The sequence below is a fragment of the Heterodontus francisci genome, unplaced genomic scaffold, assembly GCF_036365525.1.
Source record: "Heterodontus francisci isolate sHetFra1 unplaced genomic scaffold, sHetFra1.hap1 HAP1_SCAFFOLD_745, whole genome shotgun sequence".
In the NCBI taxonomy this organism is placed as follows: domain Eukaryota; kingdom Metazoa; phylum Chordata; class Chondrichthyes; order Heterodontiformes; family Heterodontidae; genus Heterodontus; species Heterodontus francisci.
In genome coordinates this window covers 330377-402465 of record NW_027141721.1, presented here as the reverse complement: position 1 = coordinate 402465, position 72089 = coordinate 330377, and the positions used below count along the sequence as shown (strand labels likewise).

General features: G+C 46.6%; 1 long non-coding RNA gene and 1 gene segment (V, D, J or C); both read left to right on the top strand.

The window, feature by feature from the left end:
* The first annotated feature begins 15246 nt into the window (after positions 1-15246).
* On the top strand, positions 15247-18069 carry LOC137364489 (T cell receptor beta variable 30-like). The segment is given in 2 exon segments: positions 15247-15309; positions 15460-18069. Coding segments are annotated over 2 exon segments (354 nt in total).
* Positions 18070-19133: 1064 nt separating this feature from the next.
* Positions 19134-28396, top strand: LOC137364491 (uncharacterized). Of its 5 annotated transcripts, none has more exons than XR_010973115.1 (4): positions 19134-19251; positions 19807-19975; positions 21648-24851; positions 27252-28396. It is a non-coding gene; the product is annotated as an uncharacterized lncRNA (long non-coding RNA). The 5 variants fall into 5 exon arrangements; XR_010973117.1 differs by having other exon boundaries at positions 19807-21531; XR_010973116.1 differs by having other exon boundaries at positions 19807-24656; positions 24818-24851.
* The last annotated feature ends 43693 nt before the right edge of the window (positions 28397-72089 follow it).

Below are 72089 nucleotides of genomic sequence, written 5' to 3'. Positions count from 1 at the left end.
AGAGAAAGAGATACATAGAGTGAGGAACATAGAGACAAAGACCCACAGAGACAGAGAGAGAGACAGATAGATGGAGATCGAGTAATATAGCGTTTGAAAGACAGAGACAGAGTGAGGCAGAGAGACACAGATGGAGTGACTGCGAGAGACTGAGAAAGGGAGAGAGAGACAGAGAGAGAGAGACTGAGAGAGAGAAAGGCAGAGAAAGTGACATATATAGAGAGAAACACAGAGACAGAGACCCACAGAGACAGAGAGAGAGACAGATAGACGGAGTTCGAGGAATATAGCGTTTGAAAAAGAGAGACAGAGTGAGGCAGAGAGACAGAGATGGAGTGAATGCGAGAGAATGAGAGAGAGAGAGAGAGAGAGAGAGAGAGAGACAGAGACAGAGAGAGAGCGATGGAGAGAGAAAGTAGACAGAGATGGAAAGTAGACAGAGATAGAGTGAGATAGTATTAGGCACAGAAAGAGAGACAGAGTGAGGTAATGAGACAGATGGAGAGACAGAGAGAAAGAGAGAGACAGAGAGAAAGAGAGGCAGACAGAGACAGTGAGAGGCTGATAGCCAGAGTGAGAAAAAAGAAGAACGTCAGAGACAGGCAACGAAAGAGGAGGAAAAGGAGGGAAAGAGTAAAGGGCGGAAGGAAAACAGAGAACAAGACAAAGAGGCAGAGAGCAAGAGGGACAGAGCGAGAGTGAACGGAAGAGAGAGAGAGACAAACAGAGAGACAGAGGGAGCGAGAGACAGAGAAGAGACAGTAGACAGAGACCGAGTGAAATAGTGTTAGGCACAGAAAGAGAGACAGATGAGGTAGTGAGACAAATGGAGAGATAGAGACAAAGAGAGAAACAGAGAGAGAGGCAGACAGAGACAGTGAGAGAGTGAGAGGCAGAGAGAAGTTAGAATGTCAGAGAAAGGCAAAGATAGAGAGAGAGAAAGGAGAGAAAGAGTAAAGGAAGGAAGGGAAAGCGAGAACAAGACAAAGAGACAGAGAGAGGGGGGGGGGGGGGGGGGGGGGGGGGGGGGGGGGGGGGGGGGGGGGGGGGGGGGGGGGAGGGGGCGGGGGGGGGGGGGGGAGGGGGGGGGGGGGGGGGGGGGGGGGGGGGGGGGGGGGGGGGGGGGGGGGGGGGGGGGGGGGGGGGGGGGGGGGGGGGGGGGGGGGGGGGGGGGGGGGGGGGGGGGGGGGGGGGAGGGGGGGAACAAGACAAAGAGACAGAGAGAGACAGGGGAGAAGAGAGAGAAAAGAAAGAGAGAGGGGGCAGACAGAGAGACGGAGGGAGGGAGAGACAGAGAGAGAGAGAGAGAGAGAGAGAGAGAGAGATACAGATAGACAGAGAGAGACAGTAGACAGAGATAGAGTGAGATTGTGTCAGGCACAGCAAGGGAAACAGTTGAGGTAGTGCGACAGATGGAGAGACAGAGAGAAAGAAAGAAACAGAGAGCGAGGCAGACAGAGACAGTGAAAGAGTGAGAGGCAGAGAGGAGAAGGAAGAACGTCAGAGATAGAGAGAGAGAAAGGGAGAGAAAGAGTAAAGGGAAGGAGGAAAACAACAAGACAGAGAGTCAGAAAGAGAGATGGGGCAGAGAGAGAGAGAGTGGCAAAGAGTGAGAGGCAGACAGAGAGCGAGCGAGAGAGAGAGACAGAGAGAAAGAGATAGAGAGAGGCAGAGAGAGAGTGAGAGAGAGGCATAGGGAGAGAGAGAGAGAGACATAGAGAGAGACTGATAGACAGAGAGAGAGGCAGACAGAGAGACAAAGGGAGAGAGAGACAGAGAGACAGAGGGAGGGAGAGACTGCGAGAGAGAGACAGATAGACAGAGAGAGACAGAGATACGGAGAGAGAGAGAGGCAGGGAGAGGGGCAGACAGAGACAGTGAGAGTCAAAGAGGAAGAGAGGGGGAAAAAGAACGTCAGAGACAGGCAAAGATAGACAGAGAGAAAGGGAGAGAAAGAGTAAAGGGAGGAAGGATACAGAGAACAAGACAAAGAGGCAGAGAGAGTCAGCGAGAGAGACCGAGAGAGACAGCAGACAGAGATCGCGTGAAATAGCGTGAGGCCGAGAAAGAGAGACGGAGTGAGGTAGTGAGACAGATGGAGAGATAGAGCGAAAGAGAGAGACAGAGAGAGAGGCAGACAGAGACAGTGAGAGAGTGAGAGGCAGAGAGAAGAAAGAAGAACGTCAGAGACAGGCAAAGATAGAGAGAGAGAAAGGGAGAGAAAGAGTAAAGGTAAACAGAGAACAAGAGAAAGAAGCAGAGGGAGAGACAGGGACAGAGAGAGAGAGAGAGACAGGCAAACAGAGAGACAGAGGGAGAGACAGAAAGACAGCCAAACAGAGAGAGACAGACAGACAGACAGTCAGAGACAGATAGACAGAGATATAGTGTGATAGTTTTAGACACAGAAAGAGAGATAGAGTGAAATAGCGAGACAGAGATGGAGAGACTGGGAGAGACAGAAAGAGACAAAGAGAGGCAGAGAACGAGAGACAGTGAGAGATGTGATGCTGAGAGAGAAAAGGAAGAACATCAGAGACAGGCAAAGATAGAGAGAGAGAAGCAAAACAGAGATCAAGACAAAGAGATAGAGAGACACAGAGAGAGAGGGAGACAGAAAGAGAGACAAAGAGAGAGGAAGATAGATAGAGAGAGAGAGAGAGCAAGAGATAGAGATAGAGAGAGACAGAGAGACAGAGAAAGAGGGAGACAGAGATGCAAAGAGAGAGAGAGGGAGAGACAGAGAAAGAGGGAGACAGGGACAGAAAAGGGTTTCAGAGGGACGGGGAGAGATAGAGAGTGAGAGAAAGACAGACAGAGACAGGAATGGAGTCACAGAGAGAGAAAGACTTGTCAAGAGACTTATACAGGGAGAAGAAGATTACAATATGGAGGAGAGAAAGTGTTTATGGAAACAGGAGACCTCCAATGGGATAATAACTCGGAAAAGGGAAGGACACGTGATTAAAAGGGAAATTTGAAGTGAGAGATAAACGGACAGAAAATGAGAGAGAGAGAGAGAGGGGGGGGGGAGAGGTTTTATTGAACTGCTTTGTAACATCGTGGGAGGTCAGTATAGCACCGTGTTACATTCCTGTGCTCACCCCGTGCAGGAACTCCACCGTCTGCTTGCCCTTCTCACAGTCTACCCGACTGCCTGCCCCAGTGCCCAGGATCTCCCCACCCCTGCAGCATGCGCCTGCACTGTCAGGACAGGCAGGAGCAGACTGAATCCTGAGTTGACCATCTCATGGGGCACATGCCCCCTGAAGAGACAGCAAACTGCCCAGGCAAGGCGAGAGGCTTGCTGGGGGAGGGGGGTTTCAATGGTGGGTTCACTCTCTGTGGTGAACGATCCATCTACCTTCGGAGGGAGGACCCGACTCGCCGTTCTGGGTACGTAATGCTCGAGTCCCGGTGCTGGAGGTTGAGTTGGGGAGCAAAAGGAGCCGGTACACACCATAATATCTCTGAGTTTACCGTGTCTGAGCAGATGGAATCTTATTATTGTGTTGGAAGAGGCCATTTGATCATTGTGCCTCTTTGGTGCAGAGAGGGGGAAATAAACAGAAAGGGAAATAAGCAGAGAAAAATGTGAGATAGAAAAAATGGCGAGAAAAAATGGAAGAAGAGAGAGAAAGATGCAGAAAGCGAGGGAAAGAAACAGAGAGAGAGGGAAAGAAACACCGAGAGAGTGATGATAGAGATCGATGGAAAGAAACAGAGAGAAAGAGAGAGGGAAGAGAGAGAGAGAAAGAAACGGAGAGAAAAAATAAACAGAAACAGAGAGAGAGAGAGAGAGAGAGAGAGAGAGAGAGAGAGAGAGAGAGAGAGAGAGAGAGAGAGAGAGAGACTGCAGGCAGTAGAGAGGCAGACAGAAAGCCAGTGAGAGAAACACAGGGAGAGAATCACAAATTGAGAGAGAAACACTCCGAGGGGGAATGAGAGACAGAGAGAGAGATAGTTTCAGAGAGAGAGAGAGTGATTTAGAGAGAGAGGGAGAGATTCAGAGAGAGAGGCAGAGAGAGAGAGAGAGAGTGGTAGCGATTCAGAGGGAGGGGGTGTGTTTCAGAGAGAGAGAGAGATTTAGAGACAGAGAGAGAGCAATTCAGAGAGAGAGAGGCAGAGGGAGAGAGAGTGGGGTCGATTCAGATCGGGGGTGTGTGTTTCAGAGAGAGAGAGATTTAGAGAGAGAGAGAGCAATTCAGAGAGAGAGGGAGAGATTCAGGGAGAGAGGGAGAGAACCCAAGAGAGAGAGGGGGAGAGATTCAGAGAGAGAGGGAGAGATTCAGGGAGAGAGGGAGAGAACCCAAGAGAGAGAGAGGGGGAGAGATTCAGAGAGAGAGAGTGGGAGCGATTCAGAGAGAGAGGGAGAGATTCAGGGAGAGAGGGAAGGAATCAGAGAGGGAGAGATTTACTGAGATTGAGAGAGGAAAGGAGAGAGAGATTCAGGTAGAGGGAGAGAGAGAGAGAGATTCGGGCAGAGAGAGCAGTACAATTCTGGACCATTGACCATGGTGCCAGGGTTGGCTTCTTTCTACAGCTGTCTGATTGATCCCAGTTCCTTCCCACCCTATCGCTATCGACCTGTAATTCCTTCCCTTCAGCTGTTGACCCAATTCTCTTTGTAATACTATGAGTGAATCCCACTGCCCTTTCAGGCAATGCATTCCACATCACAACAGCTCACTGCTTTGTGTCACGGGAAACAGTTTCGCCTCATTTACTCTGTCAAAACCATGACCGATTGCAAACGTCTCTGCTAAATCTCCCCTGAACTTTCTCTTCAGGAGAACAATCCCAGCTCCTCCAGTCTCTCCACATTAACTGAAGTCTCTCATCCTTTGTGTCATCTTGTGTGAACTCACTTTATTTCTCTTTCGTTAAAGCTTTCCGCCACTAAGTTCCTCATCCTCTTTATTTCTTATCCTTTACTCTCTCTCTACATACCCTCTTCCTTTTCCCTGTTGTTTGTCTCTGCTTGCCCCCTCTCTACTTGTTACCTTGTTTCTGTTCGATCATCGACCTCTCCCTCGCTTTCCTACAAGCTCCGGTTCTAAGTCTGCTTTTCTCTCAGTCCTGGAGGTAGTGTTGCCCTGGATGATAGACTTGCAGCTCTGGACTGGGACTCGGGCAACCTCCTCCAGCCCCTACCACCCTCCCTATCTCTGTAACATCCTCCAGCCCCGACAGCCCTGCCTAACACTGTGACCTCCGACAGCTCATATACCCCTCCCTATTTCTGTAACATCCTCCAGCCACTGCACCCTCCCTATCTCTGTAACATCCATCAGCACCCCACATCCATCCCTGTCTCTGCAACATCCTCCAGCCCCTACACCCTCCCTATCTCTGTAACATCCTTCAACCCCTACACCACTCCCTATCTCTGTAACCTCCTTCAGCTCCTATACCCCTCCCCATCTCTGTAACATCTTCCAGTCCCTACAGCCCTCCCTATCTCTGTAACATCCTCCAGACCCGATAGCCCTCCCTATCTCAGTTACCTCCTCCAGCTCCTACACCCCTCTCTATCTCTGTAACATCCTCCAGCCACTACCGCCCTCCCTATCTCTGTAACATACTCCAGACCCTATAGCCCTCCATATCTCTGTTACCTCCTTCAGCACACACAACCATCCCTATCTTTGTAAACCCTTCCAGCCCCCTACACCCCTCCCTATCTCTGTCACATCCTCCAGCCCCCCACACCGCTACCTATGTCTGTAACTTCCTCCAGCCCCCGACACCCCTTCCTATCTCTGTAACATTCTCCAGGCCCTACACCCCTCCCTAGCTCTGTAACCTCCTTCAGCCCCTACACCCCTCCTGATGTCTGTAACATTGTTCGGCACCCACAGCCCTGCCTATCTCTGTAACATCCTCCAGCACCTACAGCCCTCCCTATCTCTGTTACCTCCTCCAGACCCTACACCCCTCCCTATCTCTGTAACCTCCTTCAGCCTCTACAACCCTCCCTATCTCTGTAACCTCATGCAGCCCCCACACCCCTCCCTATATCTGAAACCCCTCCAGCCCCTCCAACCCTCTTTATCTCTGTAACCTCCTCCAGCCCCAACAACCCTCCCTATCTCTGTAACGTCCTCCAGCCCCCTGCTCCCTATCTCTGTTCCGTTATCACATCCTTTCTAATAGTCTCTATCATTTTACCCACTACTGATGTCAGGCTAACTGGTCTGTATATCTCTGTTTTTTCCCTCCCTCCTTTCTTTTATAGAGTCTACAACAAACTGTTGATGTTGTGGTGAAGGAGAATGAACGCTGGGGTAAGCACACTCCCCCCCCCCACCCCCACTCGCCAACCCCCCTTCCATCCCCATCGTTCCTAACACTCATGTTTCGCTCTCCCAGAGAGGCAGACCAAGAGGTTAAGCATCCCACCATGACCGTTTTTGAGCCATCGGACGAAGAAATCAGGGCCCTAAGAAAGCCACCTTTGTCTGCCTGGCCAGTGGCTTCTTCCCGGACTACGTGAAGTTCTCCTGGACAGGGGGGCAACGAGGAGATCGAGACGAAGGATGTGCTGACTGACAGGTGGGTAAAGGATGATGCTGGCCGCTACAGCGTGGACCAGTAGGTTGTAGGTTCCCATGGCCGAATGGGCCCGCAAGCAGTATTCCTGCAAAGTGACCCATTACAGTAAAGACGGCGCGGAGATTTCTCAAGATGCCAAGATCAGCAGCAAGGCAGGTGAGTGTTTGCAATGCCTGGAATCACCTCTGCTTCTCCCGAGCCCAAAGCAAGGAAGCTATACTGAACCTTTATCAATACAATGTTACAGCCTAGAGGGAGGATGTGAAGGTGTTCGAGAGGGTGCACAAAATATTCACGACAAAGGTTCCAGGGATGAAGGAATTCAGTTAGGTGGATAGCTTGGGAAAGTCTACATCATAGGTGAGACTTAAGAACACTGGAAGAGGCCGAGGCGATTCAGCCGTTGAAGCTTGTTCCACCATTCTGTTGCATAAAGATTAATCGCGACAATTACTCTATTTGACGCCTCGGCTCAGTAACCATCAATAACCTGATGTTCACCCAAATGGTTCACCACTCAGAGACAGAGAGTGAGGGAAAAAGATAGAGAGAAAGACAGAGAGAGAGAGAGAGAGAGACCGAGAAAGAGAGAGAGAGAGAAGGAGAGAGAGAGAAATAGAGAAAGAGACACACAGAAAGAGAAAGGGAGAGAGACAGACAGGGAGATAGAGACAGAGAGTGACACAGAGACAAACAGACAGGGAGAGAGACAGATAAAGAGATGGAGAGAGAGAGACAGAGAGTCAGAGAGACAGAGACAGAGAAAGGGAGAGAGAGAAAAAACAGAGAGAGACAGAGAGAGAGAGAAAGAGAGAAATAGAGAATGAGACAGAAAGAAAGAGAACGAGAGAGACAGAGAAAGAGACAAACACACAGAGACAGACAGAGAGAGAGAGAGAGAGAGAGAGAGACAGAAAGACAGAGACAGAGAGAAAAGGAGAAAAATAGAGAGAGACAGAGAAGGAGACAGAGAGAAAGAGAGACGCTGTCAGAGAGAAAGAGAGAAAGACAGAGACAGAGAAAGAGACACACAGAGACACACACAGAGACAGAGAGAGAGACAGAGAGAGAGAGACAGGAAGAGAAATAGAGTCAGAGAGAGCGACGGAGATAGAGCGTGACACACAGAGAGACATGGAAACAAAAACAGAGAGAAAAGGAGAACGAGAGAGATAGAGTCAGACAGACAGAGAAAGACAGACAGAGACAGTGAGAGATACACATACAGAGAGAAAGAGAGAAAGACAGAGACAGAGGGAGGCAGAGAGACACAAAGAGAGAGAGAGAGGGAGACTGGGAGAAGACAGAGATTGAGAGAGACAGACAGAGAGTGACAGGGACAGAGAAACAGAAACAGAGAGAAAGAGAGGCAGAGACAGGGAGAGACAGAGACAGAAAGACAGAGAGACAAAGAGAAAGAGAAACAGATAGATAGATAGATAGATAGATAGAGAGAGAGAGAGAGAGAGGCACACACACACAGACAAGGACAGACAGAGAAAGAGAGACAGAGAGAGAGAGACAGAGTGAGGGAAACAAAGAGAGAGACAGAGAGACAAGGAGAGAAGGAGAGCCAGAGCCAGAGAGAGAGACAGAGACAGGAAGAGAAAGAGAGGCAGAGAGACAACGGGAAAGACAGAGACAGTGAGTGAGAGAGAGAGGCAGAGAAAGACAGAAACAGAGAGACAGAAACAGGGACAGAGACAAAGACAGAGAGAAATGGAGCGAAAGAGAGAGACAGAGACAGAGAGAGAGACACGTACAGAGAGAGACACATGGTCAAAGAGAGAGAGACTGAGAGAGAGACACAGAAAGAGAGAGAGAGAGAGAGAGGAAAGGAAAGAGAGAGACATAGAGAGAGAAAGGCAGGGAGACAGTGGGAAAGACAGAGACAGTGAGAGAGAGAGAGAGAGAGACAGAGAGATCCACAGAGAGATAGAGAAACAGAGACAGAGAGAAAAGGACAGAAATAGCGAGAGAGTGAGAGAGAGAGACAGACAGACAGAAAGACAGAGACAGAGAGAAAAGGAGAAAAATAGAGAGAGACAGAGACGGAGACAGAGAGAAAGAGAGACACTGACAGAGAGAAAGAGAGCAAGACAGAGACAGAGAAAGAGACACACACAGACAGAGAGAGAGAGAGACAGAGAGAGAGAGAAAGGAAGAGAAATAGAGTCAGAGAGAGTGACGGAGATAGAGTGTGACACGCAGAGAGACATGGAAACAAATACAGAGAGAAAAGGAGAACGAGAGAGAGAGAGACAGACAGACAGAGAAAGTGAGAGATACACACACAGAGAGAAAGAGAGAAAGACAGAGACAGAGGGAGGCAGAGAGACACGCAGAGAGAGAGAAAGAGAGACAGAGAGAGAGAGACAGAGAGAGAGAGACAGGGAGAGAAAGAGAGACAGAGACAGAAACCTGGATGCAATGCACCAATCTCTGTGCAGAGAATTTTCCCCCGATTTATGTTCTTGCTGTGATATGAAAACTGTGATTTATGCACAAATAATTGAAGTTTTTTCCTCTTTTTGATTTCTTGCAGGCCTCTGTGAAGGGAATGGTGAGAACGTTCAATATTTTATCAGTTTGCTATGATCTGTCTTTGTCTCTCTCTCTCTCACACTCTCGCTCTCTCATGCACATACACACACACTTATGGAATGTACATAATGATTAAGTTGGATTTTAGGGCCAGTGACTATGGTCTTTCTTGTCTGTCTTTCAGTGGAGCGGATACAGAGGCAACAGATTGTGGCAAGAGCTACTTACACTTTACTCATCTCCAAGAGCTTCCTGTATATGGCAAAGATCACCATCGTGCTGCTCAAGGGGAAGGTATGAGAATTACTAGGACATTTTGCTGACGTGTAAAACGGACCCCCTTCTCTATTCTGTAAACTTCAATCCTCTCCAGGTTTTCAGGCATCAGTGATGCACATTCCCCGCACTGCCTGTGCGGAGTTTGTAAGTTCGCCCTGTGTCTGCGTGGGTTTTCGCCGGGTGCTCCGGTTTCCTCCCACATCCAAAGACTTGCAGGTGATAGGTAAAATGGCCGTTGTAAATTGCTCCTCATGTAGGGAGGTGATCGGGAATATGGGATTACTGGAGGGTTATTATAAGTGGGTGGTTGTTGGTCGGCACAGACTCGGTGGGCCGAAGGGACTGTTTTGGTGCTGTATCTCTAAATAAATAAAAAAATAAATAAATAGGGTGAATCACTGAACCCAGTCCATGTCATTGTGCATGTGATTCGACAGTGAAACCAGACTGTCTATTAGCACCACTGTGTCGACTGAAATCCATCTAGATCCTGCACCAAGGGGTCCTGAATCTCCCCCACCCTCTCACATGAGGACAGAGTGAGCGATAGAGAAGGAGAAAGAGAGAGACGTAACTAGAGAGTAATAGAGAGAATGTGAAGGTGGGGGGGGGGGGGGTGGGGAGGGACAGAGAACGAGAAAGAAAAAAACAGAGAGAGAGAGACAGAAAGAGAGACAAAGAGATAGAGTGACAGAACCAGTGAGGGAAATGCTGAGAGAGTTGGAGAGAGTGAGAGAAAGGGATAGCTAGAGATAAATTGTGTGTGTGTGTGTGTGTGTGTGTGAGAGAGTGAGAGATAGAGAGAGAGAGAAATAGATAAATATAGAGAGTGACAGATATAGAGAGAGAGAGTCAGGGGAGATAAAATGAGAGAGAAGGGCATATCGACAGAAACAAAGTGAAATTGACATCCGAGGGATAAACAGAGAGTGAGAGAGTGTGTCTGTATTACATATATAAAGAGAGAAAGAGTTTGGGGTAATGAAAGAGAGACAGAGTGAGAAAGGAAGTGTCACTGAAAGTGGCAACGCAGGTGGAAAAGATAGTCAAGAAGGCACACGACATGCTTGCCTTCATCGGTCGGGGCATAGAGCATAAAAATTGGCAAGTCATGCTGCTGCTGCTGTACAGAACCTTAGTTAGGCCACACTTAGATTATTGCTTGCAATTCTGGTCGCCACACTACCAGAAGGACGGGGAGGCTTTGGAGAGGGTACAGAGGAGGTTTACTAGGATGTTGCCTGATCTGGAGGGCATTAGCTATGAGGAGAGGTTGGATAAACTCGGATTGTTTTCACTGGAACGACGGAGGTGGAGGGGCGACATGATAGAGGTTTACAAAGTTATAAGTGGCATGGACAGAGTGGATCGTCAGAAGCTTTTTCCCAGGGTGGAAGAGTCAGTTACTAGGGGGACATAGGTTTAAGGTGAGAAGGCCAAAGTTTAGAGGGGATGTGCGAGGCAAGCTCTTTACGCAGAGGGTGGTGAGTGCCTGGAACTTGATGCCAGGGGAGGTCGTGGAAGCAGGTACGATAGCGACGTTTAAGAGGCATCTTGACAAATATATGAATAGGAAGGGAATAGAGGGATACGGTCCCCGGAAGTGCAGAACGTTTTCATTTAGGCAGGCATCAAGATCGACGCAAGCTTAGAGGGCCGAATGGCCTGTTCCTGTGCTGTACTGTTCTTTGTTCCTTGTTCTTTGAAGATTGAGGCAGATAGAGAGAGGAAGAGAGAGAGAGAGAGGAGCGTTTAAGGGAGAGATAGACAGACACAGAGACACAGAGAGAGGGAGACAGGAAGAGACAGAGGGAGAACCTAAGAGAGAGAAATAGACAGAGAGAACATACGGGAGAGACAGTGAGAGTGGGAGGGACAGAAGGCGAGAGAGAGAGAGGAGAGTGCAAGGGAGAGACAGAGTGAGACAGAGACACAGGCAGAGAGAGAAACACATAGACAAAAAGAGAGACAGAGAGAGAAAGAGAGAGAGAGAGAAGCATGTATGGGAGAGAGAGAGAGAGCCCTACTCCCCTACCCTTTCCTCATCACCTTGCAAAATTTACCCTTTCAAGTCTTAATCCAATTGTCCGCTTTTTCAGGCACTGCTTTCCAGATGACAACAAAGCTCTGAGTTTCAAAAAGAACTCACCCTTCCCTCTGGTTCTTGTTAAATGCCATGAAATGTGTTTCCACTGACTCGAGATCCTTCCCAGGGCATTGTAGAAGAAATATTCCATGACTGACTCAATCTTTTTCCTTCCTTTTTATCGCCTTCCAGATTTCAGGAAAGTTGATGAAAAGTTTCGATTAACTAAGCGGGGCCAAATACTCTGCAACAGGGCACTCGTCACAACATATTCTTCAGAAATATGGGAAAGGAGGAGGAGGCTATTGGGTCATATCCCTATCATTGATATGTTGTCATTTTCTATTGGTTAGTAACAGTTCGGCATCTGGCAAAACCCATTAGGTCTTTCAGAGGAATTGGATTACAACATAATTAAAATTTATGTCTCAATTGCTATTCAATTCATTTAACCACTTGTCAGCTGGTTAGCTGAGCTTGTTAATCTACTTTAACTAGTTGAGATGTCTCCTGTCCATCTTTGAACCGTTTGCACACTGAGCTTCATTTCTTTAAGTTGAGCTTCTTCATGAAGCACCCTTCTCTCTCTTGTGACATCAAGCAGGCTAATAAAAAGATCTGTGGAAATGATACGCTGTGGTTTTCACTCTGCTTTTCGCACCTTTACACAACATTTCACCAGGCATTGCAGTTCGCCAGCTCGCAGGAGAAAATGCAGAACAGATACTGAGCTGAAAACAACATGACAAACACACAGCAGGAACAGAGTCGAAAGGGGCCCCTGAGGATGGGAGGAAATAACACGGCGGGCACATCAGTATTTTGGAGGAGTTTAGGATGGAGGGTCAATAGGGAATGTTAATAAGGGATGCTGGGTGGGTGCCCAGCACAGCTTTTTGTATGACCGACTGGCTTGCCCAGTCATTTCAGAGTCAGCCACATTGTTGCAGGAATGGAGTCACCTTTTAGGCCAGGCCGGTTAAAGATGACAGATTTCCTTCTCTCAGTGAGAGATGGGTTTTTCAGGCAATCCAGTAGTTTTATGCTCACCATGACTGAGACCAGCTTTTATCATTTTTTAAATTCGTTCATAGGATGTGGGCGTCGCTGGCCAGGCCAGCATTTATTGCCCATCTCTAATTGCCCTTGAGAAGGTGGTGGTGAGCTGCCTTCTTGAACCACTGCAGTCCATGTGGGGTCGTTACATCCAAAGTGCTGTTAGGAAGGGAGTTCCAGGATTTTGACCCAGCGACAGTGAAGGAACGGCGATATAGTTCCAAGTCAGCATGGTGTGTGACTTGGAGGGGAGCTTGCAGGTGGTGGTGTTCCGATGCATCTGCTGCCCTTGTCATTCTAGTTGGTAGAGGTCGCGAGTTTGGAAGGTGCTGTCAAAGGAGCCTTTGTGCATTGCTACAGTGCATCTTGTAGATGGTACACACTGCTGCCACTGTGTGTCGGTGGTGGAGGGAGTGACTGTTTATCTAACTCAGTGAACGTACATTATCCAGCTTGCTGGGATTCGAATTCACGTCACCAAGTTATTAGCCCAGGCCTTTAGATTACTAGCCCAGTAACGTAACACTTTGCTACCTTCCACTTCAACGTTCTTTGGAGCCTCAGCCCTAGGAGTGGAAAATACAAAAGTGGGCGGGTTTCTACGTGCGATTCACTCACTGTTAAACCCACACACCAGCCTGTTTTTCTTACTTAAGCCGTTTAAACGTTTGCAGCTGCACTCTGATAACCGCACATCCTGACTGCGTGTTTCCTGTCTCTGTGTCTCTCTGTATAATTCGATTCTGCTGCTGTGTTGTTCTGACAAAGTCTTTCCACAAAAAAACATGGAAAGAAAGCAGTACAGAGGAATTTGCAGGTAGTTAGGGCGACGAATTGAATTAACAGGGGAGATAGGAGGAGTTGCATTAGCTGGGTTGATCTTGCAGAGAGCTGGAATTGACTCGATGGGCAAAATGGCCTCCTTCTGTACTGTAACCAGTCTCTGATTCTATGATAGATTCCCTGTGGTCGGAGAATCTGAAAATATATTTGATCAGTCAATCAAGTGTGAAGGAAATGCAACACCCAACATGTTTACATTGCTGACTCTTTATTCCCTCAGGTATAGAAGATTAAACGGTGATCTGACTGAGGTGTTTAAAATGATTGAATGTGTTGATAGGCTAGATAGAGATAAACTATATCCTGTTGTTGGGGGCGGGGCACGGGGGCAGAACAAGGTGGTCTAAACCCAAACATCGAGCCAGGCTATTCAGGAGTGATGTCAGGAAGCATTTCTTCACACAAAGGGGCGTGGAAATCTGTTTCCTGTGTGCAGATTAGCGTTTGTAAGGTCAATATAATTTTGCACGAATGGTGGGGTAGTGATTCCTTCAGAAGAACAACATTTTATCTTTAAGACAAGCAGTTAAACTATAAATGCATGTGCCAGAGCAGCATTTACCCCACATGATGGTATTGTTTTTCATTACACCTCTATTCATTATCAGAATGTCTATTGCACCATCTCTCTTTCTCTCTCTCTCTGTATCTCCCTGTTTCTACCTCTGTTTCTCCCTGTTTCTACCTCTGTTTCTCTGTATCTATCTGTCTGTCTGTCTATCTATCTGTCTATCAGTCTATCTACCTCCCTATCTGTCTGTCTATGCCTATCTAATTATCTGTCTGTCTACCTATTTCACTCTCTATATAGAATCTTTATCCATCAGTATTTATCTACAAATCTATCTGTTGTTACCTCTGTCCATCTATTCTCTATAACCATCTATAGAACTCCCAATTCATTTCTTTCACTCTCTCTATCTATTTATTTATCTATCTGCCTAGCCATCGCTCTATCGATCTATCTGTCTATCTCTCTATCAATCTGTCCATCTATTTCTCGATAACCATCTATGGAACTCCCAATTCATTTCTTTCACTCTATCTATTTATTTATCTATCTGCCGAGCCATCGTTCTATCGATCTATCTGTATGTCTCTCAATCAATCTGTCTATCTATTTCTCTATCTATTGCTCTCTCCATCCATCACTTCCTTTCTTTATATCCAACTATCTCCCTATCCATTTATTCCAACACTTCATCTATCTATTTGTTCATAACTTTCTTTAACTAACTATATACCCATCACTCTATCTATCTATTGATCTCCCTATTCATCTATTTCTTTATATCCATCTATCTCTTCATCTCGATCTCTCTCCCTGTATCTCCCTCTCTATCTATTGATGTCTCTATCTATTGATCTCTCTATCCATACATATCTCTTATATGTCTATATATGTCTATATGAGTGGTGTCAGTGAGTGGGGTCAGTGAGTGTGGACAGTGAGTGGAGTCAGTGAGTTGGGTTAGTGAGCGGGGACAGTGAGTGGAGTCAGAGACAGAGAGAGAGAGAGAGATGGAGTGACAGAGAGAGAGAGAGAGAGAGAGAGACGCACAGCGAGAGAGAAAGAGACCTAATGCGTGCATCTGTGAGAGGGAGACTAGGATAAAGAGACTGAGACATACAGGGAGGCAGAGAATGAGTGACAGGCAGAGAGAAAGAAAGAAACGGTGCGAGTAAGTGACAGGGAGAGACAGAGAGAAAGAGAGAGAAAGTGGGACATTGACAACCAACTCGAGTCTGATTTGTTGATGTGGAAAATGAACGTCACCATCTCTGCATCACTTCCTAATTCTCTGCCTGTTCCTCCCAATGATTTGTAAAGAGTCGGTTGGTTATTGACAACACTCATCACTCCTGCTCTCTCCCCTTTGCTGATTCAGAGGGCAGCTTAAAGTAAAAGATGTATCTATTACTGACTCTGCTCACCCTGTTTCACTGTAAGGGATTTTATTGAAACAATAATTCTATTTAACATTTCTTTATGTTATGTTTTTATTTACATCTCTCTTTCTTTCTCCCTTTCTCTCTCCCCACTGGACTGAAGTTCCCTGTTTACTGATCTCCTCCTCTCCCTGTCTCTTTCCCAGATGTGAACTCACAGACTATCCGCCAGACTCCCGCCGCTGTCTCCAAATTTTCTGGGGAGCAGGTGAAGCTGAAATGCACCGTGGATGGCACCAGTAACCCTTACATGTACTGGTACAGACAATACCCAGGGAAGAAGCCGCAGCTGATGTTTTACTCACTAACTGTACAAAACGTGAACTCAGAGGGGACGGTGGAGGGTTTCACCGCCGAAAGACCAACTGGCTCCGAGTTCTACCTGGAGTCCTCCAGCCTGCGGGAGAATCACTCGGCCGTGTATTTCTGTGCCTGGAGTATTCACAGTGACTCAGAGAGATGAAGCAGTTCAACAAAAACACCAAAGGCAGCAGGAAACACCTGTGGAGGATAAAATTGTTCTGTGCCTCACTTGTGCAGAGTGATAGTGTTTATTATAATAAAAAGAATTGAGTTATGATTGTAGTGACAAATTGAATTTACAGATACTGGCGAGGGTGCAAAGAACGATTAATCGGGATGTCACGAGTCAGGGAGACACAGATAGAGCCAAAGACAGCGAGACAGTGAGAGAGACATAATGAGAGAGAGAGAGAGTGGACAGCGAGAGAGAGAAGGAGGGAAAGAGAGACAGAGATTTTAAAAAAGCCTGAGACAGATAGGGAGACAGAGATAGAGAGAAAGACAGTGACAGAGAAAGAACTAAAGAGATAGTAAAAGTAAGAGATTGGGAGAGAGAGAGAGAGAGTGAGTCGGAGAGAAAGGGAGAGAGCGGAACGTAAAGTGAGAGAGAGAGAGAGAGAGAGAGAGAGAGAAGGAGATTGGCAACCAATTTGATTGTGATTTGTTGAACTGGGGGAATGGGCGTCTCCAACATTGTATAACTTCCTACTGCTCTTCATGTTCCTCCCAATGATTTGTAAAGAGTGGATTTGGACCCTCACAAGACTCTAAGCTCCTGCTCTCACTCCTGTGTCTATTAAGAGAACAAGTTGTACTGAAAGATGTATCAGTTACTAGGTCTGATAATCCTGTTTCATTGTAAGTGAGAATGAAATACTCGTGAATAACTTTCCTCTCCTCTCCCTGTCTTCCTTTCATTCCCAGAAGTTCCCTGTTTACTGATCTCCTCCTCTCTCCTTCTCTCTCCCAGATGTGAACTCACAGACTATCCACCAGACTCCCGCCGCTGTCTCCAGATTTCCTGGGAAAGGAGTGGAACTGAGGTGCACTGTGGAGGGGAGCAGCAGTAGCATCGAAATGTACTGGTACAGACAAGAGCCGGGGAAGGAGCCGCTGTTGATGTTTTACTCCAATACTGCTAACTATGTGGATCCAGAGGGGACGGTGGACGGTTTCACCGCTGAGAGACCGACTAGCTCCCAGTTCAACCTGGAGTCCTCCAGCCTGCGGGAGAATCACTCGGCCGTGTATTTCTGTGCCTGGTGTCTTCACAGTGACTCAGAGAGATGGAGCAGTTCAACAAAATCCCCAAAGGCAGCAGGAAACACCTGTTTCAGATAAAACCAGGTGGTGCTGCATCCTGTTGGGTGTTTTTTATAATTGGGAACATGTTTTTCGCAAGATGACAGGGCGGATTTAAAAAGAAAGTGACAGGTTAGATATAGAAACCCAGGGGAATTATGAAATAGACTTTACAGGAATTATATCGGAACATAGAGGTTAAAGTTATCAAGATAGATAGAACATCGGGGGATCTTTACTCCAGAAAGGAGAAGACTGAAGGGTAAACCTTCAGCGGTCTTAGAGAGATTATTAAAGATTTTAATATGTGAAATGAAGATCAGATAAAAACAGATAGATAGATAGACAGACAGACAAACAGATAGATAGACAGATAGCTAGATAGGTAGATAAATAAAGAGAGATAGATAGCGAGATAGATAGATCCATACAATACAGGCATACAAACGGTGTGGTTTTATGTCACTGTGTTTTCTTTCTCCAAAGGGACAGCAGAGTGCGCTGTAGGACCATGATAAACATCAGAGTCTGGGACACACTTTGACAGTGACCTGGGAACAAAAGGAGACCATTCATCACCACGAAAACATTACGCCCTTCAATGAGATCATGACTGATCAATAACTTTCCGTCGCTCTCTCTCCATCCCTCTCTCTCCCACTCTCTCCATCCCTCTCTCCCCATCTCTCTCTCTCTCCATCCCTCTCTCTCTCCCACCATCTCTCTTTCCCTCTCCCTCCATCCATCTTTCTCCATCCCTCCATCTCCATATCTCTCCATCCCTCTCTCTCCATTCCTCTCTCTCACTCGAGCTACCAAGCCAGTGTAAAATGACAGAATACCAATTAGCATCCCTGTCTTTTACAGGGGCAATGACTGTCTGTCTATCGAGCTCGCTATTTCTCTACCTATATGACTTTGCCTCTATCTCTCTATTTCTCTACCTCACTTTATATCTACCTGTCTAGCTGACAGTCTCTCTATCTATCTCTCTAACTGGTTATCTATCTCTCTGTCTCTCTATCTATCTATCTCTCGAACTGGTTATCTCTCTCTCTGTATCTCTATCTATCTAACTCTATCTTTAGGTGAATACAGTTTGTATGAACTAATTAAACATGCTGCAGTAATGTAATAAATGACCATCTTTTCATAGAGTTTCTATACATTGACCAGGAGATGATGTGGTTTGTCATCATTTATCTATCAAAATCCTCTATGATCTTCAATATCTGTATCACATCTACCATTAACCTTCTCTGCTCTGAGGAGAGAAACCCCCAACTTCTCCAGTCTCTCCACAGTAACTGAAGTCCCTCATCCCTGGTACCAGTCTGGTTAATCTCCCTCTAACCTTCACTACACAGAGCCGAACAACCCCCCAATGCCCAGGAACTAACTCAGTTCAAAACCCTTAACCACCTGAGTGCTGTTCCACACTGTTCAAAGGCGAGACCCCTCTCCAGATACCTTCATCTCTGGGACCCCTGACTCCTGACAGCGAGTTCAAAAGCTGCTGAAAACTGTTTACCCACTTTGATCTCAGACTCCAGTCACATTTGATGTGTTCTTCAAAGAACCTAGCAATTCAGACCAGTGAACAATTTAACCCTTTAACTCCCATTCAGCAAGGAGGTATGGTAGCAGAGCAGTTATGTTACTGGACTAGTAATCCAGAGGCATGGACTAATGATCCCCAGACATGAGTTCAATTCTCACCAGGGGCAGAAATGGAATTTAAATTTAATTCATTAAATAAATCAAAAAATTATCATGGAAAGTATGAGTAATTCTGAACATGGAGTGTCATAAATACGCAACGTATTCACTGATGACATTCAGGGAAGGAAATCTGCTGTTCCAACCCGGTCTGGCCTATATGTGACTGCAGACCCACAACAATGCGGTTGACTATTAATTGCCCCCTGATATGGCCCAGCAGGTATTCCTGAAGATGGTTCACCGCCACCTTCTCAGGGGCAATAAGGGATGTACACACTCTCTGGGATTAGAGGGTTGTTTCCCTGAATTCTACTCTATCAAAGCGCTTTCTGAAATGTGAACACCTCTATTCAATCTCCCCCTATCCTCCTGTGTTGTATCATTCTACAACATTGCTATGTAAAGTAATGGGGTGGAGCAGAGTGTCGCAGTAAGTGACTGCCAATCTCAATAACAACCGGATGCTGGGTATTTAATTGGATATAATATAGAAACCGCCTGCAAGTGTGTTGCTGAAAACGCCACACGTTCACACATCGAGTTAGTATCGAATGAAGAAATCATGTTGCATGAAGTTCTCTATCTAATCTTGATGGCTGCACTCTTCCCACGTAAGTCAAAGTCAGAAACTGTGCAGAATAATGTATTGTAATGTCAGCGGTGATTCTGTCCGGAACACTCCTGTGTCAGAGTCTAACTCCAGAACACTTGAGGTCAAAGTCAAAACTAATACCCCAGGTGTCAGGACCGAGGGAGTGCTGCACTATCGCAGAGGTAGTCCTGAGGGAGTGCTGCATTGTCGCTGAGGCAGGACTGAGAGAGTGCAGCACTGTGGCAGAGGCAGTACTGAGGGAGTGCTGCGTGTCACAGAGGCAGCGCTGAGGGATTGCTGCACTGTCGCAGAGGCAGTACTGAGGGAGTGCTGCACTGTCGCAGAGGCACTATTGAGGAAGTGCTGCACTGTCGACGAAGCAGTACTGAGGGAGTGCTGCATTGTCGCAGAGGCAGTACTGAGGGAGTACCTACATTGGTTGCATGCCCTTTCTGATGTCCTGAGGACCTGAACGGCGCTATATTAATGTAAGCCCTTTATTTCTTGCAATGCAGCTCCTGCTCCAATCCATTATTGACTGAAATAATAATCTAATCGATGTTCCATTCCACAGGAATACTCTCCTCCTATGTGGAACAGTCGCCCTCTATCCTATCGATTGCAGCAGGAGAGTCGACAACATTCAGATGCACGCTGATCAATACTGGCTATTCCCATATGTACTGGTGCAGACAACAACCAGACAGGGCACTGGAAGTTCTGTTCTATTCAGCTACAGAAGGGTCTGTTACCAATTACACGTCCGAGTCATTTAAGGCAGTCCGAGCCAGCAATACACTGTTTACTTTGGCACTGAGAGACGCCAATCCATCTCACACCGCTGTCTATTTCTGCGCTTGTAGTCTCGCACAGTGTTTGAAAAAGCGGATCCGCAGCTGCAAAAACCTGCAGCGGATGAATGGGAGTTCAGTGCTTATCATCCACCGTCAGGGGGAAGCAGTGGATTGAATCTCATTGCTCATCTTCCACCAGCAGGGTGCAGCAGTAGATTGAATCTCAGTGCTCATCTTCCACCAGCAGGGGGCAGCAGTAGATTGAATCTCAGTGCGCATTTTCCGCCGACAGGGGGCAACAGTAGATTGAATCTCAGTGCTCTTTTTCCCCCGACAGGGGGCAGCAGTAGATTGAATCTCAGTGTTCATCTTCCCCCGGCAGAGGGCAGCAGTAGATTGAATCTCAGTGCTCATTTTCCGCCGACAGGGGGCAACAGTAGATTGAATCTCAGTGCTCATTTTCCCCCGACAGGGGACAGCGGTAGATTGAATCTCAGTGCTCATTTTCCGCCAGCAGGTGGCAGCAGTAGCTTTGAGCCACCCTGATGGTTATGGACCCAGTAATGAGCACAGACCAAGCTGTGGAATAGATCAGCAGCCCAGTGTGACCCAGATATTGTTCCACCTACTTCCCTCGGGAAGGTGTTGCAGAAAACGTTTGCCAGGAGTCCCACCTGACTATTTAAAAATCAACATCTGTCTGTTTTTTTCTTAATTCTTTCATGGGATATGGGCCTCGCTGGTTAGGCTTCCATTTATTGTCGATCTCGAATTGCCCTCGAACTGAGTGGCTTGTTAGGCCATTGCAGAGGGCATTTAAGAGTAAACCACATTGCTGTGGATCTGGAGTTACATGTAGGCCAGACCAGCTGAAGGCGGCAGATTTCCTTCCATAACAAACATCAGTGAACCTGATGGATTTTGAAACAATGGTCACCATTAGACGAGCTTTAAAAAAAAACAACAGATTCATTTATGACATTGAAATGTCATGATCTGTATTGGTGAGATTCACCCCCACGTCGCTAAAACACTAGCTGAGGCTGTGGATTAGGAGTCTAGTTAAATTAGCAACACACGAATACATCCCCTACAGGAGCAAATCATTTGGAATGCAGATGTCTATCATTTGAAATCTACATGTGGCTAATGTGGGAATGCCGATGAGGTTCATTGGGAATCTGGATATGAACAGTTGGAGATTTCTAATCAGTAAATTAGAAACTGAACAACAGACACCCTTGTTGGGGATATTAACAACACTTACTCCAGTCACTCAACCATCAAAAGCAACCACGTCCATTCTGATTGGTTGGGTGGTGGAAGGGGGAGTGTCCAACACTGCATCACTTCCTCATGCCCTTCATGTTTTCCTCAATGATTTGCAAAGAGCGGATTGGTTAGTCACAGAACTGATCTCCTCTGTTCCACTGCCTTTGCTGTTTGATAGGGCAGTGTCAAGTGGGAGATGTATCTGTTCCTGGCTCTGATAATCCTGGGTCAACGTGAGTGCCAGATACAAAGATTATCCCTCAGAACCTTCCTCTCCTCTCCCTGTCTTCCTTTCATTACCAGATGTTCCCTGTTTACTGATCTCCTCCTCTCTCCATCTCTCTCCCAGATGTGAACTCACAGACTATCCACCAGACTCCCGCTGCTGTCTCCAGATTAGCCGGGAAAGGAGTGGAACTGAGGTGCACTGTGGAGGGGAGCAGCAGTAGCATCGAAATGTACTGGTACAGACAAGAGCCAGGGAAGGAGCCGCTGTTGATGTTTTACTCCAGAACTGCTAACTATGTGGATCCAGAGGGGACAGTGGACGGTTTCAGCGCCGAGAGACCGACTAGCTCCCAGTTCAACCTGGAGGCCTCCAGCCTGTGGGAGAATCACTCGGCCATGTATTTCTGTGCCTGGAGTCTTCACAGTGACTCAGAGAGATGGAGCTGTTCAACAAAAACCCCAAAGGCAGCAGGAAACACCTGTTTCAGATAAAACCAGGCAGTGCTGCGTCTTGTTGGGTGTTTTTATCATTGGGAACATGTTTTTCACAAGACGACAGGGCGGATTTAAATAGAAAGTGACAGGTTAGATTTAGAAACACAGGGGAATTGTGAAATAGACTTTACAGGAATGATATCAGAGGAGAGAGGTTAAAGTTATCAAGAGAATTTGAACTTCGGGAATCTTTGTTCCAGAAAGGAGAAGACTGAAGGGTGAACTTTCAGCGGTCTTAGAGAGATTATTAAAGATTTTAAAATGTGAAGTGAAGATCAGATAAAGACAGATCGATAGATAGATAGATAGATAGATAGATAGATAGATAGATAGATAGATAGATAGATAGATAGATAGATAGGGATTTAATTAGATAGAGAAAAAGATAGATAGGTAGAGAGATAGAAAGGTAGATATATAGATGGATGGATGGATGGATGGATACGGTGTGGTTTTATTTCACTGCGTTTTCTTTCTCCAAAGGGAATGCAGAGTGTGCTGTAGGACCATGATAAACATCACAGTCTGGAACAAACTTTAACAGTGACCTGGGAACACAAGGAGAACATTCATCACCTCGAAAACACTCTGCCATTCAATGAGATCATGACTGATCAATAGATGCCCATCGCTCCCTCTCTCTCTCTTTCTCTCTCTCTCTCCATCTGTCTACATCCCTACTCTCTCCCCCTCTCCCCATCCTACTCTCTCCCCCTGTCTTCATCCCTCTCTCTCCATCTCTCTCTCTTCCTCCCTCTCCCTCTCTCTCCATCCCTCTCTCACCCACTAGCTGCCAAGCTGGTGTAAAATGAGAGAATGCCAATTAACATTCCTATCTTTTACAGGGGCAGTGACTGTCCCTCTTTCTAGCTCGCTATTTCTCTACCTCTCTGACTTTCCATCTATCTCTCTATTTCTCTTCCTCTGTATCTATCTGTCTACCTGACTGTCTCTCTATCTATCTATCTCTCTACCTGGTTATCTATCTCTCCGTCCCTCCATCTATCCATCTCTCTTCCTGGTTGTCTATCTCTCTATCTATCTCTCTACCTGGTTTTATATCTCTCTGTCTCTCTGTCTATTTATCTCTGTACCTGGTTATCTATCTCTCTGTCTCTCTATATATCTATATCTCGAACTGGTTATCTATCTCTCTATCGATCTAACTCTATCTTTAGGTGATTACACTTTGTATGAAATAATTAAAAATACTGCAATAATGTAATGATTGACCATCTTTTTATAGATTTTCCAGATATTGACCAGGAGATGATGTGGTTTGTCATCAATTATCTATCAAAATCCTCTATGATCTTGAATATCTGTATCACATCTACCATTAACCTTCTCTGCTTTAAGGAGAGAAACCCCCAGCTTCTCCAGTCTCTCCACAGTAACTGAAGTCCCTCATCCCTGGTACCAGTCTGGTTAATCTCCCTCTAACCTTCACTACACAGAGGAAAACAACCCCCAATGCACAGGAACTCAATACATCCGGTGATGAAACACAGAGACCGAAAGGGTGAATCAGGGAGACATAGAGAGGAAAAATGAATGGGACAGAGGGAGACAGAGACAGAAAGATGCAAACAAGCACAGACACACACAGACACACACAGACACACACACAGACACACACACACACAGAGACACACACGCACACACAGATACAGAGAGAGAAAGAGAGTGAAAGAATGGGAGACATAAAACTCGATACATGCAGAGAGAGAGAGAGAGTGAGAAACAAAGAGTAAGAAAGAGAGAGGAAGGCGGATTGAGATAGATAGATAGATAGATAGATAGATAGATAGATAGATAGATAGATAGAGAGAGAGACATTGTCAACCTACTCCACTCTAACTTGTTGAGCTGGGCGTCACCATCTCTGCATCACTTCCTAATGATTTCCCTGTTCCTCCCAATGATTTGCAAAGAGTGGGTTGGTTATTGACAACACTCATCACTCCTGCTCTCTCCCCTTTGCTGATTCAGCGGGCAGCTTAAAGTAAAAGATGTATCTGTTACTGACTCTGATCACCCTGTTTCACCGGAAGGGATTTTATTGGAACAATAATTCTACTTAACATTTCTTTTGGATATGTTTTTATTTCTCCCATTCTCTCTTTCTTTCCCTCTTTCTCTCTCCCCACTGGACTGAAGTTCCCTGTTTACTGATCTCCTCCTCTCCCTGTCTCTTTCCCAGATGTGAACTCACAGACTATCCGCCAGGCTCCCGCCGCTCTCTCCAAATCTCCTGGGGAGCAGGTGAAGCTGAAATGCACCGTGGATGGTACCAGTAACCCTTACATGTACTGGTACAGCCAACACCCGAGGAAGGAACCGCAGCTGATGTTTTCCTCTCTAACTGCACAAAGGGTGAACTCAGAGGGGACGGTAGAGAGTTTCACCACTGAAAGACCAACTGACTCCGAGTTCAACCTGGAGTCCTCCAGCCTGCGGGAGAATCACTCGGCCGTGTATTTCTGTGCCTGGAGACATCACAGTGACTGAGAGATGGCGCTGTTCAACAAAAACCCCAAAGGCAGCAGGATACACCTGTGGAGGGAAAAACCGTTCGGTGCCTCGACCTACTGTTCGCTTATGCAGAGTGACAGTGTTTATTACAATAAAAAGAGTTGAGTTATGATTGTAGTGACACACTAGATTTACAGGTACTGCCGAGGGTGCAATGAATGATTAATAAAGATGTCACGAGATCTCAGAATGTAACTATCAGGAATCAATGACAGTAATCTGGGTTTTTATGCACTGACACTGTGTTTACCTTCTCCACAGGGACAGCAGAGGGGGATCCTGGACCATGGACCGGGTAATGGCTTTGAGAAGGATTTAGTGAGAAAACTGAAAGAGCAGGAGATCATGTAGATCCAGCTTGATATACATCAACAGGACAAGGACACCCACTTTGTTCGAGAGAGAAAGAGAGTGTATGTGTGTGTGAAAGAGAGAGTGATCCAGTGAGAGAGAGAGGAGAGTGAGACGAAAAACGACAGGTAGAGTTAAAGAGACTGAGACAGAGAGGGAGACAGAGATAGAGACAATGAGGGAAAATTACTGGGATACATCTGGAGAATGAAGGATTATTTTTGGGATTGATCTGGGAGATTGAATGGGGTCAGTGAGTGGAGTCAATGAGTGGAGTCAGTGAGTGGGATCAGTGTGTGGGGTCAGTGAGTGGGGTCACTAAGTGGGGTCAGTGAGCGGAAACAGTAAGTGGAGTCAGTGAGTGGAGTCAGTGTGCATAGGCAGTGAGTGGAGTCTGTAAGTGGAGGAGTAAGTGGGGTCAGTGAACGGGGACAGTGAGTTGATGTAGTGGTGGAGTCATTGAGCGGAGTCAGTGAGCGGAGGCAGTGAGTGGAGTCTGTAAGTGGAGTCCGTAAGTGGTGTCAGTGAGCTGGGACAGTGAGTGGAGGCAGTGAGTGGAGTCAGTGAGCGGATTCAGTGAGCCGGGACAGTGAGTGGAGGCAGTGAGTGGAGTCTGTGAGTGGAGTCCTTGAGTGGTGTCTGTGAGTGGGGATGGTGAGTGGAGTCAGTGAGCAGGGTTAGTGAGCGGGGTTGGTGAGCGGGGCCAGTGGGGAGTCAGTGAGTGGGATCAGTAACTGGGGTCAGTGAGCGGGGTTAGTGAGTTGGTTCAGTGCGTGGGGTCAGTGCGTGGAGTCAGTGAGTGGAGTCACTGAGTGATGTCACTCAGTGGAGTCAGTGAGTGAGGTCAGTGAGTGGAGTCAGTGTGTGGAGTCACTGAGTGATGTCACTCAGTGGAGTCAGTGTGTGAGGTCAGTGAGTGGAGTCAGTGTGCGGGGTTAGTGAGCGGGGTCAGTGCGTGCGGACAGTGAGTGGAGTCACTGAGTGGAGTCACTGAGTGGTGTCACTCAGTGGAGTCAGTGAGCGGGGTTAGTGAGTGGGTTCAGTGCGTGGGGTCAGTGCGTAGAGTCAGTGAGTGGAGTCACTGAGTGATGTCACTCAGTGGAGTCAGTGAGTGAGGTCAGTGATGGAGTCAGTGAGCGGGGACAGTAAGTGGAGTCAGTGAGCCGGGTTAGTGAGCGGGGTTAGTGAGCGGCATCAGCGAGTGGGGTCAGTGACCGGGTTACTGAGCGGGGTCAGTGCGTGCGGTCAGTGACTGGAGTCAGTGAGTGGAGTCAGTGAGTGGAGTCACTCAGTGGAGTCAGTGAGTGAGGTCAGTGAGTGGAGACAGTCAATGGTGTCAGTGAGTGGAGTCAGTGGCTGGGGTCAGTGAGTGTGGATAGTGAGTGGAGTCAGTGGGTTGGGTCAGTGAGAGGAGTCAGTGAGTGGTATATGTGAGTGGGGTCAGTGAGTGATGACAGTGAGTGGAGTCAGTGAGTGGGGTCAGTGAGTGGGGACAGTGAGTGGAGTCAATGAGTGGCGTCAGTGAGTGGTGTCAGTGAGTGGGGTCAAAGAGAGGAGTCAGTGACTGGTGTCAGTGGTTGGGGTCAGTGAGATGAGTCAGTGACTGGTGTCAGTGGTTGGGGTCAGTGAGTGGAGTCGGTGAGTGGGGTCATTGAGTGGGGTCAGTGAGTGTGGACAGTGAGTGGAGTCAGTGAGTGGGGTCAGTGAGAGGAGTCAGTGAGTGGTGTTAGTAAGTGGGGTCAGTGGGTGGAGACAGTCAGTAGAGTCGGTGAGTGGGGTCAGTGAGTGGGGTCAGTGAGCGGGGTCAGTGAGAGGGGTCAGTGGGTGGGGTCAGTGAGAGAGGACAGTGAGTGGAGTCAGTGAGAGAGGACAGTGAGTGGAGTCACTGAGTGGTGTCAGAGAGTGGGGTCAGTGAGAGGAGTCAGTGAGTGGAGTCAGTGATTGGGGTCTATAGCTATCTATCTGTCTATCTATCTATCTATCTATCTATCTATCTATCTATCTATCTATCTATCTATCTATCTATCTATCTATCGGTATATCTACCTATTGCTCCATCTATCTATCTATTGTTCCATTTGTCTGTCCATCCATCGCTCTATCGATCCCTCCAGCTATCGATATATATCTCTATTTATCTATTTATCTCTATTCACTCTGAACTCGATATATATTTGTCATCGATCGACTTATCTGGCTCTTATCTGTCTAAGTGTATATTCATCCCTCTGTTGTTTATCATATATCTAACGTCATTGTTTACATCTCGCAGTTACATCAGTGATATATCATGATTTGCTATTTTGTTGATATTGTTGCATCTTCTTGTTCTCCTTCGATTCAGATTATATCAATACAATATTAATGGTTAAAATGCTCCATCCATGTGATAAGGCTCTTTTCGTGAAGGTAGCCTCTACATTTTAAGAACAGATTACGAGTTGGGGTAAATGGGTTCATGATACTGTTGAAAGAATGGACGGAGGATTCTGACAAGGAGTTGCACAGACCTCCCTATTCTACATGCCCCTGATGATTCATACTATGCAAGTACGAGGCAACTCCCCAGATAGGTCTCTCACTGGAACAGATTCCTAATTTGGCGGTTTTGAGCAACTGTTGACAATTGTTAACCAACTTGTCTTTCAGACATTCGGTGTCTTTTGAACAACTTTTAAAGCATCTGGGAGTTCGGCCCAGGCAAGAATTTAACCCTTCAATTCTCGTTTAGGAGACAGGGAAAATAAGTCTTTCTCTGACTGAAACAAACAAGCCCCTTGATGCGTCTTAGATAGTTATAGAATCATACAGCACTGACCAAGGTCATTCGATCAATCGAGCCTGGCCTGGCTGTTCGAAACAGTTACCCAAAATAAACAACATCATCCCTTGGCCGTGGGCTGCAAGAAGTACAGAATCTGTTACAAGCTGCTGGATAGCACATGAACTAAAGTAACCTGAGCTCAGACACTGGCCTGTGCTGGTAAAAACCAATTTGAACTAATTAATTTATGTGACAGGCAAGGGAGAAATCACAGGAATAGAGCCTTATTTGGAAACGGTGATATACCGGGGTCTTTGGGCCTGGGCCAATAAGGAGAAGATACGAACGAGGTGAGCAGGCCTAAACTAACAGGAAAGAGACAGCACAGTTTTGAAGAGATAAGAAAGAGAATAAGTATGGAGAATCTCAGGCATTGAGCCAGCGGGAAACTCCAGAGACCAACCATCGTGGAAATGGAAGACCCTGCGTGAGCAACGCGGTGACGACATAAGAGAGAGACAGATCGGAACGTCTGGCCAGCGTCAGCTCTCCCCTTTCCGGGAATTATCGTTTGTTTTCTGTGACGAGGTCAGGGAAAGGTCAGAGTAACCTAGTGGGTGTGCTTATCAATTCTAGCTAGCTTTGTTATTAGCTGTATAACCCAGTTTGAGTTGCATGCTTTTGTCTAACCAAGTGTATAAGCCTTATTCTTACATTGTACAACAACGTGAATAAAGTAACTTGATAGTTAAAGAAAGGACTGAGTTTTCTCCTCTTTGTACTAAGCCATTAACTGTAGCTGCTGGATTAGGTGGAGGGTGGCTCTCCTGTAACCCCAATATCCCAAACACCCAGCCTGAGTCTGAATTAAGAGGACTAAGTCCCACGTAACGGCCAGGATTAAGTGGGTGAAGGAAATAAAGGGGCCAAGGGGGAGTTGACTCCGCGCCATGGTTTACAATCCTGTTCCCATCTCTCTGCATCTCTGCCCATCAGCACCTCCTTCTATTCCTTACTCCCTCATGTCCTGATTTAATCTCCCCCTTAGATGCATCTCCATTATTGGCCTTAACTTACTCGCTGTGGTAGCGAAATTGTGCCCCTGGTTGTAGTCTTCCCAACCACAGAATCACAGAATTGTTACAGTGCAGAAGGAGGTCATTCGGCCAATCGTGCCCGCACTGTCTCTCTGGAAGAGAAATTCCCTCAGTCCCATTCCCCTGCCTTCTCCCCATAACCCTGCACATCCTTCCTTTCCATATAACTGTCTAATTCCCTTTTGAATGCTTCAATTGAACCTGCCTCCACCACGTTCTCAGGCAGTGCATTCCAGACCTTCACCACTCGCTGCGTGAAAAAGTTTTTCCTCATGTCGCTTTTGCTTCTCTTAACAAATATTTTAAATCTGTGCCCCTTTGTTCTTGATCCTTTCAGGAGCGGGAACATTTTCTTAGTTTAGAGTTACAGCACTGAAACAGGCCCTTCGGCCCACCGAGTCTGTGCCGACCATGAACAACCCATTTATACTAATGCTGCACTAATCCCATATTCCAACCACATCCCCACCTGTCCCTATATTTCCCTACCACCTACATACACTAGGAGCAATTGCTAATGGCCAATTTACCTATCAACCTGCAAGTCTTTGGCATGTGGGAGGAAACCGGAGCACTCGGAGGAAACCCACGCAAACACAGGGAGAACTCGCAAACTCCACACAGGCAGTACCCAGAATTGAACCCGGGTCGCTGTGAGGCTGCAGTGCTAACCACTGCGCCACTGTGCCGCCCCATCTACTCTGCATCTACTCTGTCCAGCCCCCTCATGATTTAGAATACCAACACCAAATCGACTCTCAGCCTTCTCTTCTCCAAGAAAAACAGCCCCAACCTATCCTGTCACTTTTAATGACTTATACAAAAATACACCTATGTCCCTCTGCTCCTGCACCCCCTTTCGAATTGTGCCCTTTATTCTATATTGTTCATCCTACCAAAATGAATCACTTCACATTTCTCTGCATTGAACCTCATCTGCCACCTGTCTGCCCATTCCACCAACTTGTTTCTGTCCTTTTCAAGTTCGACATTATCCTCCTCATAGTTCACAATACTTCCAAGTTTCGTATCATCGGCAAACTTTGAAACTGTGCCCTGTACTCCGAGGTCTAGGTCATTAATATATCTCATGAAAAACAAGGGTCCTAACACTGATCCCTGGGGAACTCCACTACAAACCTTCCTCCAGCCCGAAAAAGCATCCATTAAACACTGCTCTTTGTTTTCTGTCACTAAACCAATTTCGTCGCCATGTTGCTTTCGTCCCTTTTATTCCACGAGTTACAATTTTTCTCACAAGTTTGCTGTATGGCACTGTGTTAAACGCCTTTTGAAAGTCCATGTACACCACATCCACAGCATTGCCCTCATCAACCCTCTCTGTTGCCTTCTCAAAAAAATTAAGCAGGTTAGTTAAACATGATTTTCCCTTTTGGAATCCATGCTGTCTTTCATTAATTAACTCGTCCATGTGACTATTGATTTTGTCCCGAATTATATTTTCTCGAAGTTTCCCCACCACCGATGTTAAACTGACTGGCCTGTAGTTGCTGGGCTTATCTTTACTCCTTTTTTGAATAAGGGTGTAACGTTTGAAATTCTCCAGTCCTCTGACACCAGCCCTGAGTCTAAGGAAGACTGAAAAATTATGGCCAACGCCTCTGCGATTTTCATCCTCACTTCCCTCATCTCATCTGGTGCTGGTGCTTTATCTGCTTTATGGTCAGACAGCCAATCTAATACTTTCTCTGTACCCATTTTAAACACTCTAGTGTCTGAATTACCTTCTCTTTCAACCAGAGGAAGCTTCTTACCTGCATCTACCCTGTCTATCCCTTTAAGGACTTTGTAGGTTTCAATGAGACCACCTCTCATTCTTCGAAACTCTCGAGAATACAGGCCCAGTTTCCACAATCACTCTTCATAGGACAGTCCCGCCATCCCGGGAACAAGTCTGATGAACCTTTTTAGCACTCGCTCTATGTGAATAATATCCTTCCGAAGGTGAGGGGACCACAACTGCACACAGCACTCCAGGTGCGGTCCAACCATGGTTCTATACAATTGAAGAAAGACTTCATTACTCCTGTACTCAAATCCTCTTGTGATAAAGGCTAACATAACATTAACCTTCCCAATTGCTTGCTGATGCTATATGTGAAGTCTCTACCTTCCGAAGCTCCTGCCAGGGGATATCATTTCTCCCTAACTACTCTATCGAACGGCTGTACCTCCAGGGTTAAAACGTCCCATTAGCTTGCTCTGATCCAGGAAAACTGTCCCAACTTCTCCAGTCTCTCCACATAACAACCGTCTCTCAACCATGGCACCATTCTGGTAAATGTTACTTGAACCGTCCCAGGTCCAAGGATAACGATGGCATAGTTGCAATGTCACTGTGCTAATAAGCCAGAGGCCGAGGCTGATGCCCAGGTTACATGGGTTCAGGCACCGGCACACCCAGTGCAATTTAAACTTGCCAAGGGCCCAGTAATGTGCATAGCCCTGCTGTAGAATAGGTAAGGAGCCCAGTGCCACACAGATGGTGTTGCACCTACTTGCCTCAGGCCACTGTTGCTCACAACGTTTGCCAGGAGACACACGGCATCGACATCTGGCTATTCGGGGATGAAGGTGTGGATAATCTGGAATCCAGATGTCTATAAATTGGAAATCTACATGTGGCTAATGTGGGAATGCCGATGAGGTTCGTTGGGAATCTGGATATGTCAATTGGAGATTTCTAATCAGTAAATTAGAAATTGAGTAACAGGCACCCTTGTTGGGGATGTTCACAACACTTACTCCTGTCACTCAACCGTAACAAGCAACCACGTCCATTCTGATTGGTTGAGTGGTGGAAGGGGGCGTGTCCAACACTGCATCACTTCCTCATGCTCTTCATATTGTCCTCAATGATTTGTAAAGAGCAGGTTTGGACCATCACAAGGCTTACACTCCGGTTCTCGCTGCTTTGCTTATTTCTAAACAGCTTCAAGAGGAAGATGTATCAGTCATTGGCTCTGATAATCCTTTTGCACTGTGAGTGAGTCTGAAATACCAACGTTTTCTCTAATAACCTTCCTATACTCATTCCCTCTTCCTTTCATTTCCTAGAAATCCCCTGTTTACTGACCTCTTCCTCTTCCCCACTCTCTCCCAGGTGTGAACTCGCAGACTATCCTCCAGACTCCTGCCGCTGTCTCCAGAGTTGTGGGGGAGGAAGTGGAACTGAAGTGTACTGTGGAGGGGAGCAGTACTCTTACCTTGTTCTGGTACAGACAATACCCGGGGAAGGAGCCTCAGGTTATGTTTTACTCAACGGGTACTAATCACAAAAATCCAGAGAAGGCGGTGGACGGTTTCACTGCCGAGAGACCGACTGGCACCCAGTTCAACCTGGAGTCCTCCAGCCTGTGGGAAAATCACTCGGCCGTGTATTTCTGTGCCTGGAGTCTTCACAGTGACTCAGAGAGATGGAGCAGTTCAACAAAAACCCCAAAGGCAGCAGGAAACACCTGTTGGACATACAATTGCGCGGTATTTCCACTTGAATTGATGCAGGGCGATCATATTTTTGACAATATGAGACGGGTGAGAATAAAATTGAGAGCACAGGTGCAGAGGCGAAGAGTCTGGCCTCTTTCTGTGCTGATACATTTTCTATCTTTCTATGAAAGATTAAGAAGGGTGGCACCACACTGAGGTTTTAACTATCAGGAAAGCGATTGGGGTTTTATCCACTAACACGGTGTCTTCTTTCACTCAGATGATCAAACACACAACTCTCTTTGTTAGGAACAAAGGAAGAGGAGTGGGCCATTCAGCCCCCTTGTCCCGTTGCATAGAAACAGGAGGAGATCTTTCAGCAAATCTCGTAAATCTGCTCTGCACCCTAATAAGGAGCCTCACATTCTCCCTTAAGTGTGGTGGCCAGAACTGGATGCAATACTCCAGCTGGAGCCTAACCAGAGCTTTACAACGGTTCACTGCTTTTGTACTCAATACCTCCATTTATGAAGGTCAGGATCCCATCTGCTTTACTAACCACTCTCTCAACATGCCCTGCCACCTTCAAAGATCGATGCACATGCAGCCTCAGGTCCACTGTTCTGTGCAAACTCTTTCGAAATCTGCCTTTTGGTCTATATTGCCTTTGCCTATCCCTTCAGCCAAAATGCATCACAGCGAATTTCTCCAAGAAGAGGGCCTTTTAGGACCAGTAACACACAACTGCCTGGAAAACTGTTTATGAAGAATTCAGGAGGAGGTCTCTCAGTTTTTTAGAGCCTCTTACAAAGGAACATGAGGAGGCCAATTACTCCCCTGCCTCATTGCGCACAAACAGGAGGAGGCTATTCAGCAATGTAGAGCTTGTTAGCAGGAATTGGAGAAGGGTACTTAGTCCCCCTTGAGCCGATTGGTATGAACAGGAGTAAGCCATTCAGCCCCATTGAGCCTGTTGCACAGGAGCAAGAGGAGGCCAATTCAGTTCCCCGCTCAGTCTGCACAGGTACAGGAGGAGGCCCATTCAGCCCTTCGAATCTGTTAAATAGGTAATGGGTGAGGCCATTCAGCCCCATCGAGCCTGTTACATCTGAAGAGCCATCCACATGTGACAGTTCCGCTCAGGCTCTTGTATCCAATTGGGAAATCCAGATGTGGAGATCCGCGTTTCTGATATGCAAATACAAAAAGAGCAATTGCGAATTTACAACTATGCTAATTCCGATTGGTTGAATGAGAGAAGGGGGCGTGACCAAACGTCCCTCACTACCTTGCTTTCCTCAATGGTTTGTAAAGATGAATTGATGAATAGGGAAATGTCCAGTTAAAGATGTATCTGTTACTGGGTCTGATGATCATCTCCCACCATAAGGAACTTTATGAAAAATAATGCTGCTTAATAATTTTCTTTACTTTATAATTTCCTTCTCTCCTTGACGCTTTCATTCCTCCCTTCCATCCTTCTTCCTCGATAATCCAGAGTGTCCTGGCGTCATTTTCGACCCATCTCTTTCCCAGATGTGAACTCACAGACTGTCTTCCAGAGTCCCACCACTACCTGTGGGAGATAAAGTTGTGCTGTGCAGAGACTTGATTTTTGTGCAGGGCGATGGTGTTTGTGACAATAAGAAGGTACCCGTGAGAATAAAAGTGAGAGAATAAATATAGAGGCACTGGTAAAGATGTCACTAATAGCCTGCTTATGTTCCCTAAAACCTTCTGTCTGTCTATGAATGATTAACGGGGATGTGACCCAAATTGAGAAGATGTAAATATCAGGAAGGAATGATCACTAAAAACATTTAGGTTTCATCTCCTGACACTATCTTCATTCTCCACAGGGACAGCAGAGAGCGCTCTAGGACCGTCAAGCACACAACAGCCTGCCCCCTGCTTATTCAGGACACAACATAGGAACATAGGGAATAGGAGAAGGAGTAGGCCATTCGGCACATCGAACCGACTCATGGCTGATCATCTACCTCTGAGTCATTTCCCCCCCACGATCCCCATCTCCCTTGATGTCATTAGTATCTAGAAATCTATCGCTTTCTGTCTCGAACATGCTCAATGCAGTCAGCTTACAAAGACATCTTTGGTAGAGAATTCCAAAGATTCACAACTCTCTTAGTTAAAGAAATTCCTCCTCATCTCAGTCTTCAATGGCCTGCACCTTATTCGGAGACAGTGTATCCTGATTCCAGACTGAACACGCTATCGACATTCGTCGTGTCATGTCTTGTCAGAATTTTGTAAGTTTCAATGCGATCACCTCTTATTCTTTGGAACTCCAGAGAATACAGACCCAGTTTCTGTAATCGCTCTTCCGAAGACAAACCCACCCTGCCAGGGATTATTTTGGTGAATCTCTGCTGCATTCTCTCTTTGGCAAGTATATCCTTCCTTCGATAAGGAGAACAAAACTGTAAACAATACTAGAGGTGCTGTCGCATCAAGGTTCTATACAATTGCAACAAGACATTTTTACCCCTGTACTGAAATCCCATTGCAATGAAGGCCAGCATACCATTCGCCTTCGGAATTGCTTGCTGCACCTGCATATTAGCTGTTAGTGTTGTGAGTTCATAATGTTGTGTGATGCAACATAAATGAGAAGCGTGGAGTCCAGTTGGTTGACGATCACAAACAAGTCTATTTACAGCTGAACTATCATACACTGTACTGAGCTAACTATTTACAGGACCCGACTGTTGGTGTTCCAGTTACAGAGTGACACTGGCTACGAGTCACGTGACTACGTGCTGGAATTTAGCTCATTAGCATCCTAAGATCTTAAAGGGACATGAGAGAGAAATGGAGAGACGGACAGAGAAAGACAGAGGGAGAGAGAAAGATTAACACTAACGAATACAATAACAACTTGAGGAAAAAACACCAACAAATGCAGCAGCAAATTCAGCAGGTGACGAGCACCAAAAAATGCAACAACTTCAGCTGGAGACTACCAGCAACAAATGCAGCAACAACTTCAGCAGGAGACTAATAGCAACAAACGCAACAACAACTTATACTTGCAGCCAAACAGAGAGACAGGAACGTGGCTTCCAATCAGGGAGGTAGGAGTTGTGAAAACCAAATCACTTACTTCAGTCTTCATGTAGCTTCTCACCGGACTCAAAGCTCTTGTTTCCACTGATTTACAGATTACAAACACAGCTTCCAGTAGAAGATGTATCTGTTACTGAATCTGATAGCATTATTTCAATGTAAGGGATCTTTTTCCCACGGAACTGTTTGTGTTGACAATCAACATTGATCTTTTCGCAGTACCCGTTTCCCGCAATTAGGGGGAGCAGTTGCTGGAGGTGCAGCTGTCATTGCCCACCAACAGGAGGCAGCAGTAGATGGAGGTTCAGCTCGCATTGCCAACCAACAGGGGGCAGCAGTAGATGGAGGTTCAGCTCGTATTGCCCACCAAAAGGGGGCAGCAGTAGCTGGAGGTGCAGCTCTCTTTGTCTACCAACAGAGGGCAGCAGTAGACGGAGGTGCAGCTCTCTGCCCACCAACAGGGAGCAGCAGTCGATGGAGGTGCAGCTGTCATTGCCCACCAACAGGCGGCAGCAGCAGATGGCATTTCAGCAACAAGAACACTAAATGTTAGAAATCCTCAGTGCATCAGGCAGGATCTGCAGAGAGTAAAACAGAGCTACCACTTCACATCAGAACCGGCAAACATGAGAAGCGTTTTGAGCAACTTAAATGGATGTTTGAGCGTGAAGAAATGCAAAAGAGACAGTCTGTGATAGGGTGGGGAGGGGAGGGATAGATAGAGAGATAGAGGGAGACAGGGAGAGATAGAGAGACAGAGAGAGAGAAAGGCGGAGAAAGAGATACATAGAGAGTGGAACATAGAGACAAAGACCCACAGAGACAGAGAGAGAGACAGATAGATGGAGATCGAGTAATATAGCGTTTGAAAAACAGAGACAGAGTGAGGCAGAGAGACAGAGATGGAGTGACTGCGAGAGACTGAGAGAGAGAGATGGAGACAAAGAGAGAGAGACTGAGAGAGAGAAAGGCAGAGAAAGAGACATATATAGAGAGAAACACAGAGACAGAGACCCACATCGACAGAGAGAGAGACAGATAGACGGAGTTCGAGTAATATAGCGTTTGAAAAAGAGAGACAGAGTGAGGCAGAGAGACAGAGATGGAGTGAATGCGAGAGACTGAGAGAGAGACAGAGAGAGAGAAAGAGACAGAGGGAGATGGAGAGAGACAGAGGGAGAGACAGAGAGAGAGAGGCAGAGAGAGAGACAGACAGACAGAGCGGGAGCGATGGAGAGAGAAAGTAGACAGAGAGAGAAAGTAGACAGAGATAGAGTGAGATAGTATTAGGCACAGAAAGAGAGGCAGAGTGAGGTAATGAGACAGATGGAGAGACAGAGAGAAAGAGAGAGACAGAGACAGTGAGAGGCTGATAGCCAGAGTGAGAAAAAAGAAGAACGTCAGAGACAGGCAAAGAAAGAGGAGGAAAAGGAGGGAAAGAGTAAAGGGCGGAAGGAAAACATAGAACAAGACAAAGAGGCAGAGAGAGAGAGAGGGACAGAGCGAGAGTGAAAGAAAGAGAGAGAGAGAGAGACAAACAGAGAGACAGAGGGAGGGAGAGACAGAGAAAGACAGTAGACAGAGACCGAGTGAAATAGTGTTCGGCACAGAAAGGGAGACAGATGAGGTAGTGAGACAGATGGAGAGATAGAGACAAAGAGAGAAACAGAGAGAGAGGCAGACAGAGACAGTGAGAGAGTGAGAGGCAGAGAGAAGTTAGAAAGTCAGAGACAGGCAACGATAGAGAGAGAGAAAGGAGAGAAAGAGTAAAGGAAGGAAGGGAAACCGAGAACAAGACAAAGAGACAGAGAGAGACAGGGGCGAAGAGAGAGAAAAGAAAGAGAGAGGGGGGGGGCAGACAGAGAGACAGAGGGAGAGAGAGACAGAGAGAGAGGTAGAGAGAGAGAGAGAGAGAGAGAGATGCAGATAGACAGAGCGAGACAGTAGACAGAGATAGAGTGAGATTGTGTCAGGCACAGAAAGAGAAACCGTTGAGGTAGTGCGACAGATGGAGAGACAGGGAGAAAGAGAGAGACAGAGACAGTGAGAGGCTGATAGCCAGAGTGAGAAAAAAGAAGAACGTCAGAGACAGGCAAAGAAAGAGGAGGAAAAGGAGGGAAAGAGTAAAGGGCAGAAGGAAAACATAGAACAAGACAAAGAGGCAGAGAGAGAGAGGGACAGAGCGAGAGTGAAAGGAAGAGAGAGAGAGAGAGACAAACAGAGAGACAGAGGGAGGGAGAGACAGAGAAAGACAGTAGACAGAGACCGAGTGAAATAGTGTTAGGGACAGAAAGGGAGACAGATGAGGTAGTGAGACAGATGGAGAGATAGAGACAAAGAGAGAAACAGAGAGAGAGAGGCAGACAGAGACAGTGAGAGAGTGAGAGGCAGAGAGAAGTTAGAATGTCAGAGACAGGCAAAGATACAGAGAGAGAAAGGAGCGAAAGAGTAAAGGAAGGAAGGGAAACCGAGAACAAGACAAAGAGACAGAGAGAGACAGGGGCGAAGAGAGAGAAAAGAAAGAGAGAGGGGGGGGCAGACAGAGAGACAGAGAGAGACAGAGAGACAGAAAGAGAGGTAGAGAGACAGAGAGAGAGAGAGAGAGAGAGATACAGATAGACAGAGAGAGACAGTAGACAGAGATAGAGTGAGATTGTGTCAGGCTCAGAAAGAGAAACAGTTGAGGTAGTGCGACAGATGGAGAGACAGAGAGAAAGAAAGAAACAGAGAGAGAGGCAGACAGAGACAGTGAGAGAGTGAGAGGCAGAGAGAAGTTAGAAAGTCAGAGACAGGCAACGATAGAGAGAGAGAAAGGAGAGAAAGAGTAAAGGAAGGAAGGGAAACCGAGAACAAGACAAAGAGACAGAGAGAGACAGGGGAGAAGAGAGAGAAAAGAAAGAGAGAGGGGGGGGCAGACAGAGAGACAGAGGGAGAGAGAGACAGAGAGAGAGAGGTAGAGAGAGAGAGAGAGAGAGATGCAGATAGACAGAGCGAGACAGTAGACAGAGATAGAGTGAGATTGTGTCAGGCACAGAAAGAAAAACCGTTGAGGTAGTGCGACAGATGGAGAGACAGGGAGAAAGAAAGAAATCGAGAGCGAGGCAGACAGAGACAGTGAGAGAGTGAGAGGCAGAGAGGAGAAGGAAGAACGTCAGAGACAGGCCGAGATAGAGAGAGAGAAAGGGAGAGAAAGACTAAAGGGAAGGAGGAATACAACAAGACAGAGAGTCAGAAAGAGAGATGGGGCAGAGAGAGAGAGAGTGGCAAAGAGTGAGAGGCAGACAGAGAGCGAGCGAGAGAGAGAGACAGAGAGAAAGAGATAGAGAGAGGCAGAGAGAGAGTGAGAGAGAGGCATAGGGAGAGAGAGAGAGAGACATAGAGAGAGACTGACAGACAGAGAGAGAGGCAGACAGAGAGACAAAGGGAGAGAGAGAGACAGAGAGACAGAGGGAGGGAGAGACAGCGAGAGAGAGACAGATAGACGGAGAGAGACAGAGATACAGAGAGAGGGAGAGGCGGAGAGAGGGGCAGACAGAGACAGTGAGAGTCTAAGAGGCAGAGAGGGGAAAAAAGAACGTCAGAGACAGGCAAAGATAGAGTGAGAGAAAGGGAGAGAAAGAGTAAAGGGAGGAAGGATACAGAGAACAAGACAAAGAGGCAGAGAGAGTCAGAGAGAGAGAGACAGGGAGAGACAGAGAGAGAGACCGAGAGAGACAGCAGACAGAGATCGAGTGAAATAGCGTGAGGCCGAGAAAGAGAGACAAAGGGAGAGAGAGAGACAGAGAGACAGAGGGAGGGAGAGACAGCGAGAGAGAGAGACAGATAGACGGAGAGAGACAGAGATACAGAGAGAGGGAGAGGTGGAGAGAGGGGCAGACAGAGACAGTGAGAGTCTAAGAGGCAGAGAGGAGAAAAAAGAACGTCAGAGACAGGCAAAGATAGAGTGAGAGAAAGGGAGTGAAAGAGTAAAGGGAGGAAGGATACAGAGAACAAGACAAAGAGCCAGAGAGAGTCAGAGAGAGTGAGACAGGGAGAGACAGAGAGAGAGACCGAGAGAGACAGCAGACAGAGATCGAGTGAAATAGCGTGAGGCCGAGAAAGAGAGACGGAGTGAGGTAGTGAGACGGATGGAGAGACAGAGCGAAAGAGAGAGACAGAGAGAGAGGCAGACAGAGACAGTGAGAGAGTGAGAGGCAGAGAGAAGAAAGAAGAACGTCAGAGACAGGCAAAGATAGAGAGAGAGAGAAAGGGAGAGAAGGAGTAAAGGTAAACAGAGAACAAGACAAAGAAGCAGAGGGAGAGACAGGGACAGAGAGAGAGAGAGAGGCCGACAGAGAGATGGAGAGGGAGAAAGAGAGACAGGCAAACAGAGAGACAGAGGGAGAAACAGACAGACAGCCAGACAGAGAGAGACAGACAGACAGACAGACAGTCAGAGACAGATAGACAGAGATATAGTGTGATAGTTTTAGACACAGAAAGAGAGACAGAGTGAAATAGCGAGACAGAGATGGAGAGACTGGGAGAGACAGAAAGAGACAAAGAGAGGCAGAGAACGAGAGACAGTGAGAGATGTGATGCTGAGAGAGAAAAGGAAGAACATCAGAGACAGGCAAAGATAGAGAGAGAGAAAGGGAGAAAATGAATAAATGGAAGAAGCAAAACAGAGATCAAGACAAAGAGATTGAGAGACACAGAGAGAGAGGGAGACAGACAGACAGACCAAGACAGAAAGAGAGACAAAGAGAGAGGAAGATAGATAGATAGAGAGAGAGAGAGAGAGGGATAGAGATAGAGAGAGACAGAGAGACAGAGAGAGAGGGAGACAGAGATGCAAAGAGAGAGAGAGAGGGTGAGACAGAGAAAGAGGGAGACAGAGACAGAAAAGGGTTTCAGAGGGACGGGGAGAGATAGAGAGAGAGAGAAAGACAGACAGAGACAGGAATGGAGTCACAGAGAGAGAAAGACTTGTCGAGAGACTTATACAGGGAGAAGAAGATTAGAATATGGAGGAGAGAAAGTGTTTATGGAAACAGGAGACTTCCAATGGGATAATAACTCGGAAAAGGGAAGGACACGTGATTAATAGGGAAATTTGAAGTGAGAGATAAAGGGACAGAAAAATGAGAGAGAGAGAGAGAGGGGGGGAGAGGTTTTATTGAACTGCTTTGTAACATCGTGGGAGGTCAGTATAGCACCGTGTTACATTCCTGTGCTCACCCCGTGCAAGAACTCCACCGTCCTCTTGCCCTTCTCACAGGCTGCTCGACTGCCTGCCCCAGTGCCCAGGAAATCCCCACCCCTGCAGCAAGGTACCTCCACTGTCAGGACAGGCAGGAGCAGACTGAATCCTGAGTTGACCATCTCATGGGGCACATGCCCCCTGAAGAGATAGCAAACTGCCCAGGCAAGGCGAGAGGCTTGCTGGGGGAGGGGGGTTTCAATGGTGGGTTCACTCTCTGTGGTGAACGATCCAGCTACCTTCGGAGGTAGGACCCGACTCACCGTACTGGGTAAGTAATGCTCGAGTCCAGGTGCTGGAGGTTGAGTTGGGGGGCAAAAGGAGCCGGTACTCACAATAACATCTCTGAGTTTACCGTGTCTGACCAGATGGAATCTTATTATTGTGTTGGAAGAGGCCATTTGATCATTGTGTCTCTTTGATGCAGAGAGGGGGAAATAAACAGAAAAGGAAATAAGCAGAGAAAAATGTGAGATAGAAAAAATTGCGAGAAAAAAATGGAACCAGAGAGAGAGAAAGATGCAGAAAGAGAGGGAAAGAAACAGAGAGAGAGGGAAAGGAGCACAGAGAGAGTGATGACACAGAGATAGATGGAAAGAAACAGAGAGAAAGAGAGAGGGAAGAGAGAGAGAGAGAGAAAGAAACGGAGAGAGAAAATAAACAGAAACAGAGAGAGAGAGAGAGAGAGAGAGACTGCAGGCAGTAGAGAGGCAGACAGAAAGCCAGTGAGATAAACACAGAGAGAGAATCACACATTGAGAGAGAAACACTCCGAGAGAGAATGAGAGGCAGAGAGAGAGAATTTTTTTCAGAAAGAGAGAGAGAGTGATTTCGAGAGAGGGGGAGATATTCAGAGAGAGAGAGAGGCAGAGAGAGAGAGAGGGTGTGGGAGTGATTCAGAGGGAAGGGGTGTGTTTCAGAGAGAGAGAGAGAGAGACTTAGAGAGAGAGAGCAATTCAGAGAGAGAGAGGCAGAGTGAAAGAGAGTGGGAGCGATTCAGAGGGTGGGGGGTGTTTCAGAGAGGGAGAGAGATTTAGAGAGAGAGAGAGAGAGAGAGCAATTCAGAGAGAGAGAGGCAGAAAGAGAGAGAGTGGGAGCGATTCAGAGTGGGGGGGTGTTTCAGACAGAGAGAGAGAGATTTAGAGAGAGAGAGAGAGCAATTCAGAGAGAGCGGGAGAGATTCAGGGAGAGAGGGAGAGAACCCAAGAGAGACAGAGATTTACAGAGATTGAGAGACTAAAGGAGAGAGAGATTCAGGCAGAGAGAGGGCGAGAGATTCAGTCAGAGAGAGAGCAATTCAGAGAGAGAGGGAGAGATTCAGGGAGAGAGGGAGAGAACCCAAGAGAGAGAGGGGGAGAGATTCAGAGAGAGAGAGTGGGACCGATTCAGAGAGAGAGGGAGAGATTCAGGGAGAGAGGGAGAGAATCAGCGAGGGAGAGATTTATCGAGATTGAGAGAGAAAAGGAGAGAGAGATTCAGGTAGAGAGAGATTCAGTCAGAGAGAGCAATACAGTTCTGGACCATTGACCATGGTGCCCGGGTTGGCTCTTTTCTACAGCTGTCTGATTGATCCCAGTTCCCTCCCACCCTATCGCTATAGACCTGCAATTCCTCCCTTCAGCTGTTGACCCAATTCTCTTTGTAATACTGTGAGTCAATCCCACCGCCCTTTCAGGCAGTGCATTCCACATCACAACAGCTCACTGTTTTGTGTCACGGGAAACAGTTTTGCATCATTTCCTCTGTCAAAACGATGACCGATTGCAAACGTCTCTGCTAATTCTCCACTGAACTTTCTCTTCAGGAGAACAATCCCAGCTCCTCCAGTCTCTCCACATTAACTGAAGTCTCTCATCCTTGGTGTCATCTTGTGTGAACTCACTTTATTTCTCTTTCGTTCACAGTTTCTGCCACTAAGTTCCTCATCCTCATTATTTCTTATCCTTATCTCTCTCTCTACTTGCCCTCTTCCCTTTCCCTGTTGTTTGTCTCTGCTTGCCCCCTCTCTCCTTGCCATCCTTCGTTTGTGTTCAATCAACTACCTCTCCCTCGCTTTCCTACACACTCCTGTTCTAAGTCTCCTTTTCTCTCAGTCCTGGTGGTAGTGTTGCCCTGGATGATCGGCTTGCAGCTCTGGACTGGGACTCGGGCAATGAGGGTCAGAGAGGGTTCTGTCTCAGAGGCGGCTCATAACTGACAGAGTAATGGTTTAAAGGCCTTTTGCGTGAGCAATGTGGTGGCGTGAATACGGGAAATTATAACCACGTGTACTTTGGAAACGGAAGTGGATTAACAGTGTAAGATCAGTGCAAAATGCAACCCCACGCGAACCCTCCCTATCTCTGCAACCTCCTCCAACCCCTACAACCCTCTCTATCTCTGTAACCTCCTCCAGCCCCAACAACCCTCCCTAACTCTGTAACCTCCTCCAGCCCCTACAACCCTCTCTATCTCTGTAACCTCCTCCAGCCCCTACAACCCTCACTATCTCTGTAACCTCCTCCATCCCCTACAACCCTCCCTATCTCTGTAACCTCCTCCAGCCCCTACAACCCTCCCTATCTCTGTAACATCCTCCAGCCCCAACACCCATCCCTACCTCTGCAACCTCCTCCAGCCCCTACCACCCTCCATTTCTCTGTAACCTCCTTCAGCCCCGACACCCCTCCCTATCTCTGTAACCTCCACCAGTCCCTACAACCCTCCCTATCTCAGTAACCTCCTCCAGCCCCGACAGCTCTCCTGATCTCTGTAACCTCCTCCAGCTCCTACACACCTCCCTATCTCTGCAACCTCCTCCAGCCCCTACAACACTCCCTATCTCTGCAACATCCTCCAGCCCTTGCACCCCTCCATAACTCTGTAACATCCTGTAGCCCCGACAGCTCTCCCTATCTCATTTACCTCCTCCAGCCCCTACACTCATCCCTAACTCTGTTACCTCCTCCAGCCCCTACAACACTTCCTACCTCTGTAACCTCCACCAGCCCCTGCAACCCTCCCCATCTATGTAACCTCCTTCAGCCATTAAAACCCACCCTATCGCTGTAACCTCCTCTAGCTCCTACACCCATCCCTAACTCTGTTATCTCCTCCAGCCCCTACAGCTCTCCCTATCTCTGTTACCTCCTCTAGCCCCTACACCCGTCCCTATCTCTATAACCTCCTTCAGCCACTGGACCCCTCCCCATCTCTGTAACCTGCTTTAGCTCCGACAGCTCTCTCTATCTCTGTTACCAGCTCCAGACCCTTCAACCCTCCCTATCTCTGTAACCTCCACCAGTCCCTACAACCCTCCCTATCTCAGTAACCTCCTCCAGCCCCGACAGCTCTCCTGATCTCTGTAACCTCCTCCAGCTTCTACACACCTCCCTATCTCTGCAACCTCCTCCAGCCCCGACAACACTCCCTATATCTGCAACATCCTCCAGCCCTTGCACCCCTCCATAACTCTGTAACATCCTGTAGCCCCGACAGCTCTCCCTATCTCATTTACCTCCTCCAGCCCCTACACTCATCCCGAACTCTGTTACCTCCTCCAGCCCCTACAACACTCCCTATATCTGCAACATCCTCCAGCCCTTGCACCCCTCCATAACTCTGTAACATCCTGTTGCCCCGACAGCTCTCCCTATCTCATTTACCTCCTCCAGCCCCTACACCCATCCCTAACTCTGTTACCTCCTCCAGCCCCTACAACACTTCCTACCTCTGTAACCTCCACCAGCCCCTACAACCCTCCCCATCTATGTAACCTCCTTCAGCCATTACAACCCACCCTATCGCTGTAACCTCCTCTAGCTCCTACACCCATCTCTAACTCTGTTATCTCCTCCAGCCCCTACAGCTCTCCCTATCTCTGTTACCTCCTCTAGCCCCTACACCCGTCCCTATCTCTGTAACCTCCTTCAGCCACTGGACCCCTCCCCATCTCTGTAACCTGCTTTAGATCCTACAGCTCTCTCTATCTCTGTTACCAGCTCCAGACCCTTCAACCCTCCCTATCTCTGTAACCTCCACCAGTCCCTACAACCCTCCCTATCTCAGTAACCTCCTCCAGCCCCGACAGCTCTCCTGATCTCTGTAACCTCCTCCAGCTTCTACACACCTCCCTATCTCTGCAACCTCCTCCAGCCCCGACAACACTCCCTATATCTGCAACATCCTCCAGCCCTTGCACCCCTCCATAACTCTGTAACATCCTGTAGCCCCGACAGCTCTCCCTATCTCATTTACCTCCTCCAGCCCCTACACTCATCCCTAACTCTGTTACCTCCTCCAGCCCCTACAACACTCCCTATATCTGCAACATCCTCCAGCCCTTGCACCCCTCCATAACTCTGTAACATCCTGTAGCCCCGACAGCTCTCCCTATCTCATTTACCTCTTCCAGCCCCTACACCCATCCCTAACTCTGTTACCTCCTCCAGCCCCTACAACACTTCCTACCTCTGTAACCTCCACCAGCCCCTACAACCCTCCCCATCTATGTAACCTCCTTCAGCCATTACAACCCACCCTATCGCTGTAACCTCCTCTAGCTCCTACACCCATCCCTAACTCTGTTATCTCCTCCAGCCCCTACAGCTCTCCCTATCTCTGTTACCTCCTCTAGCCCCTACACCCGTCCCTATCACTGTAAACTCCTTCAGCCGCTAGACCCCTCCCCATCTCTGTAACCTGCTTTAGCTCCTGCAGACCTCCCTTTCTCTGTTACCTCCCCCAACCCCTACAGCTCTCTCTATCTCTGTTACCAGCTCCAGACCCTTCAACCCTCCCTATCTCTGTAATCTCCTCCAGTGCCTACAACCCTCCATATCTCTGTTACCTCCTCCAGCCCCTACAACCCTCCCTAACTCTGTAACCTCCTCCAGCCGCTAGACCCCTCCCTATATCTGTAAACTCTACCAGCCTCTACAACCCTCCCTATCTCTGTTACCTCCCCTAGCCCCTACAGCCCTCCCTATCTCTGTAACCACCTCCAGCCTCTACACCCCTCCCTATCCCTGTAACCTCTTCCTAGTCCCTAAAACCCTCCCTATCTCAGTAACCTCCTCCAGCCTCTACACCCATCCCTATCTCTGTAATCTCTTCCAGCCCCTGCAACCCTCCCTATCTCTGTAACCTCTTCCAGCTCCGACAACACTCCCTATCTCTGTTATCTCCTCCAGGCCCTGCACCCATCCCTATCTCTGTAACGTCTTCCAGCCCCTACAACCCACCCTATCACTGTTACCTCCTCCAGCCCCTACAGCACTCCCTAACTCTGTAACCTCTTCCTGCCCCTAAACCCCTCCCTATATCTGTAAACTCTACCAGCCCCTACAAGACTCCCTATCTCTGTTACCTCCTCCAGCCACTACAGCACTCCCTTTCTCTATTACCTCCTCCAGTCACTACAACCCTCCCTATCTCTGTAACCTCCTCCAGCCACTACAACCCTCCCTATCTCTTTAACCTCCTCCAACCCCTACACCCCACCCTATCTCTGTAACCTCCTCCAGCCCCTGCAACCCTCCCTATCTCTGTAACCTCTTCCAGCTCCGACAACACTCCCTATCACTGTTATCTCCTCCAGGCCCTGCACCCATCCCTATCTCTGTAACGTCTTCCAGCCCCTACAACCCTCCCTATTACTGTTACCACCTCCAGCCCCTACAGCACTCCCTAACTCTGTAACCTCATCCTGCCCCTAAATCCCTCCCTATATCTGTAAACTCTACCAGCCCCTACAAGTCTCCCTATCTCTGTAACCTCCTCCAGCCACTACAACCCTCCCTATCTCTGTAACCTCCTCCAACCATTACACCCCACCCTATCTCTGTAACCTCCTCCAGCCCCTCCAACCTTCCCTTTCTCTGTTACCTCCTCCAGCCCCTAAAGCCCTCCCTATACCTGTAAACTCTACCAGCCCCTACAGCCCTCCCTATCTCTGTTACCTCCTCCAGCCCCCACAGCACTCCCTATCTCTATTACCTCCTCCAGCCACGACAGCCCTCCCTATCTCTGTAACCTCCTCCAGCCACTACAACCCTCCCTATCTCTGTAACCTCCTCCAGCCCCTGCACCCCACCCTATCTCTGTAACTTCCTCCAGCCCCTACAACCCTCCCTAACTCTGTAACCTCCTCCAGCCCCGACAACCCTCCCTATCTCTGTAACCTCCTCCAGCCCCTAAACCCCTCCCTATATCTGTAAACTCTACCAGCCCCTACAGCCCTCCCTATCTCTGTTACCTCCCCCAGCCCCTACAGCTCTCCCTATCTCTGATAACTCTACCAGCCCCAACAACCGTCCCTAACTCTATAGCCTCCTCCAGCCTCTACAACCCACCCTATCTCTGAAACCTCTTGCAACCCTGATAACCCTCCCTATCTCTGTAACCTCTTCCAACCTCGACTCCCCTTCCTATCTCTGTAACATCTTCCAGCCGCTACAACCCTCCCTATCTCTGTTACCACCTCCAGCCCCTACAGCCCTCCCTATCACTGTAAACTCCAGCCTCCACACTCCTCCCTATCCCTGTAACCTCTTCCTAGTCCCTAAAACCCGTCCTATCTCAGTAACATCCTCCAGCCTCTACACCCACCCCTATCTCTGTAATCTCTTCCAGCCCCTACAACCCTCCCTATCTCTGTAACCTCCTCCATCACCTAAAGCCCCCTATCTCTGTAACCTCTTCCAGCCCCGACACCACTCCCTATCTCTGTTATCTCCTCCAGCCCCTGCACCCCTCCCTATCTCTGTAACGTCTTCCAGCCCCTACAAACCTCCCTATCTCTGTTACCTCCTCCAGTCCCTAATGCACTCCCTATCTCTATTACCTCCTCCAGCCACTACACCCCACCCCATCTCTGTAACTTCCTCCAGCCCCTACAACCCTCCCAAACTCTGTAACCTCCTCCAGCCCCTACAATCCTCCCTATCTCTGTTACCTCCTCCAGCCCCTAATCCCCTCCCTATATCTGTAAACTCTACCAGCCCCTACAACACTCCCTATCTCTGTTACCTCCTCCAGCCCCATCAGCACTCCCTATCTCTATTACTTCCTCCAGTCACTACAACCCTCCCTATCTCTGTAACCTCCTCCAGCCACCACAACCCTCCCTATCTCTGTAACCTCCTCCAGCCCCTACAACCCTCCCTATCTCTGTTACCTCCCCCAGTACCTACAGCTCTCCCTAGCTCTGTAACTCAACCAGCCCCTACAACCCTCCCTATCTCTGTAACCTCTTTAGCCCCTGCAACCCTCAGTGGCTCAGTGGCGAGCACCGCAGCCTCACAGCTCCAGCGACCCGGGTTCAATGCTGGGTACTGCCTGTGTGGAGTTTGCAATTTCTCTCTGTGTCCATTTGGGTTTCCTCCGGGTGCTCTGGTTTCCTGCCACGTGCCAAAGACGTGCAGGGTGATAAGTAAATTGGCCATTATGTATTGCCCCTAGTATAGGTAGGTGCAGGTGGGGATGTGGTAGGAATATGGAATTAGTGTAGGGTTAGTATAAATGGGTGGTTGATGGTCGGCACAGATTCGGTGGGCCGAAGGGCCTGTTTCAGTGCTGTATAACTAAATTGAATCCTCCCTATTTCTGTTACATCCTCCAGCCTCTACAACCCTCCCTATCTCTGTAACCCCCTCCAGCCCCTGCAACACTCCTTATCTCTGTAACCTCTTCCAGCCCCTATAACCCTCCCTATCTCTGTTCTGTTATCACATCCTTTATAATAGTCTCCAGCATTTTCCCCACTACTGATGTAAGGCTAACTGGTCTGTAATTCCCTGTTTTTTCCCCTCCCTCCTTTCTTTTACAGAGTCTACAACAAACTGTCGAAGTTGTGGTGAAGGAGAATGAACGCTGGGGTAAACACACGCCCCACCCCTCGCCACAACCCCCCCCCCCACCCCACCCCACCCCGCTTCCATCCCCACCGTTCCTAACACTCATGTTTTGCTCTCCCACAGAGGCAGACCAAGAGGTTAACCATCCCACTGTGACCGTTTTTGAGCTGTCGGATGAAGAAATCAGGGCCCCTATGAAAGCCACTATTGTCTGCCTGGCCAGTGGCTTCTTCTCGGACTACGTTAAGTTCTCCTGGGCGGGGGGCAGCGAGGAGATCGAGACGAAGGATGTGCTGACTGACAGGCAGGTAAAGGATGATGCAGGCCGCTACAGCGTGGACCAGTAGGGTGAGGGTTCTCATGGCCGAATGGGGCCCGCAAGCAGTATTCCTGCAAAGTGACCCATTACAGTAAAGCCGGCGCAGAGATTTCTCAAGATGCCAAGATCAGCAGTAAGGCAGGTGAGTGTCTGCAATGCCTGGAATCACCTCCGCTCCACCCGAGCCCAAAGCAAGGAAGCTATACTGAACCTTTATCAATGCAGCCTTGAGGGAGGATGTGAAGGCGTTAGAGAGGGTGCACAAAATATTCACGGCAATGGTTCCAGGGATGAGGGAATTCATAGCTTGGGGAAGTCTACATAATAGGTGAGACTGAAGAACACAGGAAGAGGCCGAGGCCATTCAGCCGTTCAAGCTTGTTCCACCATTCTGTTATATAAATCTAAATCTCTACCATTACTCTATTTTACGCCTCGGTTCAGTAACCATCAATAACCTTATGTTCACCCAAATGGTTAGCACTCAGAGACAGACATGAGGGAGAAAGAGAGAGAGACAGAGAGAGAGACCGAGAACGAGATAGATTGAGAGAGAGAGAAATAGAGAAAGAGACAGACAGAAAGAGAAAGAGACAGACAGACAGAGAGATAGAGACAGAGAGAGATACAGTGACAGACACACGGAGAAAGAGACAGAGAGAGAGAGACAGAGAAAGAGTTGGAGAGAAAAACAGAGAGCAACAGAGAGAGAGAAACAGAGAAAGAGACAGAGAGAAAGAGAGAGACACACAGATACAAAGAGAGAGGGAGAGAAAGAAATAGAGAAAGAGGCAGACAGAAAGAAAAAGAGAGAGACAGACAGAGAGATAGAGACAGAGAGAGACACAGAGACAGACATACACAGAGAGAGAGAGAGACAGACAGACAGAGAAAGAGAGACAGAGAGAGAGACAGAGAGAGAGAAACAAAAAGAGAGACAGAGAGACAAGGAGAGAGAGAGAGAGACAGAGACAGGAAGAGAGGCAGAGACAGATGAGTGACAGATCGAGAGAAGCAGAGACAACGGGAAAGACAGCAACAGGGAATGAGAGAGAGAGAGGCAGAGAGAGACAGAAGCACAGAGACAGAAACAGAGACAGAGAGAAAAGGAGAGAAAGAGAGAGACAGAGAGAGTGAGAGAGAGACATGCAGAGAGAAACACATGGTCAAAGAGAGAGAGACTGAGAGAGAGACAGAGAGAGAGAGACAGGAAATGAAAGAGAGGGACAGAGAGAGAGAGGCAGAGAGACAGTGGGAAAGACAGAGACAGTGAGAGGGAGAAGCAGAGACAGAGACCGAGAGACACACAGAGAGACAGGGAATCAGAGACAGAGAGAAAATGAGAGAAATAGAGAGAGAGAAAGAGACAGAGAGAGACACACAGAGAAACAGAAAGACAGAGACAGAGAAAGAGAGAAAAGGAGAGAAATATAGAGAGATAGAGAGAGACAGAGACAGAGAGAGAGACTGAGAGTGAGACAGGAAGAGAAACAGAGACAGAGAGAGTGGTGACAGAGACAAAGAGAGACACACAGATAGACATGGAAACAGAGACAGAGAGAAAAGGAGAAAGAGAGACAGACAGACAGACAGAGAGCGTAAGACAGACAGCGAAAGACAGGCAGAGACAGTGAGAGAGACACAGACCGAGAGAAAGAGAGACAGAGAGAGGCAGAGAGACAGCGCAAAAGACAGAGAGAGAGAGAAAGAGATTGAGAGAGACAGAGAGAGAGACGTGATAGAGAGACAGAGAGAGACAGTGACAGAGAGACAGAAACAGAGAGAAAGAGAGGCAGGGACAGGGAAAGCCAGAGACAGAAAGACAGAGAGAAAGAGAGAAAGATAGATAGATAGAGAGAGAAACAGACAGACAGAGAAAGAGATACAGAGAGAGAGAGACCGAGACAGAGAGAGAGAAACAAAGAGAGAGACAGAGAGACAAGGAGGGAGAGAGAGACAGGAAGAGAGATAGAGACAAATGTGTGACAGATCGAGAGAGGCAGAGACAACAGGAAAGACAGAGACAGTGAATGAGAGAGAGAGAGGCAGACAGAGACAGAAACAGAGAGACAGAAACAGAGAGAAAAGGAGAGAAAGAGAGAGACAGAAACAGAGAGAGACACATGGTCAAAGAGAGACAGACTGAGAGAGAGACAGAGAGAGAGAGAGACAGGAAAGGAAAGAGAGAGGCAGAGAGACAGTGGGAAAGACAGAGACAGGGAGAGAGAGAAGCAGAGACAGAGACAGAGAGACACAGAGAGAAATAGAAAAACTGAGACAGAGACAGACAGAAAAGGAGAGAAATAAAGTGAGATAGACAGAGACAGAGACGGAGACAGAGAGAAAGAGAGACACGGACAGAGAGATAGAGAGAAAGACAGAGACAGAGGGAGAGACACATACACAGAGAAATAGAGATAGAGAGAGAGACTGAAAGAGAGACAGGAACAGAAATAGAGACAGAGAGATTGACAGAGGCAGAGAGAGACACACAGATAGACATGGAAACAGAGACAGAGAGAAAAGGAGAAAGAGAGACAGACAGACAGACAGAGTAAGACAGACAGAGAAAGACAGGCAGAGACAGTGAGAGAGACACAGAACGAGAGAAAGAGAGAAAGACAGAGACAGAGAGAGGCAGAGAGACAGCGGGAAAGACAGAGAGAAAGAGAGAAAGCGATTGAGAGAGACAGAGAGAGACGAGATGGAGAGACAGAGATAGACAGTGACAGAGAGACAGAAACAGAGAGAAAGTGAGGCAGAGACAGGGAAAGCCAGAGACAGAAAGACAGAGAGACAGAGCGAAAGAGAGAAAGATAGATAGAGAGAGAGAGAGAGACAGAAAGAAAGACATAGAAAGAGAGACAGAGAGAGAGAGAGACTAAGAGAGAGAGAAACAAAGAGAGAGACAGAGAGACAAGGGGAGAGAGAGAGAGAGAGACAGGAAGAGAGATAGAGACAAATGTGTTTCAGATCGAGAGAGGCAGAGACAACGGGAAAGACAGAGACAGTGAATGAGAGAGAGTGAGGCAGAGAGAGACAGAAACAGAGAGACAGAAACAGAGACAGAGAGAAAAGGAGAGAAAGAGAGAGACACATGCAGAGAGAGACACATGGTCAAAGGGAGAGAGACTGAGAGAGAGACAGAGAGAGAGAGAGAGATAGGAAAGGAAAGAAAGAGACAGAGAGAGAGGCAGAGAGACAGTGGGAAAGACAGAGACAGTGAGAGAGAGAAGCAGAGACAGAGACAGAGAGAAACAGAGAGACAGAAACAGAGACAGGGAGAACAGGAGAGATAGAGAGAGACACATAAAGAGAGAGACTCATGGTCAAAGAGAGAGAGACTGAGAGAGAGACACTGAGTGAGAGAGAGACAGGATAGGCAGGAGAGAGAAACAGATAGAGGCAGAAAGACAGTGCGAAAGACAGAGACAGTGAGAGAGAGAAGCAGAGACAGAGACAGAGAGACACACATAGAGACAGGGAAACAGAGACAGAGAGAACATGAGACAAATAGAGAGAGACAGAGAGAGACAGAGAGAGACACACAGAGAAGCAGAAAGACAGAGACAGAGACAGAGAGAAAAGGAGAGAAATAAAGAGAGATAGAGAGAGACAGAGACAGAGACAGAGAGAAAGAAAGAAACCGACAGAGAGAAAGAGAGAAAGACAGAGAGAGACACACACACAAAGAGAAACAGAGACAGAGAGAGAGACTGAGACATAGAGAGACACACAGAGAGACATGCAAACTGAGACAGAGAGAAAAGGAGAAAGAGAGACAGACAGACAGACAGACAGACAGAGAAAGACAGACAGAGAAAGACATGCAGAGACAGTGAGAGAGACACAGACCGAGAGAAAGAGAGACAGAGAGGCAGAGAGACAGTGGGAAAGACAGAGAGAAAGAAAGAGATTGAGAGATTCAGAGAGAAACGAGATAGAGAGACAGAGAGAGACAGTGACAGAGAGACGGAAACAAAGTGATTGAGAGGCAGAGACAGGGAGAGCCAGAGACAGAAAGACAGAGAGACAGAGAGAAAGAGAGAAAGATAGATTGTTAGATAGAGATAGAGATAGAGAGAGAGAGAGAGAGACGGGAAGAGAAAGAGACGGAGAGAGAGAGACACACACACATACACACAGAGACAGAACGAGAGAGAGGCAGAAAGACAGCGGGAAAGTGAGTGAGTGAGAGAGACAGAGACAGTGAGTCAGAGACAGAGAGACACACTGAGAGGCAGAGAAACGGAGACAGTGAGAAAAGGAGAGAAAGGAAGAGAGAGAGATAGAGAACGAGAGACAGAGACACAGAGAGAGTTAGACACAAACAGAGAGAAAGACAGAGACACAGAGTGGCAGAGAGACAGAGGGAAAGACAGCGACAGAGAGAGAGAGAGACAGAGATTGAGAGAGACAGACAGAAAGATCGACAGGGAGACAGAAACAGAGAGAAAAAGAGAGATAGACAGAGAGAGACAGACAGACAGAGACAAAGACAGAGAGACAGACACAGAGAGAGAGGGAGAGAGGGAGAGAGAAGAGAAGCAAAAGAGAGGCAGAGAGAGAGAGAGCGACAGAGAGAGAGAGAGGCACTGAGACAGCGGGAAAGACAGAGACAGTGAGAAAGAGAGAAAGAAAGATAGAGAGAGAGAGAGACAGAAAGAAAGACATAGAAAGAGAGACAGAGACAGAGAGAGACTAAGAGAGAGAGAAACAAAGAGAGAGACAGAGAGACAAGGGGAGAGAGAGAGACAGAGACAGGAAGAGAGATAGAGACAAATGTGTGACAGATCGAGAGAGGCAGAGACAACGGGAAAGACAGAGACAGTGAATGAGAGAGAGTGAGGCAGAGAGAGACAGAAACAGAGTGACAGAAACAGAGACAAAGAGAAAAGGAGAGAAAGAGAGAGACACATGCAGAGAGAGACACATGGTCAAAGGGAGAGAGACTGAGAGAGAGACAGAGAGAGAGAGAGAGACAGGAAAGGAAAGAAAGAGACAGAGAGAGAGGCAGAGAGACAGTGGGAAAGACAGAGACAGTGAGAGAGAGAAGCAGAGACAGAGACAGAGAGAAACAGAGAGACAGAAACAGAGACAGAGAGAACAGGAGAGATAGAGAGAGACACATAAAGAGAGAGACTCATGGTCAAAGAGAGAGAGACTGAGAGAGAGACACTGAGTGAGAGATAGACAGGATAGGCAGGAGAGAGAAAGAGAGAGAGGCAGAAAGACAGTGCGAAAGACAGAGACAGTGAGAGAGAGAAGCAGAGACAGAGACAGAGAGACACACATAGAGACAGGGAAACAGAGACAGAGAGAAAATGAGAGAAATGGAGAGAGACAGAGAGAGACAGAGAGAGACACACAGAGAAGCAGAAAGACAGAGACAGAGACAGAGAGAAAAGGAGAGAAATAAAGAGAGATAGAGAGAGACAGAGACAGAGACAGAGAGAAAGAAAGAAACCGACAGAGAGAAAGACAGAAAGACAGAGAGAGAGACACACGCACAAAGAGAAACAGAGACAGAGAGAGAGACTGAGACAGAGAGAGACACACAGAGAGACATGCAAACTGAGACAGAGAGAAAAGGAGAAGGAGAGACAGACAGACAGACAGACAGAGAAAGACAGACAGAGAAAGACATGCAGAGACTGTGAGAGAGCCACAGACCGAGAGAAAGAGAGACAGAGAGAGGCAGAGAGACAGTGGGAAAGACAGAGAGAAAGAAAGAGATTGAGAGATTCAGAGAGAAACGAGATAGAGAGACAGAGAGAGACAGTGACAGAGAGACGGAAACAAAGTGATTGAGAGGCAGAGACAGGGAGAGCCAGAGACAGAAAGACAGAGAGACAGAGAGACAGAGAGAAAGAGAGAAAGATAGATTGTTAGATAGAGATAGAGATAGAGAGAGAGAGAGAGAGACGGGAAGAGAAAGAGACGGAGTGAGAGAGACACACACACATACACACAGAGACAGAACGAGAGAGAGGCAGAAAGACAGCGGGAAAGTGAATGAGTGAGAGAGACAGAGACAGTGAGTCAGAGACAGAGAGACACACTGAGAGGCAGAGAAACGGAGACAGTGAGAAAAGGAGAGAAAGGAAGAGAGAGAGATATAGAACGAGAGACAGAGACACAGAGAGAGTTAGACACAAACAGAGAGAAAGACAGAGACACAGAGTGGCAGAGAGACAGAGGGAAAGACAGCGACAGAGAGAGAGAGACAGAGATTGAGAGAGACAGACAGAAAGAGAGACAGGGAGACAGAAACAGAGAGAAAAAGAGAGATAGACAGAGAGAGACAGACAGACAGAGACAAAGACAGAGAGACATACACAGAGAGAGAGGGAGAGAGGGAGAGAGAAGAGAAGCAAAAGAGAGGCAGAGAGAGAGAGAGCGACAGAGAGAGAGAGAGAGGCACTGAGACAGCGGGAAAGACAGAGACAGTGAGAAAGAGAGACAGAAAGAAACAGAGATAGAGACAGGCAGAGAAAGAGGGACAGAGACAGAGAGACAGAGATAAAAGGGTTAAGACAGAGATGGAGATAAGAAGAGAATGAGAGACAGAGAGAGACACACAGAGACTGAGAGAGAGAGAGGTAGAAAGAAAGAAATCGAGAAAGGGACAGCCAGAAATAGAGACAGACAGAGACAGAGACAAGGCGAGAAAGAGAGACAGAGCTAGAGTGTGCCATAGTGAGAGAGGCAGAGAGAGAGAAGAGAGAGAGACAGAGAGAAAGAGAAAAACAGAGACACAGCGAGAGACAGGAAGAGAAAGAGAGACCGAAAGAGAGAGAGAGACAGTCAGAGAGAAAGACTCAGATAGATAGAGATAGAGAGAGACTAGGAGAGAGAGAGAGAGAAAGAGAGACAGAGACAGACAGAGAGAAACACAGGGACAGAGAGAGACGGGGGTGGGGGTGAGAGAGGAGAGAGAGACAGGGAGAGAAAGAGAGACAGAAGCCTGGATGCAATGCACAAATCTCAGAGTGAAGAAGTTTCTCCCACTTTATGTTCTTGGTGTGATATGAAAACTGTGTTTCATGCACAAATAATTGAAGTTATTTTTCTCTTTTAAATTTCTTGCCGGCGTATGTGACGGAATGTACATAATGATTAAGTTGGATTTTAGGGCGTGACTATGGTCTTTCTTGTCTGTCTTTCAGTGGAGCGGATACAGAGGCAACAGATTGTGGTATGAGAATTACCAGGACACTTTGCTGAAGTGTAAAACGGACCCACTTCTCTATTCTGTAAACTTCAATCCTCTCCAGGTTTTGGGCCTCAGTGAGGCACATTCCCCAGACATAGTGTGAATCACTGAACCCAGTCCATGTCACTGTGCATGTGAATCGACAGTGAAACCACACTATTAGCACCACTGTCTCGACTGCAATCCATCTAGATCCTGCACCAAGGAGTCCTGAATCGCCCCTACCCTCTCACATGAGGACAGAATGAGCGATAGAGAAGGAGAATGAGAGAGATGTACCTATAGAGTAATAGAGAGAGTGTGAGGGGTGGAGGGACAGAGAGCGAGAAAGAAAAAGACAGAGAGAGATATACAGAAAGTAAGACAAAGAGCTAGAGTGACAAAACCAGTGAGGGAAATGCTGAGACAGTTGGAGACAGTGAGAGAAAGGGATAGCTAAGGATAAGTTGTGTGTGTGAGAGAGAGTGAGAGATAAAAAGAGAGAGAGATGGATAAACATAGAGTGACAGATACAGACAGAGAGAGAGAGAGAGAGTCTGGGGAGATAAAATGAGAGAGAAAGGCAATTCGACAGAAATAAAGTGAAATTGAGATACGAGGGATGAACAGAGAGAGAGTGTGTCTGTATTACATACATTAAGAAGAAACAGTTTTGGGCAATGAAAGAGAGACAGGGTGAGAAAGGAAGATTGAGGCAGTTAGAGAGAGGAAGAGAAAGAGAGAGAGAGAGAAGCATTTAAGGGAAAGACAGACAGACACAGAGACACAGAGAGAGGGAGACAGGAACAGACAGAGAGAGAACCTAAGAGAGAGAAATAGACAGAGAGAACATGTGGGAGAGACGGTGATAGTGGGAGAGACAGGGAGAGAGAGGAGAGTACAACGGAGAGGCAGAGTGACACAGAGACACAGACAGAGAAAGGAACACATAGACAAAAAGAAAGAAAGCGAGAGACAGAGAGAGAAAGAGAGAGAGAGAGAGAGAGAGAGAGAGGGGAGCGTTTAATAGAGACAGAGAGAGAGCCCTACTCCCCCACCCTTTCCTCATTACCTTGCAAAATTTACTCTTTCAAGTCTTAATCCAATTGTCCACTTTTTCAGGCATTGCTTTCCAGATGACAGCAACGCTCTGAGTTTAAGAAAAACTCACCCTTTCCTCTGGATCTTTTTAAATGCCATGAAATGTGTTTCCACTGACTCGAAATCCTTCCCAGGGCATTGTGTAAGAAATATTCCATGACTGACTCAATCTTTTTCCTTCCTTTTTTTCCCCTTCCAGATTTCGGGAAAGTTGACGAAAAGTTTCGATTAACTAAGCCGGGGCCAAAAACTCTGCAACACGGCACTCGTCACAACATATCCTGAAAAAATATAGGAAAGGAGGAGGAGGCTATTGGGTCATATCCCTATCATTGATATGTTGTCATTTTCTATTGGTTAATAACAGTTTGGCAACTGGCAAAACCCATTAGGTCTTTTAGAGGATTTGGATTATAACATAATTAAAATTTATGTCTCAATTTCTATTCAATTCATTTAACCACTTGTCAGCTGGTTAGCTGAGCTGGTTAAGCTACTTTAACTATTTGAGATGTCTCCTGTCCATCTTTGACCCGTTTGCACACTGAGCTTTATTTCTTTAAGTTGAGCTTCTTCATGATGCACCCTTCTCTCTCTTGTGACATCAAGCAGGCTAATAAAAAGATCTGTGGAAATGGTACGCTGTGGTTTTAACTCTGCTTTTCGCACCTTTGCACAACATTTCACCAGGCATTGCAGTTCGCCAGCTCGCAGGAGAAAATACAAAACAGATACTGAGCTGAAAACAACATGAGAAACACACAGCAGGAACAGAGTCGAAAGGGGCTCCTGAGGATGGGAGGAAATAACACGGCGGGCACATCAGCATTTTGGAGGAGTTTAGGATGGAGGGTCAATAGGGAATGTTAACAAGGGATGCTGGGTGGGTGCCCAGCACAGCTTTTTGTTTGACCGACTGGCTTGCCCAGTCATTTCAGAGTCAGCCACATTGTTGCAGGAATGGAGTCACCTTTTAGGCCAGGCCGGTTAAAGATGACAGATTTCCTACTCTCAGTGAGAGATGGGTTTTTCAGGCAATCCAGTAGTTTCATGCTCACCATGACTGAGACCAGCTTTTTATCATTTTTTAAATTCGTTCATAGGATGTGGGCGTCGCTGGCCAGGCCAGCATTTATTGCCCATCTCTAATTGCCCTTGAGAAGGTGGTGGTGAGCTGCCTTCTTGAACCACTGCAGTCCACGTGGGGTAGTTACATCCACAGTGCTGTTAGGAAGGGAGTTCCAGGATTTTGACCCTGCGACAGTGAAGGAACGGCGATATAGTTCCAAGTCAGGATGGTGTGTGACTTGGAGGGGAGCTTGCAGGTGGTGGTGTCCCGATGCATCTGCTGCCCTTGTCATTCTAGTTGGTAGAGGTCGCGAGTTTGGAAGGTGCTGTCTAAGGAGTCTTTGTGCATTGCTGCAGTGCATCTTGTAGATGGTACACGCTGCTGCCACTGTGTGTCGGTGGTGGAGGGAGTGTATGTTTATCTAACTAAGTGAACTTACATTATCCACCTTGCTGGGATTCGAATTCACGTCACCAAGTTATTAGCCCAGGCCTTTAGATTACTAGCCCAGTAACGTAACACTTTGCGACCTTACACTTCAACCTTCTTTTGAGCCTCAGCCCTAGGAGTGGAAAATACAAATGTGGGCGGGTTTCTACGTGTGATTCACTCACTGTTAAACCCACACACCAGCCTGTTTTTCTTTCTTAAGCTGTTTAAACGTTTGCAGCTGCACTCTGATAACCGCACATCCTGACTGCGTGTTTCCTGTCTCTGTGTCTCTCTGTATAATTCGATTCTGCTGCTGTGTTGTTCTGACAAAGTCTTTCCACAAAAAAACAAGGAAAGAAAGCAGTACCGAGGAATTTGCAGGTAGTTAGGGCGACGAATTGAATTAACAGGGGAGATAGGAGGAGTTGCACTAGCTGGGTTGATCTTGTAGAGAGCTGGAATTGACTCGATGGGCCAAATGGCCTCCTTCTGTAGTGTAACCAGTCTCTGATTCTATGATAGAAACCCTGTGGTCGGAGAATCTGAAAATATATTTGATCAGTCAATCAAGTGTGAAGGAAATGCAACACCCAACATGTTTACATTGCTGACTCTTTATTCCCTCAGGTATAGAAGATTAAACGGTGATCTGACTGAGGTGTTTAAAATGACTGAATGTGTTGATAGAATAGATAGAGATAAACTATATCCTGTTGTTGGGGGCGGGGCACGGGGGCAGAACAAGTTGGTTTAAACCCAAACATCGAGCCAGGCTATTCAGGAGTGATGTCAGGAAGCATTTCTTCACACAAAGGGACGTGGAAATCTGTTTCCTGTGTGCAGATTAGTGTTTGTAAGGTCAATAAAATTTTGCACGAATGGTGTGGTAGTGATTCCTTTAGAAGAACAACACTTTATCTTTAAGACAAGCAGTTAAACTATAAATGCATGTGCCAGAGTAGCATTTACCCCCACATCACGGTATTGTTTTTCATTACACCTCTGTTCATTATCAGAATGTCTATTGCACCATCTCTCTTTCTCTCTCTCTCTGTCTCTCTGTTTCTCTGAATCTATTTATCTATCTATCTATCTATCTATCTATCTATCTATCTATCTATCTATCTATCTATCTATCTATCTATCTATCTATCTGCCTGTCTATCTGTCTGTCTATCTATCTATCTGTCTGTCTGTCTATCTATCTGTCTATCTATCTATCTGTCTGTCTGTCTATCTATCTATCTGTCTCCCTCCCTATCTGTCTGTCTATGGCTATCTAATTATCTGTCTGTCTACCTATTTCACTCTCTATATAGAATCTTTATCCATCAATATTTATCTACAAATCTATCTGTTGATCCCTCTGTCTATCTATTCTCTAAACCACCTGTAGAACTCCCAATTCATTTCTTTCACTCTCTCTATCCAGTTATTTATCGATCTGTCTAGCCATCTCTCTATCAATCTGTCTATCTATTTCTCTATCTATTGATCCCTTTATCCAACTGTATCTCTATCTATCTTATATGCCTATATATATATCTATACCTGCATTGCTCGATCTTTCTATTTAGTTCTCTATCATTATCTACCCACATATCACTCGATCTATCTATTGCTCTCTCCATCCATCACTTTCTTTCTTTATATCCAACTATCTACCTATCCATTTATTCCAACAGTTCATCTATCCATTTATTCATAACTTTCTTTAGCTAACTATTTACCCATCACTCTGTCTATCTATTGATACCTCTATCCATCTATTTCGTTATATCCATCTATCTCTTCATCTCGATTTCTCTCCCTGTATCTCCCTCTCTATCTATTGATATCTCTATCTATTGACTTTTCTATCCATCTATATCTCCTATATGTCTATATAGGTCTATATGATCTGATATGATATGCCTATATATGTCTCTAGAGATCGATCTTTCTATCTAACGCCCTATCTCTCTATTAGTATCTATCTATCTACCACTTTATCAATTAATGTCTCCATACAACTCTCTTTATATCTATCAATAGCTTTCTATATTTATATCTATCTATCAATCCCTTTCTACCTATCAGTCAATCCTTGTCTATCTATCCATCTAACTCTCTATCCGTCTATCCATCTATCTATCTATTTTTCTGTGCACCAGATTGACATTGGACTCTCATTGACAGGTCCTGCATATAAGATCACAGACAGCAGGTGGCAGCAGAGATCAACATTTCATCCAATTCCATCATCCTGAGCTCCAGTGAGAAAGACAGAATGGAGGAAGGACAGGGGGCAGGAAAAAAGAAAGTTTGTTTGGGTGAAAAAGGGGGAAAAAAGAGATTGAAAGAACGTGACGAGAAAAGAGAGAAGAACTGCAAGAGAAATCCAAGGAAGGAGAAGAGTTTAGGAAAAAGGGGGCGGGAAGGAATGAGAAAGTAGAGAAAGAAAAAGAGAAGGGAAAGAAAATGGAGAGAAGAAATCAGAACAAGAAAGAAAGACAGAGAGGAAGAGAGATAGAGAGAAAGAAAGATAAACAATGAAGGAGAGGAGTAGATTGAAAGGAATGACAAAAGATAGAAAATTGGTCGATACAATAACAGAAAGTTTGATTGGATGAAATAAAAAAATTGATGGAAGAGAAGAATTAAAGAAAGGATAAAAGAATGATGGGGAGGAAGAAAGATAATTAAAATAAGGAACTGAAGACTGAAAGCATAACTAAATGAATGATATAAAAATGCTGAAGAAGGAAATTCAGCTGCAATAGGCATCACAGACTTTGCTGCACTGACCCAGCAGCCACATTTCCTCTGCATGAAGGGGGCAGGTGCACGGGGCCCAGAGACAGCGTCTCACCCAGTAGGAAATGAGACAAACATGGGCTCAATCTGCCAGCCTCTGAGCGGAGAGCACAGCAACAATAACAGGTGGCACTTTCCGTTAAACCACAGGGTGAAACTCGGGCGCAATGACCTACTTTACAAACCGTGCAGCGCGCCTGCATGCAGAAAGCTGAGCTGCACCATTTGAAAGTTCACATCCCACGGCCTCCGTTTGATATCTTTCCGTGCAGCTGCACAATGTTATATTCCAGCTCCAGTCTTGTTTTGAGTTAATATTTTCCGGAGGAAATGACACTGTAACCGAATTTTAAAGTCACAGCTCATTATCGCTCCGGTTCACTCAAGCAGACAATCACTTTAACAAGCCAAATCTTTACCCACATACAGTATGTAAGATTTCAGTGAACGTTTGGCCGACTCTGCTCTGTCTCATTGATATTTTCCAGTGTTACTGCTGAAATTTTGCATTTAGGGTTGTTTTTTTTATATATGGAGAATTGGAACGGGGAGTGAGCAAGTACTGGGAAAAAAGGGGAAGGGATGTGATTCGAGACCAGATTGTGTGTGTGAGAGAATGAGCTAGGGAGAGCTGGGGAGAGAGACAAAGAGAGAGAGAGGGTGAGGGGAAGAGGGGGCAAGGGAGCGAGAGAGAGAGATAAACAAACAGAGGGGGCAAGATATGGAGAGAGAGAAAGACAGAGGGAAAGAGAGGGGAAGGGATGGAGAGAGAGAAAGACAGAGGGAAAGAGAAGGGAAGCGATGGAGAGAGAGAAAGACAGAGGGAAAGAGAGGGGAAGGGATGGAGAGAGACAAATAGACAGACAGGATAGAATATGGAGAGAAAGACAGGCAGCGAGAGAGAGAGAGAGAGGGTTACAGAGAGACAGAAAGGCAGACAATGAAAAATACTGAGGAGTCAGCAACTTGGAAAACGGTAAGCGAGGTGATAGAGAGAGAGGGGGAGGGGAGAGAGAGAGACAAACATGATGAGGGATGGGGAATTAAGCAGGCAGCGCACAGGAAGAGGAAGAAATGAGATAGAAAGGAAAAGAGGTAGGGGAATGGCTGTATAAGAGATACAGAGAGAAAGAAGGGATAAATGAATGATACAGGGAGAGAAAAATAGAAAGAGAGAGGGAGAATGATAGTGGGGAATAGAAAAGGAGAGAAAGATGCAGGGCATAGAGAAAGGCAGGGGACGTATAGAGACAGAGAACTGGTGAGATAGAGAGACCAGGAGCTAGAATAGTGGGTAGATAGAGCTGACAAAAAAGAGTTTCCGATTACCAAAAATGCAACGCTTGTAGCCTTCTAAAGCTGGTTTAAAGATTGACTCGATATCTACGTACATCAATCAGCCTGATAATGAAGGTATCTTTCAATGTCTGTAGCCAGTGAGAATGGGTTCATATTCCTGAGATGCAGGTCAGAGTGCACTGTTAGGCATCAGGAAAGAATGAACAGGCTGGGACACTTTTCTGTTGAATGAAGAAAGCTGAGGGCTGAACTGATAGACGTCTTTAGGCTTACGAAGGGGTTTGATAGGGGAGATGGGGCCATAAATATAAGACACATCACTATTGAATCCAATCAGGAGAGACTTCTTTAACCAGAGAGTGGTGGGAATGTGGAACTCGCTACCACTGTAAGAAGAATAGCATCGATGCCTTTAAGGGGAAGTTGGGAAAGCACTTAAAAGAGAACGGAATGGAAGGAGATGTGCTGAGGTGAGATGAAGCGTGGGTGGGAGGAGGCTCATGTGGAGCTGAAACACTGGCATGGACCAGACGGGCTGAATGGCCTGTTTCTGTGCTGAAATCTCTATGGAGCTGGGGTGCAGTTCAGACAAGGTCTCACTGAATGGCAGAACAGATGTGAGGATCAAAATGGCCCCCCTCTTGTTCCTAGGTTTCTATGAACACAGCCTGGGTCTGGTGCAGTTAAACACAGAGGTGACTGGCTCGATCCCTCCCCAACAGCATTCCTCAGTAACCCCATAGGGCAGAAGGGAGACAGCAGCCACCTGTCATTACCCATCTCCCACGTGGACAATCCCTTGGCGACTGTGAGCGCCATTGCCCGCTCGGAGCAAACCATTTACAAAGGAGGGGTGCAGCGTCCTGGGTGCCAAAGCCGGGGATGAAATTGCCCAAATCTAGAACAGTCTGGTAAAGCACTCATCGGTGAAATTGCTTGGAAGGACAGCATTGTGGTAGGAATGGGCTGGGCTCATAATCCCAAGATATGAGTTCAAATCCCATCATGGTAGCTGGGGAATTTCAATTCAGCTAATTAGCTCAAAATGTGCAATAAATAGCTAACATCAGCAATGGCGACCTTGAAACTGCGAGGGATTTGTATCAAACTCCATTTGGTTAACTCATGTTATTAGGGACAGAAATCTGCAACCGTTACCCGGCCTGGCCTACATGCAACTCCAGACCCACAGCAATGTGGTTGACTCATAACCGCTCTCTGAAATTGCCTAGAAAGACATTCATTTGTATTCAGGAAAGTAGTTCATCGCCACCTTCTCAGTGGCTGTCAGGGATGGGTTACACATAGCAACAGGGAAACAGGAGACTATTTAGCCCACTCGAAGCTGCCACGTAGAGCGAGGAAGCGATTCTGCCCTCTCACGCCTGTTGCATAGAATTGGGTGGAGGAGGTCATTCAAACCAGGAGAGCCTGTTGCATTGCAACAGGAGGAGTCCAATTCAGCCCCTCGAGCCTATTACATAGGCATAGTGTGAGGAGTCCATTAAACCCCGGCACATGTTCCGCCATTCAATTAGATCATGGAAGATCTGCACACCCACCCTATTTCCCCATCTTTGCTCAATATCCCTTGATCCCGTTACCCAATAAAATTCATCTAATGTCTACCTGCATATTTTAATGTTGTTTGGAAATGTTGTGCCAAGCGCGTGGGGTAAAACTGAAATAATAGTAGAGAGAAACGGTTTTCTTTGTCGAAATATTCTATTTATTTCTTAACCAGTGAACAAGAAAAGAAAAAAAATGTAGAAGATCACAAGCGAGCTGTCGATACTGGATCCACTGAGAACCCCACGACAAATAATGGACAATTATGAGCGCATTTTCCATCTGCAATCGATGAGGTGTCTGATACAAATAGTAATAACATTTCTGCATTAACAGAAAAGGGAAAAAAGACATTAATAGTTGCACCAAACAGAACTTGAAGTTACAATTTGTTTACTACTGCTTAATATTATACACAGCTTTACGAGAATTGCACGGAATGAGGGACTTAAGTTTCATGGAGAGATCAGCAAAGCTGGAATTGATCGCCTTGGCATTAACAACTGGCTTTTTCAAAGAGCTAGCACTTGCACGATGGGCCAAGTGGCCTCCTTTCGTCCTGTAAGGTTGTATGTTTCTTTATAACGTTTCAAACAACACAGACTAACAATTAATAAACAGACAAAATAAACTGGAAAAAAAGTTTGCACGTTTCTCAAAGCTTCACCTCCTGAGACAACAGGAATTTAATACATTGACGAGAATATGAAAGGACTTATTCTAGTGGAAAAGACAGACTGGGGCTTAAAATTTCCTCTGTTCGTTTCCCGCAGTGGTGATGGGTATTTAGGGTTGTCCGCCAAAGTTACGCGGGTACAGCGGGAGTGGTTTAGACGAAATTCACCCCCGAGATATTCACAATAATCGTATTTTCTCTCCCCTTGCTCCCTCGTGTGTTCTGCTGCTTATCCATCTTTTGAGTTCATTAATTTGCGACGATCAGTCAAACCTTTTGCTGTAAGACGTCTGGTATATGATAAAAAAAAGAGGGCGTTATTATCGTCATGGAATTATGGACTGATACAGAACAGAAGGAGGCCATTCGTCCCGCGTGCCTATACTGGCATTTTGAAAGAGCTGTCCAATTAGTCCCATTTCACAGTTCTTTCCCCTATAGCCCTGAGACTATTCCCTCCCCCACTACCTCCACCCCCTCAACCAAGTATTCATCCAATTCCCTCTTGAAAGTTGCTACTAAATCAGCTTCCACCGCCCTTTCAGCCAGTGCATTCTCAACCACAACAACTCGCTGGCTCAAAATATATTTCTCACCTGCCCCTCTGCTCCCTTGGCTAATCACCTTACAGCTGTGTCCTTGGTTGGGCAATCCTGCTGCCTCTTTGAAGCTGTTACCCCATTCGTTGTCCTATCCAAACCCTTCATCATTGTGCACACCTCTATTAAATCTCTCCTTAACCTTCCCTGATCCAAGGAGAACAATCCCAACTTCTGTATTCTCCTCACATCACTGAGGTCCCTCAACACTGATACCGTTCAAGTAAATCGCCCCTTCACCCTCTCCAATGACTCGACATCACTGTCCTGACCAGATCATCATGTGCATGAATAATCGAGACGAACCATGCACATGCTCTTTCCTGCTCATGCATTCCTAACCTTGCATATAAAGTCTTGTAAAATCACAATAAGTTCAATTATTTTCCAAGGGAAATTCCAGAACATTGACAATTGTGTTCAACTGGATTAAATTGGTTGGTTAGTGTTGTGGGCGCAGGAATGAATGGAAAGTGAATTGGTGTATTCCATCTGCGTGCAATAGGAATGCAAAACGTGGGCTCGTGAATATCGGATAGTCACTCGTAATTTCAGTCTGGAATTCAGGAGAAACTTCTTTACCCAGTTTCACCATTACAATACCTATGTTAAGAACTTCAGTAAGTTTAATCTTACCTTAGTTTTCCAAGCAATTGTTGAGATGAAAATTGCATAAAAGATGCTTTTGCAGATGAGGATCAGGTATGTCAGTTTTGCTGTTGCCATGCTTTGGATTTTCGCCTCTGTAAAATAAATGTAACAGAAAATGTTGCAATCTCTGTTCTCTCAAGGCAAGAAATGCTACTGCGTGAAAATGTAATGTGTGTCAGTGAAGGAGCCCAATGTAAGGGTCGAGCTGCGAAAGCAGAACTGATCTCCCTTTGACGCAAGGAGCCCTGGGGTATTCCTTACTACAAATGGAGTTCTGCAATATGGCCGATCTGAATTGGGGCCGCTGTAACTTATGTGTCAGCTATGGCTCACGTATGTATCAGCTCTAGCTGAGTGGGTAACGCTCTCCTGTCTGAGTCGTACGATTGTGGGTTCATGCCCCAGTCCAAAGACATGAACCCCATAATCCAGACTGACTCTCCCAGTGCCAGTAGACAGCGTGTGTGCTGCACTGCAACTTTGGAGGAACCTTCTTTGAGATGATGTGCTGAACTAATTTAACCTCTGGGAAGTGGAACTGTTCCTCTTATCTCCACGCCAGATTCACACTATGAACTCCCAAGGAATTGTAAGTTTTAAGACAGGTGTACACAGCTCCCTCCCCTCCCATCCCCAGGCGTCCCCTCTCCCTCATCACAGGGCAACATATTTCCCTGAGGTCGTGAACCCAAGAGGACCGTGAGGTTATATCATTCGACTAGGCTGGTCTCGAAATTCCAACGGCCTTTCTCTCCCAGAGGAGTTTTCTCATAAACTCGTTGTGCATGATAGTATGTATAACTGTAAAACTACAGCTTGGAAATGTTGAAATGAGTATATACATGAAATGTCTGACACAGTAATAATTCCAGAATTATTGGTGAATATTTTTTGAGTCATGGAGTCATTACAGCACAGAAAGAGGTCATTCGGCCCATCGAGTCCATGCAGGATCTCTATAGAGCAATCCAGTCAGTCCAGCTCTCCCCTTCCATCCCCATTTCCCTGCAATTTAATTACCCTCAACAGTCCGTCCAGTTTCCTTATGAAATCATTCATTATCTCCATTTTCACCACCCTCGTAGACAGTGACTTCCAGGTCATTACCATTCGCTGCATAAAACACTTCTTCCTCACATCCCCCACCCCCCCACTGCATATTTTTCCCAAAGCCTGAACACAGAGACCCCCCCCCCCAGTCCTTGTGCCAGCAACTCATGGGGACAACTTTTCTTTGTCTACCTATTGTAAACCTGTCATAATCTTGTACAACACTGTCAAATAGCCCCTCAATCTCCTTTTCTCCAAGGAGAACAACCCAGGTTCTCCAATGTAACTTTGTAGCTAAAATTCCTCATCTCTGGAACCATTGTGGTAAATCTCCTCTGCACCCTCTCAAGGACCTTCACCTCCTTTACAAAGTGTGGAGACCAGATACAGATAGAAGCAGATAGATATTCACCTTTACTTATACCGCACATTTCTGGGAAAAGAAAGAAAAATCAATAAACATTCAGCATCAGAATATTTTATGAAATCACTGTGTAAATGTAGATTATCACAATTGAGTCCCGCACTGTAGTCTAATATATTGAGAGTCATTTTAATTGAGTGTTTAACCATATCTTCCCCTTTACACTACAATATTGTTCTATTTCATGAATTATTTAATTTCTTCTTCTTCTTTCTTTTGGGCCTCCTTATCTCGAGAGACAATGGATACGCGCCTGGAGGTGGTCAGTGGTTTGTGAAGCAGCGCCTGGAGTGGCTATAAAGGCCAATTCTGGAGTGACAGGCTCTTCCACAGGTGCTGCAGAGAAATTTGTTTGTTGGGGCTGTTGCACAGTTGGCTCTCCCCTTGCGCCTCTGTCTTTTTTCCTGCCAACTACTAAGTCTCTTCGACTCGCCACAATTTAGCCCTGTCTTTATGGCTGCCCGCCAGCTCTGGCGAATGCTGGCAACTGACTCCCACGACTTGTGATCAATGTCACACGATTTCATGTCGCGTTTGCAGACGTCTTTATAACGGAGACATGGACGGCCGGTGGGTCTGATACCAGTGGCGAGCTCGCTGTACAATGTGTCTTTGGGGATCCTGCCATCTTCCATGCGGCTCACATGGCCAAGCCATCTCAAGCGCCGCTGACTCAGTAGTGTGTATAAGCTGGGGATGTTGGCCGCTTCAAGGACTTCTGTGTTGGAGATATAGTCCTGCCACCTGATGCCAAGTATTCTCCGAAGGCAGCGAAGATGGAATGAATTGAGACGTCGCTCTTGGCTGGCATACGTTGTCCAGGCCTCGCTGCCGTAGAGCAAGGTACTGAGGACACAGGCCTGATACACTCGGACTTTTGTGTTCCGTGTCAGTGCGCCATTTTCCCACACTCTCTTGGCCAGTCTGAACATAGCAGTGGAAGCCTTACCCATGCGCTTGTTGATTTCTGCATCTAGAGACAGGTTACTGGTGATAGTTGAGCCTAGGTAGGTGAACTCTTGAACCACTTCCAGAGCGTGGTCGCCCATATTGATGGATGGAGCATTTCTGACATCCTGCCCCATGATGTTCGTTTTCTTGAGGCTGATGGTTAGGCCAAATTCATTGCAGGCAGACGCAAACCTGTCGATGAGACTCTGCAGGCATTCTTCAGTGTGAAGAATTATTTAATTATTTATTGACTAACTGATACATCTACTTGCTTATTTGTACTTTCATAAGAGCACAGGTGCTATATAAATGCAACTTTCTGATTTCTGTGACGCTGAAATAAAATGGTATTGGTCTCACTAGTGTGCCTACCTGCTTTGACAGCTAATGTTGAACTGCTTGTTGCAGGCACTGATTCGTTAGTGTAGAGATCGACTCTGCACTCAACGTTCTTGGACCGAGCCCAATCTAGGGCGTCGAATCTCAGCCGGCTGCTGATGCTGTAAGATGTATTTTCTTTTGATAGGATGGCATTGAGATCAGTGTGAATGTTCGTGTCATTGGCATCTTTCTCCTTGCCATCGACAAGCCAGTGGATCTTGATGTTGTCGGGGTAGAAGTCGCTTACGAGGCAGACCACAGTGGCTTTTTTCTTTTCTCTAATCTCTTCGGGAGAGGGCTCAAAGACAGTAACTTTGGCAGGCCTAATCGTATCGTTTTCGCCTGCAGGAAAAGTAAATGGAGAGAATATGAATGAGTATGAAACCCGTCTTGAGAATTTTAAACCACCAAACAATATCAACCTTTCAATTCTAGCCAGAGCAGTCAATTTTGTGCCAACTCCAGAATAAACCTCTCTGTTTCCCGAACACCGATCAGTCATAAAACGAAGAATCAGTTTGCAACCTCGACCTGCTTTTGTACATTTTAACCCAAGGTGGCAGAAAATGATCATCTCAACCTCTTAGTCATTGAGGGAAGTACAAGTCTGTCTCATTATGAAAGAGGTTCTCCTGTCTATCTGAAAAGTGTCGTCCTGAACTCTGGGCCAGCCTGTTCTCAATAAAAAGGCTATCACTCACCTTGTCCCATTATCTAGAGCCCTTTCCTATCAGGGAGGTTATGGGGAACATTTCTAAAGCTCTGGTTAGGCCACAACTAGAGTTTTGCAGCCAGTTCTGACCACCACATTTGAGGAAGGTAGTGAGTGTCCTTGAGAGGGTGCAGAGGATATTTAACAGAATGGTTCCAGGGATGAAGGATTTTAGCTACAAGGTTAGGTTGGAGAAGCTGGGATTGTTCTGCTTGGAGCAAAGGAGATTGAGGGGAGATTTGATGGCAGCGTACAAGATTATGACGGATTTAGATAAGGTAGACAAAGAAAAGCTTCACCCATTAGTTGTTGGTACAAGGACCAGGAGAGACAGATTTCTGGTGCTGTGCAACAGATGCAGGGGGGTGTGAGGGGGGACATTTTTATGCCACGTGTGGTAATGACCTGGAACTCGCTGCCTACAAGGGTGGTGGAAGCGGAGACAATGAATGATTTCAGAAGGAAATTGGATGGACACTTGAGGCAAATTAACTTGCAGGGCCACAGGGATAGAGCGAGGGAGTGGGACTGATTAGATTGCCAGACAGAGAGCTGGCATGGACTCGATGGGCGGAATGGCCCCCCTGTGTGCTGCATTATGATTCTAATCCTACTCTTGTCTCTTCCCCCAAATGTAATATTTAATAATTAGTGCTACCATAAACTCACACATGAAAGGAGGGGACCATTCGGCCTGTTGTGTGAATTCCAGCTCTTTGGTAGAACTAGCCAATTAATCCTACTCCCCACCCTGTTCTTCTCACATAACCCAGTAAACTATGTACCTTCAAACTCTCTCTATTTCCCTTTTGAAAGCTACTTTTGAAGTGAAGCTACTATTGAATCTGCTTTCAGCACCATGTCAGGCATTACATTCCAAATCACAACAAATCGCTGTTTAAACAAAATATTTCCTCATCCCCTTTTTTTTTGCCAACGACCTTAAATCTGTGTCCTTCTGGTTACCGAACCTCCTACCACTGGAAAAAAAGGTTTCTCCCTTTTAACTCTATCGAAAGCCTTCCTGAGTTTCAGCACCTCAATTAAAATTTTCCCTGTACCTTCTCTGCTCCAAGGAGAACAATCCCAGCTTCTACAATCTCTTCACGATATCTGAAGTGCCTCAACTCTGGAACCATTCCAGTCAATCTACTCTGCATTCTCTCTGGGGACTTAACCTGTTTTCCAAAGGGTGGCACCAAAATGGAACACAATGCTGCTACTGAGGCCGAAACAGTGTTTTATAAATGTTCATGATAACAGCTTTGCTTTTGCCCTCTGTGCCTCTGTTTACAGAGCCAAAAGGATTCAGTGTGCCTTTTGATAGCCTTTTGAACCTGCCCTTCCACCTTCATAGATTTATGAACATACATCCCCCTGGTTTCTCTGTTCCTGCACCCAATTTAAAATTGTACCGTTTGAGAAACAATGTATTGGCTCAAAGAAAATAAGGGGAGTGTGTCCGAGCCAATATTTATCCCTCATTCAACACTTCACATCCACCATTTCCGGTTATCTGGTCATTTAGTGCAATGATGCTTGTGGGATCTTGCTGTGCGCATTTTGGCTGAAACCTTTCCCTACATTACAACAGTGACCACACTCCACAGTCAGTTCTTTAACTCGAAAGCTCTATGAGCGGAATATTGCGAAAGAAATACGTGAACAGGTTTGGGTTTACAGACAAGACTCTGCGAGAATGCCATGAATATTAAAATGATACAATCATTAACATAATGACTGATGCCTAATTTTGTTACATTTTTGTTCTGAATATTGAACCAATGGAGATTTCAGGAGACTCCTCTTCACCCAGAGAATAGTGAGAATGTGGAATTCGCTTTTTTTTTTGACTCGGAGGTAAGAGTGTCACCACTGTGTAACTTCACTGAAATACTTAAACCCAAGCTGTATTTTGAGAACTGGTCTCTTTCTCAACCAGTTGAGCTGCAATTGACAGATGCAGTTTGACAATGGTGCGTCTTTACCAAGCACTCGTTAGTTTGGTACCTTTGCTGCAATACACGAAAGTGCCTTGCGCACGTTGCTGTCCAAAATCTGCCTGTTTGCAAAGGGGCTGAACGCAAGTTTAATTTTGGTCTTAACAATTGCACTTTTATTGGGACTTCCTCCCTCTGGGATTCGCCACGCTGTTGTTTGTCTTCAATTAATTTTCCCTTTATATTTTGTCTGCTTTTCCTGGTTACTTGCGAATGTGTCTTTATTTTAAGAATAAGTTTACTGAAACAACATTGATCTCCCCTTCGCCTTCTCTGCTCTAAGGAGAACAATCCCAGCTTCTCCCATTTCTACACACAAGTGCAACCTCCCCATGTCTGGTACCATTCTAGTAAACATCTTCTGCACCCTCTCTATGGCCTTGACATCCTTCCTAAAGTGTGTTAGCCACGAATTGGTCACAATACTCCAGGCGAGGCCAACCTGGTGATTAATAACAACAAAAAAATTGCATTTAACTAGCA